Here is a 70,983-nt window from a genome sequence, read left to right as displayed (position 1 = left end):
CAGGGGTCCTTACAGGAGGCAGCTGGTCTTGGTCCCATATTCCGAGTCTCTTCTGCAGCCACGGAATCTTGGGATCCAGGTTTGGAATCTGACCCCCTTCCGAGATCGAAACAGGCATTTGCAAATCAAACTTGGTTCCAAAGGGCAACCAATGGGACTAACCCCGAAACGCCAAAGATCCAAATGATCAGAATTGACTAGAGGGAGGGGCATGTCGCCGTGGGTCTAGTGAACTCTAAGCCCAAGACTCACAAGTTAAAATGCAAATGAATGATTTAGAGCCCCAGGACTTTGTTGCCAGATCTTGATTAAGAAAGAGCTGGTGAGACTCGGTTACTGAAGGTGCCGGGGTGGCCGAGGGACGAGGGAACCGGCTTCGCAGTGACTCCACAGAAAGAGTAGACACCTGTAACAGACGGAGCTGTACATCCACAGGCTCACAGACTTCTCTCATCGAGTGGTTTCCAAGCCACTGTGAGAGCGTATTCCCAAGTGTTCTCCGGGGCCACCTCCCAGCCCTGCTTTACTGAAGCAGCTCCACCTGCATCTGGAGAACAAGATTCGGTTCTGAGTAAGATTTTGCTTAAACCAGTGGTTTCCCCACTTGTGTTGGTAGGATTCTCTTTAATTGCAAAAGAGAAAGACACTGATTTACACAAAAATAAATTTCAGCCAGAATAGCGATGCCCATAACTGAAAAGTCAAGGGCTGTGGGCTTCAAGTGCAGTGATACACAATGGCCTGACTATGTCAGAGAATGGGAGCATTCTCTGTTTCTCACCCTGCTCCCCTCTGTGTTGGCTTCATTCAGGTAACCCTTCCCACGCAGCAGCAAGGGTCTATCACCTCCCACCTTCAAGTGTGAGTTACAGCTCTGTTGGTTTTGAGTTCAGTGTTAATGAATCTACCATATAAAGTAAGTGAGGTGTCTTTAAACAGAAACACACATAAAAGAAGGTTGTATATTGATTGGTTGATGAAAATGTTGCTACGAGAGGTCACGAGAACCTCCCCCTTTATTTCTCCACCACCATCCTGTTGACTTCCCCTACCCAGGCAGTGTGGGTCCCACAAACAGACAGACTGGGTACCTGCCACCTCTGTGTTCTCAGCTGACAGGGACCCTGGCTTGTCTCCAGATCCCATCCTCATGTCCTTGCACCATAGGACACTGTGGTTATCCTTTCACTGTGCCTCAGAGGGACAGGCAACAGAGACGGATGCTGCCACCTGAGCCCACCTGGGTCCCCACCACGGCCTCTGCAACTACCTTGCCCACAGGCCCATGTGTGGCCCTGTAGACAAGAGATGCAAACAGAAACTCTGGGCCGCCTTGCCCATGGTCATCCCCAGCCATCAGATGATACTGAACTGAAGGAGCAGACCGCAGGCATTAAAAAGAGACTTTACATGATGCCCAGGCTCTTGGTATATCCGACGTCATGTATTCCCTCCCTGGGGATCACCCCCGCTGTACTCAGCAGGAGATGGAGACAGAGAAGCATTAGTAACTCATCCACTTGGGAGGAAGATTCAAACCCATGTCCACTCTCTACCTGTTCCTGGGCTATTTCCGCCTCATCGTGTTGTCTCTGCTTTGCTCCCACAGAAAAGTCAAGGGATGAGGACTGTGAAAGTGCTCTCTACATTCAGTTCTGCACAAACAGGAAAGGATATTATTGTGCGAAACCCCCAGGGATGGGACGGGCCACATCTTCTGTGTCCCTGCACCTGGTTGTACCAAATGCAGCTGCCTGCAGGGAGAAGACTGGGGTTGGCCTTGCTTTTGGCCAGGGATCCCGGGTGGAACTTCATTTGGAGGCAGGATGTGTGAAAAGCCCTGAAACTCAGCATTTTCCCTTCCCATCCTTGCTTAGCACAGGTTCACAGGACCTGCAAAGTGGAGGCTCAGCCTCGCCCAGGCGTCAACTGCATTCTTTTTCTTTTTCCAAATTCAAGTATAGCCAGTTTACAATGTTGCATCAATTTCTGGTGTGCAGCGTAACTTGGGATTTAGCCAGGTATACAGGATAGATCGTGGGTCCACAGGTCCCCCGAGAGCCACTTTCCCAAAGATAAATGGAGGAGGTTTGTCTGGAATGAAGAGTAACCATCAGAGTGACCAGTAGTCTGTCTGAAAACCTGGACCACCATGATCAAGCTTTAGAGTGCAATCGGTCATGTTAAGATTCCAAGCATCACCATTCAACAGCTGTGTGACCCTGGCGCGCTTTGTCAATTCCTCATTTACATCCTTTATCACATACTGGCTTGTATCTGTGTTATCTACATAATTGCATAATAATGAAGCTATCACTCTTTGTACTCCTGTATTATATTACATTACTTCTTTTTCGCTAATATTTAGTTGAAGACACAGATCAGAGAAGTCAAGGGGTAAGTAATTTGCCCTAAGACACGAAGCTCGTAAGTGGTAAAGCTTGGCTGAGGCTCAAGTATTTTGACTGTAAAGCCCGTGGCTTTTCCATTAGCTGTGCTGTCGTCTTTTATTCTTTCCTTTTAAGTTTCTTAAGGGCAGGATGTGTGTCCTTTGTTTTGCACCACAAAGCCAGTGTGAGCTTTTGAAGGAGGAGAGACAGGAGGGATGGGGGGCCCTTACCTTATCCCTCAAAGCGTGGTATCTCTTGTGTATGTTTAATGAGCCTGGTGCGAACCTTGGATGTTTGGAGTTGGGAGGACAGCTCTAGGGCTAAAGCAGGTATAAGTGTTTTGACTGATTTGTCAGGGTGTCTTAGACAACGTGTAGTAGATTTCCATGAATATTAAACCCCTTCACTTGGTCTCCGCTGCTGCCTACCCACCCAGGTCTTCCCTTGGGGACCAGCATCCAGCTGATTCTTACCAGGTGGCACCGTGGAAACAATGCTCCAATTAGGCTAGGTCTTTGGGAGTGAAGTAAGATGAATTTCCTCGTTGAGATGTTTGGGTTAGCAAAAGCATCCCTGAAGGGGATGGGCGGCCCCACCATGGAATCCAGAGGCCTGGATGTGGTCCAGGTGCTTGGGGAGCTAAGCCATTAGTCCCACTGTCTGATTCCTGTCTCTCTGCCTGGCCCCAGTGTCGGGAAAGATTGATGGAGCCCATGCCCTGAGGATGCAGCAGGCGTGGGAGCAGCGAGGGATGAATCAGACAGATAGGGCGTCTCGGGGTTGGCTGACTTGCCTTCATGGAGAGGGAATTTGGAGGGGAAGGGAGCCCGAGGAGAAGGAAGCCTCTGCTGGGCTGACCCCTCCCACAGCGATCACCAGAGGGGCACAGTCTCTCTGATTCCCATGCAGCTGAACGGATGCGATTGTGGACAGCATGCTGGACCACCCTCTTCTCCCAGGGCTCTCATGGGCCCTAACTGGATCCCAGCTTCTCAGCTGCCATAGGGAGGCATCTGCCAGCATCTCAGGCTGTCCCAAGACAAAGAGAGGAGAATGACAAATGGGGCTGTTTTGGAGGGAGCTCCACTTTTCTGAAGCAAACTAGAAAGAAAAAGGCAAAGTTCAGAACCAAAAGTTACCAAAGAAAGTTGTAGAGGCACACACAGTGCAAATGAATATGAGGACACAGGGTCAACATCCTGGTCGTTAGTTAATCAACAGCCACCCTCCTGTGTGCTTCTTCTGGGCCCCGAGAAGAGCTAGATTAGTGGTTCTCAGCTGGCAGAGGGATTTTTTTTTTTTAATTTTGGAAAGTAGGAGGTAGCTTGAAACCAGTCTTCTTCCTCCCATATTCCACTGTGATAGAATACTACTGTTGGAAAAAAGAAAGAGGGAAAAATAAAATAGAAAGAAAAAAAACCTTTTTTTAAAAAAGGAAGGAAAAAAGAAAGAAAACTACTGTTAGATAGAAAAAATAAAGAAAAATAAAACATAAAAAAAGGAAGAAATCTACTGTTAGATTTTGTGAAAGGGAAAATCCTTGAACAGAATCTGACATCTCTAACCTGGAGGAGCTCACATCCTTAGAGAGATGAGACTTTCTCATCCTAAGTCATGAACACACAAGGGTAGAAAAACCTTAAGTCCAGAGAAGGGAAGAGACTTGCTGAAAACCCAAGGTCAGCTTTGCTTATGAGAAAAAAAAATAGACGTTTACTGTAAAACAGAAGGGAGCCTAGTCCTGAACTGGTCACCTCTACAGAGTGTGCGTGTGGGGGGGGGGTTGTGTGTGTCTGTGTGTTTTGTGCAGCAGAACAGTTACGGGTCAGGGGACTATGACACGGTGGTGCATGGCCAACCTTCAAGCTATTGCAAGCAATTCTGAATCAGCAAGGAAAATGTATTTTTGCAGCAGCAGTCCCTGTTGGATGGGACATGGAGCTGAAAGGGTCATGAAACATGGCTTAGAGCCAAGGACAGTCTCAAGTTGAGTAAGAGTCTGTTTACTGGCCCTTACAAGATCTATCATCTCATGGATAATTCCAAGGGCACAGTGGATGCAGGAAACAGTTCTGTTGAAACAGCAACATGGTACCAAAGGATGTCCAAAAGGCCAAGCCATTAAGAGTGAATATGGAGGGAGGGTATAGCTCAAGTGGCAGAGAGCATGCTTAGCATGCCTGAGGTCCTGGGTTTAATCCCCAGTACCTCATCTAAAAATAAAGAAAGAAATAAACCTAATTACCACCCCCACTAAAAAAACACACACACACACACACAAAGGAGAGTGAATACAATTTAATCCCTCCAAGAGGGCTACAAAAATTCTAGAATTCACAAGTGAACCAAAGACATGAAAGACTTATTGACAAAGGACATGCAAGACTGAACCACTGGACCTCATCCCAAAGGCCTTGAGACACAGCCAGAGCAGAGACTGAGAATGGAGATTACCCTTAAGACCAACGGTCCTAAAACTGTGAGGTCTCTCGGGCCCATTTTTTCAGCCACCCTCTCCCCCAGTGCCCTGGTCCACCTCGGCTGTCATCTGTCATAGCAGGCTCTCCCCCAGCTGTCTTTTCCTCCTCCATCCAAACCTGCTCCTCCCAGCTGTCAATCAGGAAGCGTTCACGTACCTTTTTACCCTAAGATGTTTATTGCAGTGCTTACATTTCAAGTTTATGATCTCAGGAAAAACTTCTCATACTGACACGTAATAATGAAATTTCAGACCTAGGTGCTGAGCCTTCCCAAGTGCCCCTCAAATCCTCACTGAAGAAGTCACTTTCTCGGTCCTGTGTGTGAACACAGACCCCTGGCTCCAGAGCAGTTGTGATGTCGTGTGTTTTTGTAATGACCTCCCCGAGGCCCTATACCATTCACTGAACTTGTGGCCTGAGTTTATGCCTTTAGTGTCTCTCTAAATTGGAACCATATTCCAAGACCTGGTTTCCTTCCTTCTTTTTTAAAAATAATAGCTTTGGGGAGGTACAAATTAGGAGTATGGAATTAACAGATACAACCTACTATACATAAAAGAGATAAGCAACAAGAATTTATGGTATAACCCAGGGAACAATATTTAATATCTTATAATAACCTACAATGGAAACTAATCTGAACATATATATAAAAACTGAATCACTTTGCTGTACACCTGAAACTGACACAATACTGTAAACCAACTATACCTCAATAAAAATTTATTAAAATAACAGCTTTATTGAGTTATAATTCACATACTATAAAGTTCACTCATCAGAAGTATTCAGTGCAATAGATTTGAGTGTATTCACAGAGTTATGCAACCAACACCCACCATGATTGATTTTAGAACATTTTCTTTACCCTAAAAAGAAATCCTTTAATCATTAGCAGACATGGCCCATTTCTCTCCGACCTCCTCAGTCCCAGGCAACCCATAATCTACTTTCTGCCTCCATGAGTTTGCCTATTCTAGACATTTCATATAATGAGATCGTATGATATATGATCCTTTGTGACTGGCTTCTTTCACTGAGCATATTTGCAAGGTTCATGCATGTTGCAGCACGTGTCAGTACTTCGTTTCTTGTTGCTGCCCAGTAATGTTTCATTGTAGGGCTAGGACACACTGTATTAGCTCACTCATCAGTTAATAGGCATTTGGATTGTTTCCACTTTTAGGCTATCAGCAATAATGCTGCTAGGAACATTTTTGTACAAGGTTTGGTGTGGACATATGTTTTCATTTCTCTTGGGTTTATACCTAGGAGTGGAATTGCTGGGTCACATGGTAACCCTATGTTTAATTGTTAAAGGAATTGCCAGATTGTCTTCCAAAGTAATGGCACCATTTTACACTCCTGTCAGCAGTGTATAAGGATTCCAAATTGTCTGCATCCTTTCCAACACTTGTGATGATCTGTCTCTTTGACTCCTAGCTGTCCTAATGGATATGAATCAGTACTTCACTGTGGATTTGATGTGAATTTCCCCGATGGTTAATGATGTTGAGCGTCTTTTCATGGATTTACTGGCCATCTGTGTATCTCCTTCGGATAAATGTTTTTTCAGATCCCTTGGCTCTGTCTTTCTTTTGAGATAATATTTAGAATTAGCAGGAAATAGGTCTCTGGCTGGAATACAATTCATATGGCATGAAAATCAAGAAATTCCTCGGGAGATGGATAATAAACTTACTGGCTTATTCAATTCTATTCCACAAACTCTTCTTGAACTCCCACAATGTATGGTCGTTTAGACCCTGTAGAAACAAAGAAATAATAGGTCATAGATTCTGCACTGAAGGAACCTAAGCTTTCACGAGAAAGGCACTTGTTATCCTGGTGCGGATTAAAGTTTAACTACTTTCAGTATCTACACATCCGATGAGCTACCTCTGAATTAATGCAGGTGGTGGGGTTTCTTTCTACTTAATATTGTTTTAATTTCTTTGAAGAAATCTTTCCTTCCCCTACACTCAACATTTTCATTTTCTTTCCTAAATTATAATTTAGGTAGCTGACGACTCATGTAAAAATACATGTCTTGTGGATAATTCTTTAACATGATAAAGAATATCTGTATCACGCCTAGATTGATGGCATAACAGAAAAACACATTTAATTGGAATCAAACCCCACCCCCCTTCAGGATGGGCTGGACTTAGTGGCTTGCTTCCCAGGAAAAAAAACTATGAAAGGAGATAAAAGTAATTTACAAGATAGAAATCCAGCCAACACAACCTTGGCCAGGGGGCCACGTTTCTCATTGCCAGTGGTGTCAGGTTGGCAGCGTGGATCCCACCCCTGACATGATGTGATGAGAAAGAAATGCCCTCTCTATAGTCTTCTTCCCCCAAACTCATCATCACAGTCTAATCATGAGAAAGCTTCAGACCAATCCCCATTGAGGAGCATCTGACTCAGCACTTGACTGATACGCCATCAAAACAAGAGAAGACTAAGAAATTGGAGACTAATGAGACCGTGACTACTAAACGCAACATGCTATCCTGGGCTGGATGCTGAAATAGAAAGGGAATATTGGCGGGAAAAATAGTGAAATTCAAATGAAGTCTAGAATTTACTTAATAGTCATGTACCAATGTGGGTTTCTTGGTTTTGGTGGTTATGAAAGATGTTAACAACAGAGGAAATTGAGTGTGGGGTCTACAGGAACTCTCTGTACATATCTTTCCAGCTTTTTGGTAAATCTACAGTTATTCCAGACTAAAAACTTTTCTTTTTTTTCAAGAAAATGCAGCTTTAGGGAACAATTCAATGTCTTTCGTGTCCCCAACCGGGGGACAAAAATAAAGTCAAAACAAATATGCCCCTTTAACCACTATTATTTCATATTGTTCTAGAGTTTCAACCTTTGTAATAAGAAAAGGAAAATAAATAAGTAACAAAATCATTGTCATTTCTGTGTAGATGGTCCATGAGTAGTTGTTATAACTTGTACTTTTCCACATCATAATAAAATCAGAAAAAAGAAAGAATAGTTTATATAGACAGTATGATTGTAAACACAAGAGAAATAGTTAAAATTCTCATAATTTCAAATAGAATTGAGTAATGTGGCTAGTCATAAAATAAATATACTGAAATGCAGTGGTTTATTTCTTTGCCAGGCATAACTGGTTAGAAAATATAACAGGAAGTAATACCATTCTAAAATCTAATAAAAGATAAAATAAAACTCCAAGGAATAAATGTACTAAAATTGTGAAAGCTCTATTTGAAAAGACTTACAAAATTTTACTGAGGAACATAAAAAAATACTCACAAAGAGGGAAGGATGTGGTTTATTCTTGGATGGACAGATTCGAAAATAATACAGATGGTAATCCTTCTATAAATTATTTCATAAATTTAAAGGAGTTCCAATTTTTAAAATAGGGGGAGAAAATGATCCAAAGTTCAGCAGGAAAAAAGTGAACAATTATTTGGGCTAACAAAAAACTGAAAGTAATTTAAGTAGCCTTCAATCAAGGGCTAGCCAAACTAATTATATTATATCTGCTCAATGGATGCTCATCAAGCAGGTAAAATAAGTGATTTAGAACTTTGTGTATGGATATGGATACTCAGATGTAAAAATACATCTGAGTATTTTTAAATGAAAAAGCTAATCATAAAGAATTCTGCATAACATGATTCCACTTGTGTAAATATGCATACACACATGTAATTTTTAATACGTGTTTTCTAAAGACACAGAAAAAACTATTGGGGGGAGGGTGTAGCTCAGTGGTAGAGCACATGCCTAGCAGGCATGAGGTCCTGGGTTCAATCCCCAGTCCCTCCATCAAAAAAATAAATAAATAAATAAGAAAACCTAACTACCTCCCCCAGGCCAAAAAAAAAATAAATCATGAGAAGAAACTATTAATAGTTTTCGCCTGTTGGGAGTAGAACTGGAAAGCTGAAAAGAGAGAGAAAGTGGGCTTTTACTCTTCTTTTTTGTTTTTTTCTAGGTGGGGAGGGAGGTAATTAGGTTTATTTATTTCTTTATTTTTGGAGGAGGGACTGGGGATTGAACCCAGGACCTTGTGCATGCTAAGCAGACGCTCTACCACTAAGCTATACCCTAGCTGCTACTTTTCAATTTGTATACTTACATATATGAAACTATTGGTCACAAGCATGTATTGCTTTTATTTTTTCAATATAAAATATTTATGTACTGGCTTTCAGAATAAAAACTACCTAAGATACACAATAATAATTATGAAAAATTAAAACCATATTGCCATATCACAAGTTATTAAAATATATAATGAAATTTAAATTGTCAAAAAGTTATAATAATTGGCATATGAATGTGATACACTGTAAAAGGACAGATCAATGCCATAGACTAGTGAGACCCAAAACAAATTCAAGTACATGTAAGTGTTGATATAAGATACAAATAGCATCTGAGAAAGTGATGGATGACCAATAACATCAAGACAGATGAATAAATGATGATAAAACAATGAAGTTAGAACTCTGCCCCATAACTTATCCAAAATTCTAACTATACTAAAAACTTAAATGTGAAAGTGACTGAAGAAAGAAAATAGATTTGTATCATCTATTATAAAATAATAGATTGACCCTATAAAATGGATTTACATGATCTTAAGATAAAGGGAGTTTTTCTAAGCTTAGCACCAAAACAAAAGGCACAAAGAAGACCAATAGATTTGACCAAATAAAACGTTTACACTTCTGTTTGAAAAAAAAAGAAACAAAATTGAAAGGTAAACAGATAAATGAAAATAACAATTTTAACAAGCATAACAAGAAAGAGCGATTAGAAATCGACACCAAAATAGTAACATTCTAACATGAAATGGAGCAAAGAAGCCAAGTGATCCGTTCACAAAACACTTTCAAGGGTCCACAGACATATGATTAAATTTTCACCTTAGAACAACTTTATTCTGTAATTTATATGAAAATGAAAGGGCCTAGAATAGTCAAGACCATCTTGAAGATGAGCAGTTGGAGTGATTATATTTAGAACTCTCTATTTCTCTTTTTAAAGAAATTTCTAGAATAAATATAACAGAAGACTCACACTGGGTAAATACGCACGGTAAGACAATGAGTGTCACATTATTTTCTGCATTTTTGTATGTTTCAAATATTGCCCAATTTCTTGAAGCCTGGAGGAAAGTAGACTGGTTCTCTGGGTAACCACTTCAAGGACCAAAAATGGTACCAATCACTCGTCAGGTAATGGACATCCAGACATTCACCTATCATCAGTTGGTTGCTGCAGATGGAATGAATGGGCCTGACGACCAGCAAGGTCCCTTCCAACATTAAAAATCCTGATTTCAGTGATAATAAAAATGGAATTCTTGAAACTGAAAAATTATTTAAGGTAACAAATCTAATTATTGAGGGACGATGGTAAACCTGTGCTCATGCATCTTACAAATATTTCAAGAGATACCCAAGCTTGATCTAGACGATAAGAAGGATTGTAAGCGGGAAGCAAAAACAGGGAGAATAGACCCAGAAAAACATGAGCAAAGCCACCCAAAGGAGCTGCAGCGGATATGGGGAAGAGGTGAGCGTTACCCAAGAGCAAGGGTTGGGTCCAGGCTTTGAAGCGCTCCATCGCCCATCATGAAACAAGATGTTTCATTTACTTTGAGTGAAATAATCTCGGCAGTCAAAGTGCTACAGATCAATTGGCCTTGCTTGATTGAAGTGTTTTCCCCAGGCAACCACATACACTGCTGATGAGAAGTTAAATCTGCTCCATCAGTCTGGAAGACAATTTAGCAATATGTGTAAGAAACTTTAAAATCATACATAACCTTTGACCCAGTAATTCTGTCTATAAATTTTTTTCCGTAAGAAATGATCAAAAATGTCCTCAAAAATTCATACATGCTGTACACCAGAAACTGACACAACATTGTAAACTGACTGTACTTTCATTTTTGAAAAGGTGAACAGCAAATTAAATAAAAAAGATTTATGTATAAGGATTTTCATTGCTGAGAACAATGATCATTTAGAAAAATCAGAGAAAACAACTAGTAATATAGGATTGCCTGATTGGATTAGGACATAACCAAACAACAGAATACTAAGCAGCCATTTAAAAACAAATCACATTCTTGAAGAATATTTAAGAATGTGGATAATATAATGAGTGATCGTGGCACATGAAGAAGGCAGATTGTGAAATAGTATATATACTCGTATTTCATTTTGTAAAAAAGAAAGAAAAGTAAAAAACAAGAAGAAAAGAAAGTGGAGGAGTCTCCACTCATTCCGTAACCTTGGATGAGTGGCATAACTTCTCTAAATGTAAGCTACCTCTTCTATAAACAATGACTTAATTTTCTGCCTTATAAAAATTAGGTGAAGAATATGTAGGCGGGGCTCCTTGTAAAGTTCAGTGATCGTGTAAAGGGGTGGGAGATGATGGGGAAAGAACAAAAGTTAAAAACAATTAGAGGTGCTCCCTTGGGCAGCATATATACTAAAATTGGATGGATACAGAGAAGATTAGCATGGTCCCTGTTTAAGGATGCCATGCACATTCGTGAAGCGTTCCATTAGAAAAAAAAGAAAAGAAAAGAAGCAATAAGAAGGCACACGCACTCTGCCTGGAGGACTTTACCTGGGAAAGAGAGAATATAAACACGTGGAAAGATACTGAAGCATTTACAAGCCAGCGGACACCGCATCCCCCAAGAGGCCCCGCCCCTCCTCCCTCTTGGTACCCGCCCCGCCTCTTTCTGCTCCTCCAGTCCACAAGCTCCTCCCTTTTTCAGGCTTTGGCACGGGCGTTCCCTCCACCTGGAACATTCTCCCCCAACTTCTTTTCCTAGAAAATCCTGACTTTCAGAATGCTGTTCCAATGTCTCTTCTTCAAGGATGCCCTCTTCAGTCGGGTTGGTCCCCATAATATCGGGTCCCCAAAACTCTTACAGGATCTTGTCCTTCACCTTTATAGCGCGTGATCACCATGGAAATTTATAAATCCACAATGACTTGTTTTCCATCAAGTTCCATGATAACTTGCCCTCCACCTGAATAGAAGCCCTCCTGTTCTGTCAAATCCCCTGCGCTGAACACAGCGCCTCACGCGTGGTCAGGACTATGAACACGGACCCGATATGCCTCCTATAACTGGGAGATCCAGAGAACCTGTGAAGCATCCCCAGGGCACACTGAAATCATCAGAGCAGAGTTAAGGCAGACCGTTGCTCAAGCCTCACCCCAGAAAAACTGTTTTAATGGGCCTTTCGAGGGCCTGGGCGTTGACGTCACTGGACATCCCCAGGTGACCCTAAAACCCTGCCATTGGTGAAAATCACTGCTGAGAATCCAGGACCCGTCCTGGAGACTTTACATCCTGGCCGCTGCTGTTTTGGCATGTTGGTTTGCTGCAAGGGCGCTGTCCATCCAGAGGTCTCCAGGAGGCCGTATGAATGCTTGTTATACTAAGCAGAGGCCTTCCGGGACCCGGGGCAGGGCACACACAGGGCTGGATGCTCACTTCCGTTGAGCTAAACTGTTTCTAAACAGTGTCATGTGAGTCCGAGTCCGTTTATCAGCAGCAGACGGATTCACCTCCAAACTGAACCTTCTCGCAGAAAAAGCTATTTCCTGTTACAGATGTTGCTTCTCCCTCACTCCATCACAGACTAGAAACCTTCCACAGCAGGAAGTGAATCTGATGATGTAAGAGCTTGGGAAGGTGTTGCGAGGTCACGCAGTGTGGCCTGGAAACTCGTTAGAAATGCAGAGTATTAGGCCCTCCCCAAGCTTGCTGAATGGAAATCTGCATTTTCACAAAATCCTCCTCCCACACCCTGAGATTCCACCCCACCCTCAGCCTGGTGATCCACATGCACATGTAAAGCTGAGAAGCACTAGTCTCCAACTCACTGTGCATTGGAATCCCCTGAAGAGTTTGTTCAGTGAGCTAGAGTTGATTTACAGTATTGGTTTCAGGTGTACAACATAGTAACAAAATTTTTATAGCTTATACTGTTTTTAGCTATTATAGAATATTGGCTTTATTCCCTGTACTTTTTTTTTCAATATTAATGACTAAGCCCCACCCCCAAGGGATTCTGATTTAATTGATACGAGATGTGGCCCAGGCAATGAGATTTTTAAATTCTAATGTGAACCAAAATGTGAGAATCTAGGCCAATCATCTCTTTTTCTGCTGAAAAAGAGAAACTGAAGCCAGGTGAGTTGAATGACTTGTCTAAGGCCTCATGGTCAAGACTTAGACTGCACATGATCGCGAAAGACCCCAGGTCCACGGTAGACAGGCAAGCACTGAACTGTACAGTATTATCAGCAGTAGTACTTATAGTGGTTAAATAGCGTCCCCCCAAAAGATATACCCAAGTCCTTTCTGTTGGTAAGTGGGAATGTGACCTTATTTAGAAATAAGATCTTGCAGATCTTGAAATGAGATCACCCTGGATTTAGAGTGGGTCCTAAATCCAATGATGCATGTCCTTATAATAAGATGAGAAAACAGAGATGTAGACCACCTGGTGATGGTGGCAGAGATCAGACGGGGTAATATGTCTAGGAGCTGAGGATCCCTCGGATTGCTGACACCCACCAGCAGCTCACAGAGAGGCGTGGGTCGGCTTCTCTCTCAGAACTCCAAGCTGGAACCAATCCTGAGACACCTTGATTTCAGAATCCTGGCCCCCTGCACTGTGAGAATAAAGTTCTGTCATTTTTAAGCCACTCAGTTTGTGGTGACTTTTTCCGGCAGCCCCCCGTTAAGCTTGCCTGCTCATCTGATGCCAGGCTGGGCACTCCAGAAAATTCTGTCTGCATCCAGCCTCGAACCAAACAGCAGGGCAACCCGGGAAAGGAAAAGTTAGCTCAGAGAGCTTCCCAGAGACATTTGCTTAACTAGTACGTTGGTTCCTGTAGGAGTCTAAGAAGTTCTTATTGGCCATGTCACTTTATTTGGACAGTAAAGGAAAAGATGGCCCTGGGATGACCCAGGCAAAGGTTCATGCGTGGTTCCCTGTGAGCTATAAAGGCGTGGAAAATCGGGTGGAGCGAGCTGGCGTGTATTTTGTATTTCTTGTGGTTATTTCCTTAATGATTTAGATTGGAATGAATGCCTTCTGTAGCCCATATTTATCAAGATGACAGTTTGCTTTTCCCCCCATGTCAAATTCTTCACAGATCTCCACACTGGAATTCTTGCTAGTCATCCTCTGTTGGAGAGATCTTGAAATGTTATAGTTCTCCTCAGTGATCCGTATGAAGGCCCCCGGAGGAATCACCGTAAGGGATAATCATCACTCATTTGTGCTCCCAGACTGACAGCAGAAGGATGCAGACTTCACTCTCGAGGTCCCCTTGAAGACCTCACAGTCTGATGGGGAAATCTCACACTGTGTAGCCATCACTTTGCGTCCACACATCTAAGTGCTGTAAAAGACATAGAAATCGTTAAGTACAAAATACTATGGGAATAGACTCACAGACAGAAAATAAACCAGAGAGGGAGGGGTAAATTAGGAGTTTGGGATGAACAGATACACACTACTATATGTAAAAGAGATAAACAACAAGGACTACTGTGTAGCAGAGGGAACTCTATTTAATATCTTGTAATAATGTATAATGCAAAAGAATCCGAAAAGGAAACTACATATGGATATGTATGTGTATATTGGAATCATTGCACTGTGTGCCAGAAATGAACACAACATTGTAAATTAACTATACTTCAGTAAATAAATAAATCATTTTAAAAATAAAAAATAACCCCTGTATGGATGCACAAAGGAGATAGCAACTCACTTGTTCTCCTTGGATGAATCAATCACATTTTTTCCCCCCTAAAGCAAATATTTGTAGAGGACAGGGAAGTGGCAGATATAGAAGAAGAACACAATTTAGAGATTGGAGCCGTAAATTTTGAGATTTCAAGATGGGGTAACAGTTTATTTCAGAATGTGAGAGTTGTGTGATAGACTTCAGAGGTCTAACCTTGGTCTCAGGATCATGAATATTCTTGATATACGTGAGTAAAGATTAGAGCCTATCAACCCATATCTAAGCAGAGGGATTTTAATTACCAAGAGGTCAGGGAGTTAGCACAGGACGTGATTAAATGCCTGAGCAATGACCCTGGGCAATGAGGGAGTTGCCCAACTCAGTAAAACTTTTTACTCCATTCAGCAGAACTGTGTTTGCATGGAGAATAACCACTATAAGTCAAATTAAAAAAATAAAATAAAATTCAGTGTCTAAGGTGTGGTCAGAATTCAGAAACACAGAACAGCAAAGACCCAAGCATTGGGAGAGAACACAGGCCAAAAAAAGAAGATACGAATTGAAATGATGCTGGACTGTAATTCCCATGTGTAGTCCAGCCCTGAAGACAATTTTAATTGTATGTACAAACTACAAGGTCTACAAATGACTGTGCTGGATGGTGTGTTTTTACGCAGAGTTTATTTTAACATTAAAAAAATCTTCATTCAGTTATTACGTTCACTGGTAATTATCCAAAACCCTCTTCTTTATAGTCCATATTACATTTTGCTTTAATTTTGACACACAAAGCACTTGAAGGAGAAAACAAACAGATATTATCTAAACTAAAAGACAATCTACTGGCCGGGAGAAAATATTTGCAAACTATGTGACTGACTTAACTTCTAGAATATACAAACAGCTAAAACAACTCAATAACAAAAAAATAAACAATCCAATCAAAAAGTGGGCAGAAGACCTAAACAGACATGAAAAGATTCTCAGTATCGCTAATTATCAGAGAGATGCAAATCAAAACGACAATGAGGTATCACCTCACACCAGCAGTTATTGTTCATAGACTTTTTAATGATAGCCATTCTAATTGGTGTGATTCCCAGGCCCACCTGCACATCTACTTATCCCAAATCCCTGACAGTGGTGCACAGGAATCCTTATTTTCAAGAAACTTCCCATCAGATTCTGGTGGGAATTGGGGTTGGGAGCCCAGCTGGTGGGGGGTGCACTGAACAGCCATGCGGAGCCACTGTCAGAGGGTTGAGGGACACCCCCCCCAGCCCCCCGCCTGCCCTGGGACAGGAGATTGACGAGCAAAGACTTGCCCAACGTTGCACAGCTGGGCAGTGATTCACGGTTTCTAATCAGATTCACGCACGTTATCACACTGCAGCCTCCGATCAGCTCTGTAAAGTGAGTGAGGAGCCACCTGTCATACTCTTCCTGGGAGAGAAAGAAGGGTCTCCCGTGTTTTCTAAGCAGCCTCTCCCTGTTCCTGTCCTGGGGTGGCCATAACAAAGTACCGCTGACTGGGTGGCTGAGACCAAGAAATGTATTTCCTCACCGTCCTGGGGGCTGGAAGTCTGGGATCACAGTGTTTACCAAGGTGCAGGCTGGTTTCTCCTGAGGCATCTCTTCTTGGCTTGGGGATGGCCAGCGCCTCCCCGTGTCCTCACACTCTCCTTCCTCTGTCTATGACTGTCCTGTTCTCTTCTGGTAAGAATCCCAGTCCTGTTGGATCACAGCCCACCCGTATGACCCATTTTAACTTAATTTCCTTCAAAGACCCTTAAAGCCCCAAAGACTCCAAATAGAGTCTCATCTAAGGTACTGGGGCTTAGGACTTTAACACATGAACTTGGGATAGGACACAATTCCACCAGTCACACTCTCCCTCCCTACTCCGAAGTGCTGAAATTGCTACTTGATCTAGACTAACATCAAAGCAATTAGGAAAGAAAAACTAAGGCCTTAAGTTTAATACGAATCAAGCACTTTTAATTCTTTTTAAACTCCAAAATATCTTTTGGGTTGGTTATTAACACAGAGACATTTCTGAGAAATACTATTTTTAAGCCCTTAGGCTAAAAATCTGTGTTCAAATTTATTATCAAAGAAGGCAGCAATTCACAAATAATTAATCTTGCCTCTCAAAAAAAAATCTGATGAGTTTTGATTTTAGGAAGGAAAACTCTAAAAATAGATCTAAGTAGGGAAATAAAACATCACATTTTGGAGCAGATGAGTTGGTGGAGTAGCAACCATCCCAGTGTTTCTTTGAACAAAATAATCTTTGGCCTTGCTTGTGCCTTGTAAAGGCAGGATTCTGGAGGTCAAAGGTTAATTGGTCTGGAAATGATAATATGTTTAGCAGCAAAATAAACTGGGAAATAATATGTGAGTAAAGGCCAATCTGTTCTCACTCTCTCAATTTCCTAGGAAAACACAATGAAATTGATGATCCTTGTGGTTCTTTGCACACACAGAAAGGACATTTTTCCTTTTTTGTGGACTGAAGGAGATTGTGCCAATATAAACTTCTGCTTTTCGTCTTCTGAGCAGTTCAGGGCAACAGTGATATCTCTGACCCAGGGGTATGTCTTTAGAAGCACTGGATCCTCTTCACAAAAAATTAATTAATGGTGAATTTTCAGATCTATCCTAAGCGGCCCACTTGGTGATGGCTCAACCCTACCCCACCCACCGCTTGCTAAATAAAGCAGCTCTGTGAGATCGGGAGTGTGGGGGCCACTCCAGTAGAAGTCTGCAATGTGGACTTCTAACCTTGGATTTACCACTTTCTCCGTGTTAAGTCAACTTAATTCAATTCTCTGGGCCTTGGGATTTCTCATCTGTAATGACAGGGTGAGATTCAGTGACCTCTGAAGTCTTTGCAATGATTATTTTTAATTGAGGTAGAGTTGATTTATAATGTTTCAGATGTTCAGCAAAATGATTCAGTTATATATATATATATATATATTCTTTTTCAGATTCTTTTCCATTATAGTCTATTACAAGATCCTAAATATACTTCCCTATGGTAGACAGTAGGTCCTTGTTGTTTATCTCTTTTATGTATAGTAGTGTGTATCTGTTAATCCCAAACTCCTAATTTATCCCCTCCCCCGCTTTCCCCTTTGGTAACCATACATTTGTTTTCTATGTCTGTGAGACTGTTTCTGTTGTACAAATAAGTTCATTTGTCTCATGCTATGATCTTTTTATTCCTTTTTAATTTTTTAAGAAAAAGGTGTGAGATCATGAAAAATATTTTTTCATTTTACCTCTCTGGCAGAAGATGGAAGAGGTGAAAGAGGAAGGAGAAGGGGAGAAACGTTAACAGGAAATGAATGAATTTTCCTCCACATAAGCACTGCTGCCCCAGTGGTGGCTGGGGCACCCCAGGAGGGGAGAAGTTCAGAGGGGGTCCCTGCAAACACACGTCACCTGTTGGGAGCATCCCGAACTGATGGAAACTTAACTGGGACTAGAACTCAGGTCTTCTGACTCAAAGCACAGTGTTGTCACTGTCTAGCTGTGTGACCTTTGGAAACTCACATAAACATCTCTGGCCCCCAGTTTCTTCATCTACAGAAGGAAGGCGTTACATTAGACGGTGTCTCTCTTCTCTGGGATTGCATTAGTGAGACAGCTGGTATTGTTCATTGATAAGGAAGTGGTTCAAAGAAGATCCATCTGTTTTTAATGAAATTCCATTTGAGACACCTTTATAAATACTCTGGGTCTAGGAGATAACATATTAAGAGATACTGAAAGCATACATATTGAAGCCAGATGGCAATATATAAAGCCCAGACCCAATTAAATAGAATTAAACCAGTGACAGTGAGACCTGGGGAAGGCTTTGAGAGATTTGGAGAGGGAGTTAAAGTTTATGGGGCATCAGAAAAGTAAGAGAGTATTTTCACTGGAAGTTGGATGTTAGCAGAAACATCATTCTAGGAAATTGACATTCCTTGGACTCTGACTGAGTGAAAGGAACTAAGGAAAGTAAGGAAACAGGAGCCAGAGGTGAAATAGAAGAAACGGTTGGGAATGCTATCCATGGGGATGTTCAGCGGGAGAAAGAGGCACAAAACCTGGAGAGATGACAGTTCCCACACACAACTCAAATTTACCTGTGAGTTTCATTTTGTTGTGTTTTTAAGCCATAAACTTTATTGTTTAGAGCAGTTTTAGGTTCATAGCAAAATTGAGTGGAAAATAGTGAGTTCCCATATGCCCTCTGTCCCCACACAGGTCCAACTTCCTTGCACCACAGGGTGCATCTGTTAAAATGGATGGGTCTACACTGCTATGTCACCATCACCCACAGTCCACAGTTTACATTAGGGCTCCCTCTTGGTGTTGCACAACCTATGGGTTTTTGACAAATGTGTAACAACAGAGGTCCACCATTGTAGTATCATACAGAATAGCTTCTCTGCCCTAAAACTCTTCTGTGCTTCGCCTGTCATCCCTCCCTGACCCCTCATCCCTGGAAACCGCAGATCTTTTTATTGTCATCATAATTTTGCCTTTTCATAATGCCATATATTTGGAATCATACAGTATATAGCATTTACAGATTGACTTCTTTCACTGAGTAATATACATTTAAGGCCCCTCTGTGTCTTTTCATGACTTAATAGCTTATTTCTTTTTAGTGCTAATACTGCATTGTCTGGATGTAGCACAGTTTATTACACATTCACCTACTGAAGGACATCTTTCGTTGCTTCCAAATTTTGGCATTTCTGAATAAAGCTGCTAGAAATACCCATAGGCAGGGGTAGACATAAGTTCTGAATTCACTTGGGTAAATACCAAGAAGTCTGATTGCTGGATCAGATGGTAAGAGTTGTTTAGTTTTATAAGAAACTGCCAAACTGTCTTCCAAAGTGGCTGTACCGTTTTGCATTCCCGCTGGCAATGAATGAGAGTTCCTGTTGCTCCACATCCTCTTCAGCATTTGGTGTTGTCAGTGTTCTGAATTTTGGCCACTATAATAGGTGTATAGCTCATGGTTGCTTTAATTTGTATGCCCCTGATGATCTGTGATATGCTTGCTTTTAATATGCTTCCTTGCCATCTGTCTATCTTCTTTGGTGACTATTCAGGTCTTTTGCTCATTTCTAAATCAGGTTGTTCCTTTTCCTATGATTGAGTTTTAAGGGTTCTTAGTATATTTTGGATAACATTCCTTTATCAGATGTCTTTTGCAAATCTTTTCTCCCAGTCTGGAGCTTGTCTTCTCATTCTCTTTGCCATGTTATTAAAATAGTTGATATCTGGTTAAAATGAGCAAGGTCAACTTTGAAGGGGAAAAGAAATGACAAAGCCTGCCTCCAAAGGGAGCATGATGGAAAGCTGGCTGGTAGAGGGAAAGCAGAAGGTAGTACATAGCGCAGTTCTGTCTTGGTAGATACGTTCTGGTACCTGTACCCACAGTGTGGACAAAAGTACCAAGAGGGCTTCCTCACACCACATGGGAAAACTCATGCCCAAGAGTATAATCTCAGAGGGCGGCCAGGATGATTTGCAGAATTCACCTTAGTTTCCTCTCTTCTTCCCACTTTCTTCATAGTTCATCTAAAACATTTTGTAGGCAAGGGGGAGTCCTTATCACAACAAGATTCGATGTCGCTTCTTCTGAGAACCTCTCTCTAGCCTTCCAAGTACTGATTTGAGGTCCTGCTTTTGTGTGCTCAGGACCATATGAATCAGAGACCTCTTACCTCTCATTCCGAGGGCCTGGGCACTTGTCATAGCCCTCACCAGAGCATAAGTTCCACGAGGCAAGGACCACCTGTCTTATTTCCAGCCCTATCCCAAGAACCAGCACAGTACCTGCATACGATCAGCTCTTGACACATATGTGTGGCAGGAATAAATGAAGTAAAAGCCCTGGAAGATGGGACTCTCATCGTGTTAGTTTGCTTGGGCTGCCAGCGCAGAGCACCCCAAACTGGGCAGCTCAAACAGCAGAAAATGATTGCTCCCCGTTCTGGAAGCTAGAAGTCTGAGATCAAGGTGTCAGTAGGACTGCGCTCCCTCTGAAGATGCTAGGGAAGGATTTCTCCCAGGCCCCTCTCCTAGCTTCACGTGGTTCCTGGGCTCGTGGCATAACTCCAGTCTTCACATGGCATTTGCCCTGAGGACCTGTCTGTCTCTGTATCCAGTCTCCCCTCTTATAAGAACACCAGCCATATTGGATCAGGGCCCACCGTCATGATCTCATTTTAACTTGATCACCTCTCTGAGAACCTGATCTCCATGTCACCTTCTGAGATACTGGTGGGGGGTAGGAATCCAACATACCTTTTTTGGGGGGAGGGGGTGCAATGCAACCCATAATACTCACCTAGGAACCTTGAAATGTATCATGTAGGCAGATAGGCCCTTTAAACAGGAGTAGGGCACAGTTAAATTTTCATTTTGGAGAGATCATTCTGGGTGGGTGGGTACAGTTCAGTGGTAGAGCACATGCTTCGCATGCATGAGGTCCTGGGTTCAATTTCCCCCCATCCCCCCAAAAATAAACGGATAGATCATTCTGGTAGAGGTGTGACGGTTGGAACAGAAGCACGCGAGGCTGAGGAAGGAAGCTGAGGCAGGTCTATAGGTCCAGCTGATTGGGAATAAGTCCCAGAGCAACACAGGAGTCGTGGGAAAAGAGACAGAACAGTTTCAGAGAGATTTTGGAGACAGACAGGCAAAGATGCAATGACTAATTGAAGGTGACTAATTAGAGAGGAGACACCAGTTTCTCGTTTCGAGAATTCCCGAAAGGGGAGCAGGTCAAAGAAGAGGAGAATTAGCTCAAGTTTTGGAATTGCAGAGTTGAGTGCTCTTTGACCACAATGCCTGCCTCCCCGAATTTCTCCCGATTCATTGAAATCCAGGATAATTTCCAACACCCTCATCCAGCATCACCTAATGACAAAGAGATAAATGCATATGGATTGCTACTTAACAGAGACACCCAATATTTCTTGGAATTTTTAAACTATTCATTCTGAAATAATTACATACAAAATTGTGTTAAAAAAAGGGTCTTATATATCTTTCACTTAGTGTCCTCAAATTCTACCATCTTACAAAACCATAGCGCAATAATCATATTATGAATTGATTGTATTATTATTAATCATACAAATTAATCTGATTAATCATTGTATTATTAGTTGGCTGTATGATTAATTTACACATAACAGGGAACTATATTCAGTACCTTGTACTAGCCTAAAATGAAAAAGAATATGAAAAGGAATATATATATACACATATATGTGTGTATATATTTATATATGTTAACTGAGTCACTATGCTGTATACCAGAAATGAACACATTGTGAATGGATTATACTTCAATTAAAAATAAATAAATACTGACACATAATCTATAAGTGATCTAGTGCTTTAGATTTTTTTCAAGGCAATAATTATTCAAAGAAATTCAGAACAGTACCTGACAGAGTAGGCACTGAATAAATATTTATGGATGAATGAATAAATGAATGAATGAAAGATAATGTCAGAAGGGTAAGCGAGCTCACATCCAGAAGCTGAGTTAGGAACACTTTCCAAGCGATCTCATTTCATCTTTATTGCAACCTGTGAGACCAACAATTAATTACGTTGGATTTCATACAAGGAAATTAAAGGTATAGAGGTTTTGCCCATTAAAATAGCCTGGGTGGATTGAAAAATCAAAGAAAGACCAATCTCAAGGAATAGGTAGGGCTTAGAGACAGACCTGGGGGAGGACTCACCTCATCCTCAGAAGCGTGGGATGAAGGGCCTGTTTTCCACAGGGACACACCTCATCTGGCAGGACGTGCGACGTACCAAAGAACACCCGGGCTTTAACACCCGCAAACCCAGCCACCCCTCCTCAGCTGCATCCAGTCCTGCAGCAGCTGGTTCTGAGGCTTTGCTCATTTCTGAAGGAGCCTTTTTGGTGTGGCAGAACCATGCCAGTTCAACTGCGGAGTAGGAAAAGTTTGTCTTCTCCTGTTCTCCCTTCCCGAGTCCTTCCCCCACCTACCTGTTAGAGAGCATCACACAGAAGCACAGCCTGCTTTAGACTTTCCCTTCTTCCTCTGCCTGGTCCAGGCTCACCTGGCCCTTGTCCTGTTCTCCGTGGCCCTGTCTCGTGACTGACTACTCTGACAGCCACTAAGAGACTGTAGAGAAAGGGAATTTCCCTGCAGATTGGACACAATATAGGGCTGTCTTGTCCTGGACCAGCTCTTAGCAAAACTGTGACTGTCTGATGGCATTCCAGGTAAGTAACCCTACCCTCTAGCTGCGCCCTTTCCCAGGCACCTGCAAATCTAAGGAATAGTTTCAATGAGCCCAGACTCTTTCATCTTCCCACACACAGAAAAGCACTAAAATCACTAATTTGAGATGACCATTTTTTGTGATTAACAATAATCTTTTGATGTTCGACTATATGGTTTTTTTTTTAAACAAAAACTCCTATATATCCTGGCTCATCCCTTACCTCTTCAGAACAATTCCTCAGAGCTCGCAGAGAGGCCGTCTCCCGAGCTATAGTTCTCAGTAAGTTCCCTGAATAAAACATAACTCAAAACTTGTATGTTGTGCATTTTTCTTTCGTGGCCACATCTACTCAAGATGGTGATGGTGTGTTACCACCAGATGCCCTCTTATTCTTCCCAGGCATGGAACCTCACTGAAGAATTTCACAGCAGAACATTTAGGCAAGGATGGGGTCTTTGTAAGCACAGAGCCCTGGGCAACCACACAGGCTGCAGCCCCATGAAGACAGCCTCGCATCCAGCCTGATGATTCTGCTCTGTGCTGCTGAAGAGAGTCTGAAATCTCCCAACCTGCCACCACCAGCCAAATTCAGAGATGAGAGGGCTGCATGATTAGCCCAAACTACTGGTTAGCCCAAACTATTGTGTTTATTAACACAAAGGACCCCGTTAATGACATTGTTGGACCCACACTTCTCCGCAATGAATGAAACAAAAGGGCAGGCGAGAACAGTTCTTTCAAGAGGACAGGGTTCAGCGTGACTGGCAGGCATGTGTTTCGCCTGCTCTCTGAAACTGGGGCACATGTTGCTTTGGATGCTGGGAAGGAACAGATGCTGTCAATTCAGGTAGGCTAAAGATGCTATCTCAAAATGCAGTCAAGACACGCACGCTTCTGAAACAGAAGCTGATTTGAAATTAGCAACAAATGCACAAACACAAAGAGGCGCTGATGCTTAAGGGTTCTGTCCATGGTCCGAGCGCACCCTGGAAACCAGCAATGAGAAGTCGGACCATCTAGTTCTGTCACAATGCTTCAGAAGGAGGCAACAACCGTAAAAGCAAAGCTGGATGAAACAAGGGGGCTCGGTTAGCAACGTGAGCAGGGCAAGGGATGCAGTATCACATTACTTTAGTATAAGGACATCTTTCAATTCGACTCAGAGCTTTATGAAGGACCTCGGGGAAAGCGGTTGGCCACAAAGAGAACAAAGCTCAGGAGGGATGGTAGCTGAAGACAGGAAATACACGGCAGCACAGAAAGCTGTTTGGAAGCAGGGCGGAAAATAATCCCTGGGTCAAAAGTTGAACATGAGTCAGTGACACAGAATAAGATCCCATATTGAAAAGCTTGCCTTGTTCTGATCAGAAAAAAAAAATAGAATTTGCAACGAAAGGACTAAAGGCTGTTCTCTGATCATCGTCAGCACAGATTAATGCTATTATTGGAGTTCTGTGTGTAGTTCTAGACACCAGAAGGTTCTGAGTGTCATACCAAAAGACTGAAGCTTTGGAAAATAGATCCTACCGTACAAGACAGTCTCGATTCTCAATTTGCCAATGCTCTGGAATGCATATTATTATGGGAACTGGTTCATTTACCTTGAATAAAAGACAATAAAGAGGCATGTTGAAAAGGATGTAAGAGTTTTACCACTGTCTCTCTTCTCTATTAAAAATCTTTTACCCCTACTCCCACCTTGCCCTCTCCCAGGCAGCCATCAAACTCTGGTCGCTCCAGGTGTATTAGTCAGGGCTCTTTAGAGAAAGTATAGAGAGAGAGAGAGAAAGAGAGAGACAGACAGAGAGACAGATACAGAGAGAGAGAAAGAGAGAGACAGCCCAAGAGATACAGACAGAGACAGAGAGGCAGAGACAGAGAGACAGACCAAGAAAGACAGACAGAGACAGAGAGACAGAGAAACACAGAGAGAGACAAAGAGACAGACAGAGACAGACAGAGAGACAGCGAGACAGATTTCTATAAAAAGAGACACACAATTATGGAGACTGAGAACTTCCACGATCTGCTCTCTGCAAGCTGGAGACCCAGGAAAGCTGGTGGTATCATTTGAAGGCTGGAGAGCTGGGGAACACATGGTATAGACTCCAGTCTGAGTCTGAAGTCCAGAGAACTAGGAAGGCCAAGATCAGGACAAGTCAGTGTTCCAGCCCCATCAGTCAGGCAGCGAGCAAATTCAACCTTCCTCCACCTTCTTGACCTACTCAGGCCCTCAGTGGATCGCGTGGTGGATCGCGTGGTGCCGGTCCACACTGAGGAGGGCCATCGACTGTACTCGGTCCACCAACTCAAATGCTAATCTTTTCTGGAAACACCCTTACAGACAGCTATCTGGGCATCCCTTGGCCCAGTCAAGTTGCCATATAAAATGTCTCATCATTCCCTGGACACAGAAGCTGGGCTATCCTGTTACCTCTCCATCTGTTAAAACTCCTCTCCTCCTTCAAGCTTATCTACCTGCTGTCATCTCCTTCCGCCCACCCTCCTGGCCCCTCAAGAATGTGAGCTTTGGTAGGACTGACTCCCTGCTTTGTTTCCCCTTTCAGCTTCAGCTCTTATGAGTAAGTGCTCAACCAATATTTATTGAATGAATTCATTGAACAAAGCATCTCTCGAGAATTTATCATGGATAGGATAACAAAATAAATACACTGGGCTCAAAGAAACTACACACAGGCAGTGCACTCAGGTTTCAAAAAGGAGAAAAAAATGAAGTTTCAAGACTATAGACCAGCAGCTTGACTACAGCCTCTGAAAACACGTAAACGAATAGTGATCATGTGGAGCCACATAGGTTCACGGGTCATAGATTGTGTCTGATTCATATTACAGCCATCCCCTCTTATTTGCCAGGGATACCTTCCAAGACCCCCGGTGGATCCTGAAACCCAAGATAGTACCAAATCCTATATATGCTGTTTTTTCCTATACGTACATACCTATAATAAGGTTTAATTTATAAATTAGGCTCAGCAAGAGACTAAGAACTATAACTAATGATAAAACAGAACAATTACAACAATATAGGGTAATAAAAGTTATGTGAATCTGGTCTCTCTCTCAAAGTATCTTATTGTTCTGTATCATCACCCTTCTTGTGATAATGTGATATGATAAAATGCCTACCCGATGAGATGAAGTAAGGGGAGTGACATCTGCATTGTGACTAGACTTAGGCTTTTGTTGACCTTCTGACAATAGGTCAGAAGGAGGATCAGCAAGAGATATCATCATGCTGCTCAGAACAGGTGCACAAGTTAAAGCATGAGTTGTTTATTTCTGTAATTGTCCATGTAATATGCCTGACAATGAAGCCCATGCAGGTTGCCCCTCCTCCCCGCCCCACCAGCCTGCTTTCTACTTCTAAATTGGTTTTATACAGTTGGGTGGTGCCCCCGTGTAAGGTGAGACTTCTAACCAAGAGTGACAATAACCCTTACAATCAGTGATCAGAAACTACGTCACCACGATCAACAAGGGAAGGAAATGACACACCCGGGAAATCCCCACTGGAACCCCACCCCCACCCCGCAGCCTCTGGCGGGCTTGGTCTCCGCGATTCTCCCGGCCCGCCTTCCAGCCCCGCCCCGCCAGGTCGTCCCGCAGCCCCGCCCGGCCTTCTCCTTCCGGATGGACTCCTCCGGGCCGGGCGAGGGGCGGAGTCGCCCCGGGCCCCGCCCACGGCGCGCGCCCTCGGACCGCAGCGCGCAGCCTCGGCAGGGTCGCTTTACGGCCGGAGGAGACGGTGTATCCTAGACTTGAGGTAGGAAGCCGAGCTGAGGGGCGTGGAAAGAGGCCTTTTGCGGCAGGACGTAAGTGACGGCGTAGGCGGTGCGACAGCAGCTGGAGGGCAGAGGAGGCGGGTTCGTGTTTCCCGGGCCGAACCGGGCTGTGGGGGGTTTGGGGCCTGGGCCGGGGAGGTAGCTGAAGGCCCGCGGTGACAGCATGGGTGAAGGGGAGTGGGGCGGGGAGGCCTTGGGCTGCTTTGGGCGGTGGGTGGGGCTGAGGGGCTGGCGGGCTGGAGTCTTGGGTCCAGGCCGGGGATCTGACCGTGGTTGGTGTCCCCCGAACCCGCAGCGCGGCCCGTCTTGTCCTCGCCATGAGGCCGCAGCAGGCGCCGGTGTCCGGGAAGGTCTTCATTCAGCGAGACTACAGTAGTGGCACGCGCTGCCAGTTCCAGACCAAGTTCCCCGCGGAGCTGGAGAACCGGGTACGCAGCCTGGCTCCCCGCACCTGCCCCGGGGCGAGGGTGGGAGCCTTCCCGGGGCGCCTGGGAGTGCGGGCCAACAGCCGGCCTGCGGAGCCTCTCGCGGCTCTGGGAGGGGCAGGCACGGAAGGGGTCGGGGCCACGGGGATACGAAGAGGGCCACTAAGCAAGACCTGGTTGGAGGAGGAAGAATAAGGCCAAGCGCCCGGGTCTGCTGCCCTTCTGGAGCTATGGTACCCAGTGCCGGGAATTCGTATGCCGCGGCCTTCCCCGGCCGTCCCCCACCCCACCCCACCCCACTCCAGCTTGTTGACAGCAGTGATGAGGAACTAATTCCTGACGCTCCAGACCACCTACCTCAGCGTGTCGCAAGCTTTATCTTCCAACCTCACGCAAGAGACATCATCACCATTCTCGTGACTGGCGTTTGTGGCCACTGTGCCGGCCGCGCTGCTAGGCAGAAAGGGTTCATTTAAGTGCTGTGCTAGGCAGTGCAGAGAGGCCTTCTTGAAACTTGAAAAACGCAGAGTATTAGACGGGCCCGGACAGAGAACTGTCTCAGAACCAGGCCTTAAACTTGTCTCTCAGAGTTACGATCACTGGAAGCCACCTGTGTTGTGTTGGCTTTCATATCAGAACTGTCATCAGGATGTGGGTCCTTTGGGCAACCCTGCACACAGAAAGGTGTACTTAAAAGGTGCAGCGAAGCGAGCTTAGGTGAGTGGGCGTGTTTTTGTGGGCCCACATGCGTTCACACACCCAAACAAAGACTGTTTTGGTCTTGATCTATAAAAGGTAAACCTTACTGTGTGTTTCCTGTTCAGAGGATGAGAGCAGGTTTTGTGGCTTTTTCTTCTTAGATGAGGAAGGTGAGAGACTGAGAGGTGATTCGGCATGGGTGTGGGTCTAAGGCACGCTGGTCGTGGAATGAGTAGGTGTATTTGGGTCTGCACTGGAGCAGTCGTTTAAGATTAGCTTGTAGGGAGGCAGGTTGTCCTACCTGACCGCCAAGGTTGGAAAATAAACAGTGATCAATTACAGTGTCCTTCGGCTTGACTTAAACCCTCAGCAGGTTAGTGGCCCAAGTACATCTCTTTAAATGCCAGGTAAAGATCAGGCATGCCTTATAAAGACGGCTTGTAGATTAGGTTGTTTGTGAAATGCCGTAGAAATGCTGCAGTTTGGTGTCACCATGTGAAGAGTTACCTCAGCCTGACACTAGGTGGACGTGTCCACAGTGGTTTAAAGAGAGAAATTAAACAAAGTTGCCTGTTGGCTAGAGCTACTCAGTGTTTCTAAAGTAATTTAACATCACAGTTAATATGTTTTACCTGTTAGGCCTTATATGAAATGAATCAAATGTTTTCTTTTTAAACCTCTTAGGGAAACTCTGACTTAACACTGTTTATGTACTTTCAAATCAGAAGATAAACTGTTCTTTTTCACTGCACTTATTTGGATGTCGCATGATTCATTTGTTCAAAGGGTTTAAAGTCAAACTTTCAACTTATAATTGAGCCAGATATATGTATGCAGAGTCAGACGCCAATTAGCCTTGCTCTCTGTGTGTGGTGGAATCTTGTAGTTTGTGTTAGTTTGTGTCACAGAAACACAACATAGTCACAGGACTCCACTGGTTCTTACAGGAAATTGATGTTTCTAAATCCTGGAGTCCTTTTACTTTGACTTCCATCGCCCAGAACTGCCTGTGATTCTTGTACTATATGGAATGTTATTTGGTGTTATTCAATTGTGCCTTTGAATTTTTTTTTCCTTTGTAAATGTTTGGGTTAAAACACTAGCTTATACTTTAAACTGCTTGGAAAAGCTTTGACTTTTTTTTTTTAATGTGTCGAGATTAAATTTAAATTACAGGTTTAAATTTTCCCCGCTTTGTTTGATAGAAAATTGAAAGGTTTCGTTGCTTCTCTACTACTTACCCTAGAAATTGTACTGATTGCTCTGCCATTCGGGCTGATTTTCCTCTTGTGAGAACATTGCACTTGGCAACTTAATAGAGGAAGAAATAAACATACAAATGTTTGGTATGATTTTAAAACATTAAAGACACACACATTTGTACTCTTTAATGTGGGAGTGAGGACAAGTTCTGTCTGTTAACAAGTTTACTTTCTCCAGTGCCTGTTAGAATGTAACACTTTGATGTTTAAGTGCTTTGTTGCCAGGACAGAAAGCTTTATTCTCACTTTAGCCAAAATACAGACATCTTGGGCACCCTTGGGCTGGGCAAAAGAGAAATGAGTGAGCTATTACTGAGACATTGGTTCCCCCCATACTTTTAAAAATAACATCTCTGCATCTGGTCAGTAGAGGTAGTTCAACAAGAAACAAAAATTCTGGGAAAATGGGCCTGATCCCTATTTCCATTCTGACTTTCAGTGTTGGCTGGTCCACATTTGTATTTAGCCCCAACATCACGTATCTCCAGGTTTTGGTATAGCTGCTGTATCAGTGTCCAGGTCCCCAGGGCCGAACCGGGACAGCTGTTCCTCATGGCGCCTGAGGGTGTGAGAAAAGTCCCCCGTGCTGTTGAGGTGCTATTGAGGCCTTCGTGTGTCCTTTGTCTTTTCTGCTACCAACATGCCCCCCCCCTTCTTTAACGTTGTAGAGTAACTTGACTTTCTTTAAACCTTTTGTTCTTTTTCATTAAACTTTAAAAAAAAATTCTTCACCTTGGGTGGGTTTTGGTTGTTTTGTTTTTTTATGATGTCTGATTTGCCTCCATCCTTTAAAGCCCTGCAGTCTTGAAATAACTTTCAAGAATTAGTGTTTCTGGTGTGGTCAGTAATTCTTATCGGAAAGAAAGAAAATGTTTCTGGGTTGGATCCCCAAGTTTTGAATCACATTATGTCCAAAGAAACGTACATAATTTGAAGAACTTTCTTTCTCGGATCCTAACACTGTAGGTAAATCAAATGGGAATGTTTGAAATTACTTAGACTTTTGTGGATTTCCTGATAGGTAAACTTGAAGGCCTTAACTCAGGCATAACTAGGTGGAGATAGCAAGCACATTAATGTTTGTCCACTGAGCTGTTCTCCTGAGTGTGTTCTCTGGGAAGGAGAACTCTGACTCAGGTTGCCCAGGGGACGTTCTTGACCCCCCCACCCCCCTACATCTACAGTGGAGGCTCAATGAAGGTTGCTGGCCTGGTTCTCAGTGCCTCCGTGAGAAACACTCATGTTCTGGGAAACTGAAAGCAGCTCCTTTTAAAACACAAGTCGAGTCACCGCAGCTGTAAAGCTTTGGGTGCCTTTGGTTCATTGAGTCCTCGATTTTCCATGTAAAGGACAAAACAACTGCTTGCCACCTAAAGGGTTTTAATACCTTATAAGTGATGCTCTTCAATCATCAGACAGTTCTGTCTGTTAGCAAAAAGCATGTTATGGGGAATAGTTGTCTCAAACTGTAAACTGCGGTTCTTTGAGTTTTTTCTGTGTCAATTTCTATATAAAGACTTCATAAAGGAGAATTCATATGTATAGTTACTCGTTTTAGGAATGAAGGAGATAGTGTGTGAGAGAAGGCTAGAATGAGGACAGGTGATCTGCGCTTTGTTCCCCACCGAGAATGGTAGGCTTGGACAAAGCAGGCTACTACTGGGCCGTGAGACGCCCAGGGGAGCGCGTTGGGGTTTGAAATCTACAAAGTACTGTTGGAAGGAGGGAGTAAAATGATATTGGAAGAAGACAGTAAAAGCAGATGGAATGACGGGGGGTGAAAGTGGCAGCAGTAGTGTGCATGGCAGCCAGTGTGTCACTGAACCGAAGAAGGAAATAGGACCCCTCGAGGTGAGGAGTTGTGTGGGAGCTTGAGATTTTGCTTTGTTCCATGTGATCTCTTAGTAACTTTCCTTTTCCTTTTTTTTTTTAATGGAGGGACTGGGGACTGAATGCAGGACCTTGTGCATGCTAGGCATGTGCTCTACCACTGAGCTGTACCCTCCCCCAGATTTTATTTATTTATTTGCGGGTTGGGTAATTAGGTTTACTTATTTATTTTTTTGATGGAAGTACTGGAGGTTGAACCCAGGACCTCGTGCATGCTAAGCATATGCTCTACCACTGAGCTCTACCCTCCCCCGCAGCTCTTAGTAACTTTAAAAGAGTTGGGAGATGGGGTTACTTTACTTGAAAAGAGAGGGAGACTGAGGAAACAATACAGAACTTGTACCTTTTGATCTACTTAAAATGTCCTTCCCTTTTTTTGTCTAGTAAATTCCAGTGTTTTGGGGCCTCAATTTAAGATTACCTGCTCGTTCCAGAGAAAGGGAACATGCATCTCCTCTTGCGCCCTGGCCATGCTTTATACGTGCCTCTGTTAGAGTGCTCTGTCAGTTTGTTGTGTTTTTACGTGCACATGTCTCTTCTGCTCAAGACTGTAAACTCCTTGAGGTCTAGACGGTGTCTTACTCGTCTTTCTCTAAGACCTGTCATGGTATCTGGTGGTAGGTGCTCAGTGAACGTGTCTATTCAAAGACTGTGCATATCCAGAGGACGTAAGGGTGGAAGGATTGTGTGATTTAATTAAGTTACTTAAAATTCAGTATAGAGAATAAAGACACACCATTTTGAGCCTTGAGGTTACCCAGTGTCCACAAGAAGGCTAAAACTAAACACACACTAACCTGTTTCAGTAACTTAGGTCGAGATTCAATCACTTCAAAGAAAATCGTTTGCTGACTATGAGATAGGAATGTTGATAAAACAGCAAAACCTAAATGAGTGATCATAAGCCAAAGTGACTGATCATTTTTTTTCCCCAAACTTACTTTAAAATTCTTTTTTTCATCCAGATTGATAGGCAACAATTTGAAGAAACTGTTCGAACTCTCAATAACCTTTATGCAGAAGCAGAGAAGCTTGGGGGCCAGTCCTACCTGGAAGGCTGTTTGGCTTGCCTTACGGCCTACACCATCTTCCTATGCATGGAAACTCATTACGAGAAGGTACGGCTACCTCTGTTTTCACAGTCTCTTAAAATCGTAAAGAAGGTGAGTTGATTACGTGTTTACATTTATACGGTGACAATTGCCGTAAAATTTAAAGAGGCATTTATTATCACAATAGTAACCCGAGTTGTGTTGCTCCTATGACCGGAGCACACTGAAGAGGTCCGGAGTCTTTCAGAAACAAGTCAGAATTGTCATGTCACCTTGGGAGTTGGCACATCAGCATTCAAGCTGGCTCACACTTAAGGAGAATATAAAAAGTCTGTGTTCTCTTTCCACCCAGCTTTCTGAGAAGCCTTTTACTTTATTTCCCCAAATGTCTCTCCTCTGTCTCCTCCTCCCACCTGAGTTCTTGTCTTCTCTTTGAACTGTCTGCTAGACCCCAGAGTTGCTGGCTTCTCAACTTAGACATACAGAGGGCAAACCTCACACCTGCCCATTGTGTTCAGAAGCACTCTTGTCTTTTTCAGGACCATCTTTAGGTAGGGAGTGAGGAAGATGGGGAAAGTGATCAGTTTCAGACTGAAATATTTCCCATTTTCCCATTCATTCAATTTTCGTGATTTCTCCACCACTCTGCTAATTTGTCCCCTGTTCCCTCTCCCCTAGACTAATGAAGCAGTCTGTGAGTCTCACGCCACCCCTTCCTTTCCCTTTCCAGACTGCCGCCACTTCCCCTCCCACTCCTGCGAGGTCAGAGACCTTCCCTGGTTCCACTTCGGGCCCCTGAGTGAAGTTCAGACCCTTCTCAAGCCCCCCTCCTGCTGGCCTTTCCAGCTCTGCCTCCCGCCCTTCCTCGCTGGTCAGCAGACACACCCTCCGTGGTCCCCTCCCCCCACCACAGTGCCGGTGTTCCCCCCGTCCCGTCTCCCCAGTCCCACGGTCCCACGTGCAGCCGACTCTTCAGCTGCTCTTGCAATCAGAACTCCTCCTCTCCTGTAAAGCTCACATCACTTGAGTCTGTTTGCTGCCACTCAGCACTCTCCACTTGGGGATGGGACAGTTTGTGCTCTTGTCTTATTTGCCTTTCAAGCCCGTATGTGTTTTTCTCGAGGTTGAGAACGGGGCATCCCTCTTCATCTCCAGCACCGCGCCTTGAGGGTATCAGGCACCCATCGAATGTGTGTTAGGTGAATGAATTTACATTCGTCACAGCAAACCTCTAGTACGTGGTTAACGTCCTGATGATGTTTGGAAAATGAAGGGCTGTAAGGATGTCTTATTTTACCCCTCCCGAGGGAAGTGTCCCTAGGGTCGTCTCGCACTGCATGTGGTGGGGAGCAGACACACTGCAGCTAAAATATTTTGAGCTTCTGGCTGAAAATGCTGCTGTATCCCTCCTTAGCATCCAGTTCCCCTGGTGGTACTGAAAGGGAACATTTAAATAACTAAGTTAGGAGTTTTAGTGTCCTTGTCCATGTCATACAGAGAAGCAGCTCACCTTCATTCCTGCTTAACATTCAAAATCAGAAGCTGTAAAGGGTCCGTATCAGTGTTCAGTCTGTTTTGTCGTAGCAGCTTCTCTTCTGTAATACACTGAGGGAGTGAAGGGACTGGGGATTCATTCATTGGATAAATACTTATTGAGAGCCTACTGTGTGCTAAGCGATGTGCAGGGGCTATCACTGCAGGGGACAAACATGGTTGCCAACATTGTGGGGTTTATAATTCAGTGGTAAAAACTAATAATCAGGAAACAAAACCAACAGAATCGTTAGTTGTGATAAGTGCCTTGAAGAGAACAAACATTGCTATGATAGGAAAGAAGAGAAGAGAACTGATTTGTATGGTGTGGTCAGAAAAGGCCTCTGCGGTGGTACGCCGCCCTGTGAAGGGCGGGAAGCCTGGGGCCCTTCGAATGAGAGATCAGTGAGTGCAGAGGCCCAGAGAGCACCGTGAGTCCCGGGCGGAAGGAGGGGCGGGGGTGAGGTCTGGAGAGGTGAGGGGAGCTGCGTCCTGCAGGAGTGTGTGCCCCATGGAGACAGGCTTAGATTTTATTCTCAGTGCAGGGAGAAGCCACCCGAAGGTTTCAGCAGGATAGTGATACGATCAGATTTTCAGTTTAAAGAGATTTCTTGACTCGGTGAAAAAAGGCATAAAAGTGGAAGTAAGATCCTTCATAGACGTCCAGGCGAGAGACGGCGGTAGCTTGGACCAGGAGCGGAGAGGCAGAGGTGGCCGGAGGTGAATCCGTTCAAGGGAAGTGTTGGTGGGAGGCTCCCTGAGGACAGGGTCCGGCTGCACTCGTGTGGATAAAGACAGTCATCCGGGGGTGGCCATTTAAAGACGTATATAAATTGTCAATTTAAAGTAGAAATACATCCCCCGGAGTATTTTATTCCCAATTAGTGGAGCAGTAGATGCTTGAATTGTCATTTCACTATTACAGCTTTTAAATTTGTTAATGAGATTTTAATTAACTTTTATTTATTCATGTACAGTTGCTTAAATAGATACAGATAACCTCCTTCTGACGTCAGCTGTAAAATGAAATTAGTAATTGGGTGCCAGCCAAGTCATTTACTAACTGTGAGATCATGGACAAGTTAATCTCTCCAAGTCTGAGTTCTCTGAGCTATAAAATAGGTCTTAGAATTAATAAATTGCCTCACATATGGTAGATGCTTAATAAAGGGTGTTTTCTTAAGATAGATTTAAAAATTAAGTTAGTGTGTAATATATATATGTATGTTTTAATCAGCTATTTGTGAACTCATGTATACAATTTTTAAATTTCAAGTGTACAGTCTTTTTTAGCAGCTGCTAGTTTTTTTTAGCTACTCAAACATCTAGCAGCTCTTAAAATCTTTTTGATTATTAATCTTGGAAGGCAGTTCTCAGTATCAGAAATATAATGGAAATTGATTGGTTCCCAATATATGTTTTAACTCAGGTTCATAGACAATATATAAAGTACTACTTTATAACTCTAATTAAAATTGCTTTCTTTTTACAGAGTATTATAAAGCAAGTAAAGACCAGATAATATTAGTTAAGAAACCAGAATTTTAGGCATGGCCACTTTCTATAAATACGTGATTTTATTTGAAGAACTGGATGTGAGTAACTTAGATCATACAAAGTAAATAACTGGAGTGGTCATAATTAAGATCTCATGTACCTGCCCTTTTAAAAGGAAATATTTAAAGTGCGTGTTGATAATCTTGACGAGATGATACAAGTTTGAGAACAGTCAGCCTCTCCCTCTCTCCAGTTTGCCCCTTAGGAATTTCTGTGCTATGATTTTCTGCTTTATGAGAGGACAGGATTCAGTCATGTGGTCTTCATTGTTTTAAACAGTGAAATTTCTAGTCTGCAAACAGTAAGCCGAATATAATAGAGCTTACACTTTGTCACGTGGGTTACATTTTTTGAAATTGTAAATAGGCCCTTTAAAGCCCACTAGAACAATCACGCATTTTTTTCCCTAGAATGTCCTATTTATTGATTTAAAATGAAGATAAAGGCTTCAGTGTTCCTTCTCTCGGGTTGCTGCCCATTATAATTAGGGAACAAACGGACTTGCAGGGGTTCTCCTCTAGGGAGCTGTCTGGCGTGTTCACCGGCTGTGAGACATCTCTCCTGCCCGGGTGCTGGTTATCTGTGAGAAGGAACTTAGACCTTTCTGAAAGTTCTGAGATCCTGGGGTTCTCACCCAGCCTCACTTAGAATATCTTTCCTTGAGGGTCTAGCAGGCTTTCTCCACTTCAGTTTTCTCAGAGAACATAATAGCCTTTCTAAGATTTGAGTATTTGGCTTTGTAAATATTAATACAAATTGAGGTTTTATTGAGGGTTTGATGATAACAGATAATTTCATTCAATATTATATAGTCTGTTTTTACATTGATTTACCAAAAATAATACAGTGTATGAGGAATATCGGTGCTTTGTCCTGTCTGGGATGCAGTATAAGTTTAGTCATTAATGCTTTCCTATTTCTAACGAGACTGCGAGTTTAAAGGCATCTTGTTCAGGACAGAGCTGCCTTCACCCAAATACTGTAAGAGGACATGGAGCTTCTACACAGAGAAAACTAATTGTTTTTCTTTCTGAATCGATACCCAAGTGCCCATGAATGTTGTTAGAGTTTAAATAAAAAACCCTGCACAACAAAGTTATGCTTGAATCCAATAAAGGAACGCTCTCTCTTTGCTAGTGACCTGTACCCAAGGAGAGAGCGAGGAGAGCTGTTCTGAATGAATCCTTTCTTTGAAACCAGCCATGCAAGCATTTTTCTGAGTGTCCCCCCCTCCCCACCTCCCAAGTATAAATGGACTTGGGTGAGGGGAGACCGACCCTCTAGTTTCCAGCTCTGGCTGGTGAGCTGAGAAGGAAACTGGAGAAAAGCCCTAGGTCAGGCACCTTTATAGGCTGCTTCCTTCCCTTTATCAGTTTAGCATGATGGACGAACTCTGATAGAAAGACAGCGCCTAAGTTTGTTTTTTTTTTTTCCATTAAAACCATGTACCACTCAAATTCTTGAAAAGTTGAAAACAGGAGAGTGATATATATGTATCATTTCAGGTAATTAGGTGAAAAAAAATTGTTCTTAGAAATAGTATTCTTAATTTGCTACATAAAGAACCCTGCAGATTGCTCTTTTAATATCATGATCTTTTTTAAAAAGCAGAAAACATGAGATTGTATTATTCCCAAAAGATGTACTTAAATTATTTTCCTTCAGTGAGAAAGTTCATTATACCAACCACATGGAGCTTTAAATTTTAAATCAGTTTTTGCCAAATCACCTAAATTTTAACAATCCTGATTTGTTAGTTTGGCCTGGTACATTCCAGACCCACACTTAAATCATTTCTTAATTTCCAACTTTACTTCCATACAGTTCTTTCTTCCCTGTATGTTGTGATCACATTTATCTGTGACTTTATCATATTCTCCTAGTGTGAATTTAAGAAAATATATAGTAATTACAGAACTGGATCAAAGCCTCTTTGAACATTCGAGCCAGAAAAGGATTATAATGACTTTGAACCTGAAATAAAACATGGAACTCTTTGATTTCGTACACAGCCATTAAGATTTATTTTCTCCCGGGTTATCTGGCTCAGAATTGCCCTTATTAAAGCTGGAGATTTGGCAATTTCCAGAAGTTCCTTTGTATCCTATCTGGTTTTTGTCTGCATTTGCTTTGACTTTTACAACCTTAATACTAAACTTATAAAGGGAGGTTCGCGTCTAGGACACAGGAGCGAACTTGAGTCTTGGAAATGATAAGAGACACTTGTCACCCGGAGCTCCAGGGCACATCCCACTCAACGTGCTTTACAAAGGAAAAGAGCTGCGCGGTTTTAACTCCCTGGTTCCCTTCATTATCAGCTTCCTTTGCATCATGACTTAGAATTGATGAAAATGGGCAAAAGAGAGAAGAAGCAGTTCCTGAGTGTTAGAGGGGAAGGCCAGAAACATCCTTGATGGTAGAAGGTGTCCCCGTGACCACACAACATGAGTAGGGAAGGGGAGAGCGTAGCTGGCGTTGTGTACACGATCGCCTCTGTATGTCACCGTCCAGGCCCAGGGTGGCTCTCAGGCTTCTGTGCGCATCTGTGCTTCACAGCCCGCGGGAGAGGCTGGTGACGTGAAAGGTCGGTCACGCCGCGCACTGTGCAGACCAGACAGAGCTGCGTCCCTCCACGGGAACATCCATGTCCCGCCTTGAAAATGCATTCCCCTGCCTGAGTATTTTGAAATCCAGCCAACACTCAAAAGGGAAATCTGATGACATTTGTAAAAAGCTGTGGTGTTTCTTTGTCAGGTTCTGAAGAAAGTCTCCAAATACATTCAAGAGCAGAATGAGAAGATATACGCGCCCCAGGGCCTCCTCCTGACAGACCCCATCGAGAGAGGACTGCGAGTTGTATCTTTTCAGTCTCGACCGTAAGGTCTAAATAGCTGTGAACAGTACATTTCGATGGTACCGTTTGGCACTGGCCGGAGAGAATTTACCTCCCCTCTCTGGCACGTGCCCTCGGACTCTCCTGTGGGAGCTGCATCCCTGCCACGAGCCTCGGAGCTCCAGCAGCTTATCTTAAAGCAGGTCTCCTCCCTTTGCGCCGTGCTGGGCTCTGCGGCTTATGTGGTATTCTGGCCGCCTCGTCCTGGTGGCTCTGAGGGCATCTTGTAGTAATAACGGGAGTGGTGTGAGTAATGCATTTCAGCTGCAGGACCGAACCTCCAGCCCCTTTGAAATGCACGAACTGGTAATGTGTGGTGAGACTTGTCGTCCAAATGAATCACAGCTCCGTGGGTTCATCGGACTCCCTGAAATCAGTTACAGCTGCCAGATGTATCAGTTCATTACCTTTGACATACGGAGCATATTTTTAGAGGCAGTAAGCTTTGAAAATCACTAAGTGAATCCACTAAATAAAATGGCGAAAAAAAAAACTAATTTAGCTTGATAACTGGAGTAAGGGGTAAAATAAACTTTTTTTAAAAAACCTAGGTCAGATGATCCCAGGCCTTCCGGCTGATCATAATTTCAGCAGTTTTATTATGCTCCGCAGCAATGATTCCTAAGCTTTTAGAGGGTCATGAACCCTCTCCTAAGAAAAAGTTTGCATATCATTTCAGGGCATTTTGAACCTCTGAATTCATGACCTCCTCGGGTGCTCAGTTACGACCACCACCACCACCCCTGAGTTTTATAGTAAAGCATCCTTTTCTAGAATTTTTTGTTTGTTTGTTTCAAAAAATAATCAATGTTTGGGGAGGAACTGTATGTGGAGTACTACAAGCAGTTACATTTCTCACATTTTCCCGGCAGGTGTAGAAAGCATTGTGTTTTTAAGCAGGAGAAAGAAAGGTCCACACAGGTCACATCCATCATCTGGCCTCTTCGTGTGCTCTGTTCTGTAGTGTGTTTTCTTAACAGCCATGCTGTTTAGATTGAAATTACCATTTATGAAGACAGAGGCATGAGCAGTGGAAGATAAACCACAGGATTAAAGGTAAATATGAAATTATGTCATTTATATGCAGTTTCTGGAACTTTGTAGGATGCATGAATTTTCTTCCCTGTATCATAAATAGATTGTTGAATAGTGACATAGTCTATTGGCTTTAATATTTAAAATGTGCATTTAACCCAAGTTCCATAACCTAAGTGATACAGAATTTAATCCTAATATTTTTCCCCCGTATTGTTTTTGGACTGGTTTTGTTGTTTCTTTGGTTTGGGGATTTGGGGGTTTTTTTTGTGGCAGTGAGGGGGGTGGTAGTTAATTTTAATATTTCAAAACTATCCTAGGCATTTTAATAGTTGGATTTTACACTAAGAGTCAGTTCAGAAATACCCCTGCCAAGAAAACAAATGGTTTTAGTAACAAAAGAAACATTTCAGAGTGGAGTACGGAGATTCTGACTATTTCACGTACTTAAGTGGCTGCATAGCCCTGTAGAAGCCTTACCTCCAGTGGGTAGAACAGGAAATTTAATTCTTTTCAAAATGTTTATGTTCTTATATATCCGTGTAATGACCTTGAATAAGTGAGAAACAAATCAGTTAATCTTGGTAGGAACCTAGAGGAGGAATCGTGTGGAAGCCGCGGTGCGGCAGCCCGGCCGTCTGGGTGACACAAAAATCACACTTCCCTGTTTCTGCCGATCTCAGTCCTGCCCTCTTCGTCCCGGCAGTGCTCCGCTGTGCTTTCCTGGTGGCCTTTGTCTGCAGGTTCTGTCACTGACTCACCTACCAAAGCAGACTCCTCCCCGGGGCACCAGCAGCAGTAATCACGGGAGCTGCCTTTGTGAGGGCGCCTGTGGGTGCTGCGTGTCAGACCAGCGGTATTTCTGATTCTCACAAGAACTCTGCAAAGTGTTTCCCTCATCTGACAGATAAGCAAACCAGGGTACAAACAGCTTAATGATGCTCTCAGAGACACACAGCTGAGTGCTGGGATACGAGCCCAAGTCTGACCGACCACAGAGATCCATGTTTCACATCGCACTTCCTGGAAGTACTTCTGGCAGCAGAAATGTGGAGACAAAAAAAAGAGTTCCTCCGATTATTCTAAGTGTTTATCCCCTCCTCTTCCAGTACCTTTTAAAAATTAATTTTGTCTGCTCCCGTACCATCTGTCGAATCCTAAAGACCAACCAACCTTCCCAAGCTGCCTCCTTTTAGCGCTAGAGAACATGTCGCCGGAATTCTTGAAAGCCACAGGCCCAGATAATGACATCGTCCGCCATGGGTTTTATTCCTCACAGAGGCTTTGTTTCAGAGCACTTGGTGTTACCGGTCTGCGCACTTTCTCACGTCCAGTTTCCAAACTGACATTTCCCAAACGGGCAGCCAGGAACCCTCTGTGCGGTTTTTGTTCGGTGCGGTTGGGACACGTTTGTTTGATGGGTTACAGCTGCGCTGACTTGGCACCACCCCTTTGTCATGACTCACTTTGCAGCTCTTATTGCTAATATAATGCTTTTCTGAGGTGGTGCGGGGTTTTGAGCAATTACACACCAGAGACTAATCTATCAGTATTCAACAACGGTGAGATTTTGAAATAAGATTTACGTTAGGAACTTGTGGTAATTTCATGAACGTAAATATTTTTGTTCAGTGCAATTTAGTTTTCAGAGCTATGTGTTCCTCGGGCCCAGGATCCTGTGTGGGCTGAGGTCTTGGACAAGGGGAAAACTCTAAGAATAATTAATTCAACTGTCTAATTTTGCTTAAGTGTCAGCAGGTTGAAGCATTATATGGGATTTAAATTAATTTAACAGGAGAGGACACAAATCATGGAGATGGCCTTTATTTTTAAAAAGAGCTTTAAACAAAATATTTTGCTCCTCTTAAAAAGTTTTCATTTTTTTGGATACCTTTAGTGTTAAATACACTGATGGTATTTTCTCTCTTTGGATTAAGATTGTCTTCTTAAAAAATGGAATATATCACTATTCTATCATGATAAATTAGTGATAATATAAATGACCAACATTCATCAGCACCAACTATTCTAAATGCTCTTAATGGTCGCAACACCCCTATGAGGTAGATGATACTATCCCTGATTGCAGATGAGGAAACCTAGGTGACTTGTCCAAGGCTGAAAGTTAGTGATGGAGGCAGCCACTTACCCCTGGGGTGTACTAGCTCCCGTGACACGGTGGGTCAGAGGTCTCAGGACGCGGGGCCTGGGTTTCTCGGCTGTTGAGCTGTGTGCTCACTCCAGCAAGGGGTGCAGATCCAGGTATGTTATTAGCTAGAACGTGGGTTGGTAACCTGTACCCCGCATATTAGGAGCTCACATCAGTTGCTGTTTTTGAGGCTCGTCTGGAGTCCCTGTCTAAACCCTCTCCTTCTCCCCTCTAATTACAGATCCCATCTCCAGCTGGGACCCTCATCTCCCCACTGGCCGACCGCAGAGTGTCCCCTACCTCCTCTCCAGAGCATCATTCCTTCGTATCTGCTGCCAGAGCCACGGTGCCATTCACTCCAAGGACTGACTTTCTAAATTCCGCACCTGGAGTGACCTCTAGTCGCTCAGCATCCACTGTGTGTCTCCAAATTGTGTAGGACTCTGTAATCTTCTGATTAGTTCCTGAGAAAACACAATGAAGCATTTCACTTTTTCTTTTATTCAAAGCCATTAATAAAATATGCAGTTGGTCAGCCCAACACAGTTTCTTTCTTACCTGCCCCCAGTTCCGGTGGCTCCCGACATTCCCTGGGCCACTCTGGCAGGTCCCATCCTCACCAGGGTCCAGCCTCAGCCCCAAGTTAATGAAACGCTCTTCTCTGGGACTTCGCTGAAGGATGGGCTGTGTCTGTGGTTTTGCTAATGCATCTCCCAGATGTCAGAGAACTACCAGTTTTGCCATTTGACTCGAATCCCAAAGCCCTAATTCTGCTGTCCAGTTTCTCAAACTGAAGCTCACTGGGAAAAAAATGTATCATGTGACTGGTTTTATTATAGCAGTTCCTAATTAAAGCAGTATTTAATGCAATTTCCAAGGTTTTTTTTTTTTCTTTTGAAAATTTTGTTATTATAGCATTTCCTTGAATGTTGGGAAGATATATGTGTTGCCTGTTCCCTCCAAAACTCAGCAAGCACAATAAAGTGGATGCTAAACCATCAAACACATAAATGTCCCTGCTGTGTCCCTGAATGTGTAATAAACAAGTGTAATAAATATTTTAATTCTAGTTTTGTTATAAATATAACTTATGAGAAAAAAATTTGATAGGAATAATACTGTATATTGCTAATTTTTAACTATCCCTTACGATTCATAGATGTTCCTCATATACAGTATTCACTGCATAGAAATCTTACGATTGGTTCAAGTTCAGTAAGTTAAGGGATTTCCAACTAAAACTCTCAAGTCGGAGTCAACATTTCTGGTTCTTTTGGCTGTGCGTTCTTAGTGTTGGGGCTTCTCAGGTCCTTCGTTGCCTTGGGGCTCGAGAGCACTGTATTGTATCTGGAAGAAAGTTAAGAAATACATTAGGAGAGAATGAAACAGTTAAAAGTGATACTTTCAGAGAGATTGTAGGTGCTAATACTGGATTTAACCTTTCAGATTTAATTTCTTTTGTGGGTCTGTTAGTTATTTCAACACGTCCCATAGGTCTGTGTAATATTTTAATTGTATAAAAGTTGTTAGTTTATGGCCTATAATAGTGTGTCTGTCTGCCTTTTAAACCCTTTGCAATAACTTTGCTGAAATATTAACACATGAGTAAAACTTTTCTTAAACAAATTGTCTCTGTGTCATATTTGGTGTGATTTGTAGAGCGGTCACTGATGTGGTATTAAGTTTGGCAGATAGACAATACCACCAGAAACACTGGTTCAGTGTAGCTTAGTATTTTTAAGCAAACATCTTACATTTATACAGCTTGCCATACTTCTCAGTTTTTTACATGCTTCATCTCTTAAGAGCAGATATGTTAGCCGAATAGGTAAAAACCAAGAAATAGTCCTTAATATTCAAAAAGGTATTCAGTTAAAGACATAAGAGATTGCAGTGTTTCAGTAGGAAAAAAGTATCACCGTGTTGTCACTGTCTTGGATCATGTGATGACTTCGTTTCTTGAAAGGCATTTGCTGACACAACATTGTAAAATGATTATAAATCAATAAAAAATGTTAAAAAAAAAAAGAAAGGCATTTGCAGAGAATAACAGTTTATAGAATAGTCTATTTTCTAACTTTAGTTCCTTCCGTATTGCACTCGGTCCTGCTCCTAGACGAGTCATCGCTTCTCAAGAGCGGCCTGCTTTGTTTCTTGTTGTATTTGTTTTAATCTATAAAGGCGGTCAGAGTAGCCATGCCATGTTTGATTCACACACTTCTCTCGCCTTCCCCACTCAGCCTCTCACAGTCCCAGAGAGTGTAGTTTGTCTCTTAACCCTTGGATCTGTCCCTAAGTCCAAGCATCATACCCAGTGCTGCACAGACTCAGCACTCAGATATCTGCAAAGTGTGTAAGTGAAAGAGGTCTAAGTTGACAGGTCATTCACAGAATTAACTTCACTGCGTCTTAATTAGCAAGCTGTTTGACTTGTTAAGATACAGACTTGTCAACCACCCTTAGAAAGTCTTGTTCTAAGACCAGAAGGAGGCGATATCTGTGGCTCGAACTCCACTAGTGTGGACCTTTGCCTGGAGATAACTAGTCAGGATTCCAGCAGCCTTTCTCCAGATCAGGAATTCCCAGGGAAAGGGAAGGAATTGCATTCGAAACGTCTGAAATAGGAATAACGAACAAGCCTCCTACTCATAATCTGTCCATTTGTTACACTATCTTATCATCGGCAGTGCCAGTATGTTAGGTTAAACCTAGCTATGGTTAAAACGAGAACATTTTAAAGTATTTTTCTCCTTAATTCTTTAAACTTCTTTAATCTTCCAATAAAAGTTCACTTTTAGAAAGTTTTTGCTTTTCATAGTTTTCTAGGACTTCAAAAAGCAGGAATGATACTTTGTCTTCATTTAAGTCCTTACTAATGTACGGAATTACAAGAAATTATGAAGAATGGGCTTGTCCCTCATTAAGCAGCTAAAGCGAATCAAGCAGGCTTGCAATCGAATACCACCAGAGACTCCTCAATGCTCCAGATACTGAGATAGGTCAAGGTGATCTTCATCCTCATTTGTGCTCGGTTGGAGGATAACATCAATAAATATAAACATACATTATACACATTCCTGATCAAAATAAAGCTTACAGCTCTTCTGTATTGTAACCTAAGTTCTTTCCATAAAACTCGAGTGGTAGGAAGTTCTGAGAAATTCTGCCTAAAACCAGGAAGCTCTAGCGAAACTTTATGCCTACTTTAAAATGTTTTAAGCTTCTATTTTGCAAAAAGAAATAACTTTATAAAGCAGACATGACCAAAGATCTTTGGTTACAGGTCACCGTCAAGCTAAAGCAAGTTTATGCAGGCAGAATTTTCAGATTTTTCAAAAATAGTACCTGAGTAATGTAAGTATTGGTGGACCTTGTTAAGAATTTATTTCATTTTGTGCAGTCATTTTTTACCTTGGTAGTGAAATCTTTCATCTTCAGGTTAATAACTCATTTTGTCTTTGAAAATTTTTTTTGTTTTGCTTATAAAGGAATTCTTTTTTTAAAAAGGCAGGTGGGGGCAAGGGAGGTGCCTAAAAGTCACTGGTCGCCATCAGATCTGTTGTTCTTAATGTTACATCTGCTCATGTACATATTCTGTTCCTTCACATTTTCACAGTCCAGTTTATTGCCAGGAAATGAACATCATAATTTGTATTCAAAATATTTTGGCAATTAGTCTTCTGGGAGCAATCAAATAAATGCCAGTGTAATTGTAGAAGCTCAGATTCTGTGGTACCCAAGGGCTCAAAAACACAGCTGTAATGTGACCTTTTCTTTCCAATTAAAGGGCTGATACACACAGCTTTTGCACATCTTACTGGGTACAAATGCCTTATTTAGACCAATTCCTAATTTCTTAGTTATTTGATGGATTATGTGCTTGAAAACGCAACATTATGGTCGGTGCTACTGTAATTTTAAAATGAAGAATGCTTCAAGTAAACAATTCGGGAAGGAAAGGCCTTACAGCATGTATAGGGCAGATAAAAATCCTCACTTAATATCTAATGATATGGAGGGACTATCTGAAGATAGAAAAATCATCTCTCAAGGAACCAGAATTCCCAACAGCAATCACACTGACAATAGAAACTTTACCAACGTCTGCCAACAAGAGCAACAAATTAAAAATAATCTGATCCCCAAAAACAAATTTCTTCTGTAGAGCATAGGGAACTATATTCAATATCTTGTCATAACCTTTAATGAAAACGAATATATATGTGTATGTGCATGGCTGGGACATTGTGCTGTACACCAGAAATTGACACATTGTAACTGACTATGTGTCAATTTAAAAAAAGTTTAATTAAAAAAAAGAAATTAGAACAAAGGCAAAATAAAGATAGGTAAAAGCAATTAAAAATAATAATCAAATCCATGACAGAGACTAAGAAAATTTCGAGGAAAAGAAAAAGTTGGCTTGTTTAAACAAAAAAAAGTTGGCTTATGTATCTTGTCTTCTACTCTCCCAGGTTCTACATAGCTTTGGAAGTGAACCCAGTTTCTCTATTTATCAAGGAAATGTGGGGTGTCAGAATGAAACACAGCTGCCTGTGAACCACATGGAACAGTTAGAGGCAGAGGGGCTGGAGGAGGCATTAGTCTCCTAGGGTAAAATTTAATCTAGTCAGTTCACTTAACAGACAAGCTTATTAAGAACTTACTGGCCTGACAATCAAGGTCCCAGTAAGGTTTTTTTAGGGAACCTGACATCTGACTCTAAGACAGGTGAAGACACACGCCCTGTAACTAACTAGGTTCACTGAGCTGTACAGATGAGACGCGGCTTTGGAACCAGGACAGGCTCAGCACCCATGGGTCCGAATGGAGAGCTGGCCGCAGACCCACATGTGCGCAGTGGGCCGGACAGTCTCCTTTTGCCCCTCCGATCCTTCCTCCTTCTGTGGTGTCCCCAGTCTCCTTCCAGTGGGAGGGATGAGCAGGACCCGGTGCTGGGGGTTGGGAGCGGGGTGGGCCGGAGGCTGGTGAGGAGGGGGAGGGGGAGAGGAACAGGGTGGAAGGACCTCTAGGAGCGGCCAGGAGCGCAAAGAAACTCACAGGTCAAGCCAGCGCCCCGTTGGAGAGCATCCCCGCCAACAGGTTCTCACTGCGCTGGTGGAGAGTCCTTTGACGTCTGCCAGCCCCTTCTCAGCTCCCTGGTGCTTGCTCAGTGGGACCCTGTGAAGCGGTCATGGCAGTGAGGGGGTGCCTAGCACGTGGCTCGACATCACGGACCTTGCCAGAGTCGATCTGGCCACGGCCAAGTCTGAGTACCCCGTCGGCCATCAGCCATCGGAGGCCAGTGCCAAAATCCAGGGTGGCCCATTCTCCGGAGAGGGTTTTGATAACAAAACATTTAAATGGCTGAATGGGGACTAGGTATTGTGACTTAAAGAGATCGTGGGGCCTTTTTTTTTCCATCCAGAGAGTGACAAGAGCCATCACACACCTTCCTCGGTTTTCATCCAGCTACAGGGAAGAATTATTTGCAACAAATAAATGTAAAGGGACAAAAATAAAGTTGCTTTATGACTACATTCCATGAGTTTTCCCAACTGATCTACATACACACATATACACACAATTTTTATGTTGTTACATATTATTATTTTTTCATACACACAAATGTAGTAAAATACGTCAAGATGTCTGGGTACCATAGACGCCAGGTTGCGGTCACCTCTGGGGACAGCGGGAGGTGGGGGAGGAGCACAGGGCCTAAATTGAATTTGCAGTGTCAAATAGCTCGTTATTTTCCATACTTTATCAAATGCCTAAAAATTGTTTATTACAAAAATGGCTACATGTATATGTCCATATAAATGACCATATCCTAAATATTACGCACACTAGGTAACATCTCCAGTATCAGGGTGGACTTTGATAATTTTACACAATACCCCAACCACGTCCCCCATCCCCCATCCCCCACCAAGGGATTTCACTCAGATCTCGATTTGCAATTTCCTCCAAGCCTTCAAGCCTGTTTGTCTTATGGATGGTCAAGAAGCCTCTGAGTTCTGCTAGTTCTAATTATACCAAAAAAAAAAAAAGTGAGACATATGGACCAATGACTCTTTCCTGCTTACAGGTAGGCCTGTAAAAGGAATGAATTAAACTTCCAGCCTAGAAGCAGCCAATAGCCAAGGGTAAAGTTCAGGGCTAAGCTGAAATTCTCTCTTAGAGTAAACATGTCCAAGATGAAACAAAGAGAAGGTGATGGGGAAACATGATCCACTTCCCCACAAACAGGGAAAAGCCCAAAGTAATTTCAGCCTCCACAAACCTCCACGGGTCACATCCAAATCTTATTGATTCTAATGAGTTAGCAACTTACGGGGTGACAGCTGCTCACAGCAAGATCAGCTGGGAGAGACCGAATGACCCAAGGGCTCTGGTTCTTGTTTCCAAAAAAATAACCCACAGTTGATGAAATTTCATGACTACATTTCAGTGTTTTCAGCTGAAAATATTTTTATAACTGACTGAACATATAGCATAAATTGAAAAAAAAATCTAATTTTTTTTATCACTTTGGGATACGCTCAAGGTGGAATTATCACAGTCTCTGTTCTAGTTAATTTCATATGAAATGCCCAGGGACCTGGAACATGATTAATTACCCCCATTCTTTAGCTTCCTGATAGAGGATGAATACTGAACTCAATTAAAATGTTTAGTTTCACCAGTGAGAAACCTGTAAGAAGTGTTTCAATGAATAAATGTAGACATACGGCCAGAAGTTTCTAAGATGTCAAACATGTTTAAGGTTCACATTTTTATATTAACCCAGGCCTCTTATTCCTTATTATTTCAAGTACTGACGCCTCAGGAGATTATAATTTATAGACGCTCCATGTAGAAATGGAAACAAAATGGTAACAATTACAATACAATTCCATCTCTGAAACTCTGATCAGAAAGTTTGGAACTTCAGAAAAAATTTTTTTAAATTTTGTATTGATTTATAATCATTTTACAATGTTGTGTCAAGTTCCAGTGCAGAGCACAATTTTTCAGTCATACATGAACATATATATATTCATTGTCACATTCCTTTCTCTGTGAGCTACCATAAGATCTTGTGTATATATATGTTCCCTGTGCTATACAGTCTAATCTTGTTTACCTATTCTACAGTTTTGAAATCCCAGTCTATCTCTTCCCACCCTCTGTCCCCTTGGCAACCACAAGCTTGTATTCTATGTCTGTGAGTCTATTTCTGTTTTGTATTTATACTTTGTTTGTTTGTTTTAGATTCCACATATGAGTGATCTCATATGGTATTTTTCCTTCTCTTTCTGGCTTACTTCACTTAGAATGACATTCTCCAGGAGCATCCATGTTGCTGCAAATGGCGTTATGTTGTCTGTTTTCATGGCTGAGTAGTATTCCATTGTATAAATAGACCACATCTTCTTTATCCAGTCACCTGTCGATGGACATTTAGGCTGTTTCCACGTCTTGGCTATTGTAAATAGTGCGGCTATGAACACTGGGGTGCAGGTGTCATCCTGAGGAACCTCAGAAAATTTTAAAGTAAATCATACTGTGTACTGTCATCTCAGGGAAACCACTCCCTATATACCAATGAAGCTGATGGTTTTTTAAGAGTTGTCCTTAACACAGAAAAATTATTTTAATAAACTTTAGCCCAAAGTGGAATGACTCTTTTCCTGTGAATCTGGTCAAAGCTTGTCCTCTGACCACATATTTAAAAAAAAAAATAAGAGCAGTGTCCTGAGCTGTAAGCATTTAGAAATACTGAGCTTGGCCAGATTTTCATTTAGACCTAGAGACAATTCCCTGAAGTAAATTACAGGGACCCCCAATAAACACAAGGACCTGCCCAGCACATAGACATATGAGCTTTTCATCAGATTCTTGATACAAAGCCTTGTGGATTTCTTGATGGAAAGGTCACATTTCTCATTGCTTGACTCTTATCCAGAAGACCATTAAGAAAACCATTTTTCTTAGACTCATAAATTCTATTTGGCAAATATTTTTTCAGAAGATACATTTAATTTTTTTTTACAAAAGGCAAATTCACGTCATTGTCTACTCTGCAATAAGCAAATAACCCTGCAGCTTTGTTGCTCCTCTGGGCTGCACACCCACCTCCTTGCAACTGACTCAATCCTCCTGCAAACTGTGCTCATATGTCACCTCCTCAGGGAGTCTGCTGAATGTCTGTGGCCCCCCCCCCAAATTCCTATGTTGAGATCTAACCTCCAAGCGCCACAGCTGGCAATGGTCACAATGGTATTAGGAGGTCACAATGGTATTAGGAGGTGGGGGCCTTTGGGAGGCGATTCAGTCATGAAGGTGGAGCTCTCCTGAATGAGATTAGTGCCCTTATAAAAGCAGCCCATTTTGCTCCTCAGTCCTGGATAGACAATAGCTTAAAGAGGGCTGACAACATTTTTCCTTTTCTGGATCGCCCCAGGACATTTGACATGTGCTCACTGGAGAGTTCACGCATCCACGTAATGAGAGCTGAAAATGATTCGATTAAAGATCAGTCTTCACTGTTTCCAATGGAAGATGGATTCTTGGATGATGGCCGTGGAGCTGAACCTCTTCATAGCGACCTGGATTCACCTCACTGCTTCACTCACCAGAATGGAGAAAGTGGAACAATATTCTCATAAGGTGTTTGTTTGCAGGTTACCTCCTGACATCGATGGAGATGAGATCACAGTAATCCTCATCATTTTGGCCCAACTGGTGGGCAGACTAGCATTTCCTCTCCTAAAGAACAAATTATACATTTTATTTTTTATGTCGTATATAAACTCCATATCCTAATTTACTAACCCTCATCAGGTTGAGATCCTAAATTCACATGTTGAGAGCTAACCCTCAAGGGGATGGTACTAGGAGGTGGGGGCCTCTGGGAGGTGATTCAGTCTTGTGGGTGGAGCCCTCCTGAATGAGATTAGTGCCCTTATAAAAGCAGCCCAGAAAGTGCCCCCGCCCTCCTCCCATAATGCAAGGCTACAGTGAAAAGACAGTCACTGGAGGCGAGCCCTCCCTCACCAGGCGCTGACTCTGTCTGCACCATGACCTTGGCCATCCCCGCCTCCAGACTTGTAAGAGAGAAATTCCTGTTCTTTGGAAGAACATAATATAACCTATGGGATTTTGCTACAGCATCCCGATGGGACTAAGGTGTCTACCCCAACCCTCTACACCGACCTCACCCTCCAGGGTCTCTCTGCGTCACCCAGCTCTGTTCTCTCACCATCTGACAAACCACTGTTATTATCTCTGTATCTCCCATTTATCTACTGTATCTCCCATCACCAGGTCTGTGTTTTCTGTTCACTGTTTTACCTGTAACACCTGCAGAGGGCCTGGAAGCAGACACTCACACATCACTGGATGTTCAGAAATATTTGTGCTTTGTTTTCGGAGGGAGATAAGTAGTTTGTTTATTTACTTATTTTCATTTAATATAGGGACTGGGGATTGAACCCAGGACCTTGTGCATGCTAAGCATGTGCTCTACCACTGAGCTAGACCCTCCCTGCTCAGAAATATTTGTTGAATGAAGAAATGAATGGGTGCAGGGATGATGGGCACCGCGCCAGATCTGGGGATACCTTCAGGGAATTCACAGCCTAACAGGAGAAACGGACAGGTGGAAACTGCAATACAGCGTTGTAAACGCTGCATCAGAATAGCATTTGGTGTACTGGTGACCGGCATGTTAGGGATGGTTTCACAGAGGAAGAGGTACCTTGGCTGGGTCCTGGAGGATGCAGAGGAGTTCGTGAGGGGCTTAAATGCCAACAGTGAAGCTTAGAGAGAGGGAAGGGCAAGTGCAAACAAAGGAGACAGAATCCCTAGTGTCCCTGAGCAGTTCAACATGAACGGAGCAAAGAGGGTGTAAGGGGGAGGCCCCGAACGGCAAGAAAATCAACAGTGCTGCGTTCAGAGAGCAATTAAGATCACTTAGAGAGCCTCCCCACTCCTCTCGAGGGAGTTGCCTCCATCCCCCGCAACAGCCTGCTTCCGTGCAGGGTCTCAGCCTAAGACGATGAGGTGCTAGCCTAGAGGCGTTGTTCACACCCCTCCAAGGAAAGGTCCAAGAGTGTGAAACAGCGATGCTGGGACGAGAGAACAGCCTCTCACTCTCTGAGCGGGGAGGCAGCAGCCTTGGCTGGTACCTGCTGACAGAGCGGAGGCAAAGTGGGCAGGCGGCATCTACAGTTTGCCCAGGGCTGGGAAGCCTTGGCCAGCGCTGACGTCAAAGCCGAATGTTCTATTTCCCGGGCTGGCTTTCTCTGCAGGAGATGGGTACCCCTCTGTAGCAAACTGGCCCTTTATTTCGCTCCTAAGGCTGATTCTGCGCTCAGGAGGGAAAAAAAGCATTCTTCCCTTAAACATGAGAAAGCAAAACATGGAGGTGGAGGACAGGAGTGTGTGTCTATTTCGGAAACTAGGAATACATGAAGCCCCAACTAAGGAAGGGAGGGTCACACCACACTCCGACCAGGGAGCGGGTAGGCAAAACAGAGACTAGAGCACTCGAAGTTTGGACACATGCTTTTTTTTTTAAATTGAAGTACAGTCAATTACAGTGTGTACAGCACAACGAACATGCTTTTTCCGGTTAAACAACATTACAAAGCCACATAATTCTCAACAGCGTGATCGCAAAATTTAGAAGAGATTTGAGACGTTTATGTCTTTATTGGAAACATATATGGGTCGATTTAATGTGCTTGCAGTCAAGATGGGATTTGAGTAAGGGATGAGGAGCTGAAATCTGGGGGTGGGGGGAGGAATTAGAGATATCAGGCATTGCCCTCATGTTACATTTTTCAGGGTCCTGGCTTCCCAAGTTTTCCAGCATCTCAGCCATACAAGTGGACGTGGGGTTTTACTATCGGCCAGAAAAACACTTATGAATTCACCAGCCAACGGCTTTCCTTGTGAGGCTAGAAGGACATATTCTAAGAGGACTTTTCTGCATTCTTTAAAAATACAAGTTGCTCTCTTACTTTCCTATCCTTAGTCCAAATCTTCATTCATTCAGAACAACACGGGGGTTAAACTTCGCTTAACTAATACATTCCCCAAGGCTTAGTGCTTTGCTTCTCAGGGGAGTGAGATCAAGAATGCGATGGACTTCAGAGGAAGGAAACATGGAGAAGCAGCTGTGGACCAAATGCACACGGGCAGTGATGCTATACGAACAATGACAACGGTATGACCTTGCATTTAGCAAGCATCTTTCTCCAAAAAGGCTCACGGTGCTGTCAAGACATGTACGCCTTGTCTTCTGTCCTTAGCGATGGAGAAAAATTAGGTCCATTCTTATTAATGCATATTTCCGGAGCTGTCCACAAAGACGTTGGCTGTTTCCATTTGCTGTGTGTTTAACCGCCATTAATTTCTTTATTGAACAATGCTTGGAAATTGCACTGACTTTCACTTTCTTCAAACGGCATAGGGTCCTGTTTTCTGTGTGCTCTTCACCTCTGGGCAGTAGCTTCCTCCTTCTTTTGCTATGTTGGTAGCTTCACGTTTTCCTCATCTGAGTTCATGCATGTGTGTTCATCTTGCTCTTTTCATCACACGTCATCCGCCTGCTATGACAACCTATGTAATTCTTTTTTTCACGTGATCGTTTTAATGACTGGCTTTCCATCTGCATGGCTCTGTAATTATTTTTTTTTAAAACATCTTGAACTAAGTCAAAACAGAGAAAGAGAAATATAAAATATCACTTATATGTGAAACCTAAAAAAAATGATACAAATTCTATCTACAAAATAGATTAAAAATTTTCTTCTGTGTAGAACAGGGAATTACAGTCAATATTTTGTAATAATCTTTAATGCAAAAGAATATGAAAATGAATATATGCATGTGTATGTATGACTGGGACATTGTGCTGTACACCAGAAACTGACACATTGTAACTGACTGTACTTCAATTTTAAAAAAACTCTATTTATAAACCAAAAACAGACTCACTGACATAGAAAACAGACTATAGTTACCCCAGGAGAAAGGGTGGGGAGGGATAAATTAGGGGTTGGGGATTAACAGACACATATTACTATATATAAAAGAGATAAACAACAAGGACCTACTGTATAGCACAGGGAACTATATTCAATTTCTTTTAATAACCTATAATGAAAAAGAATCTGAAAAGAAAACATATACATATGTATGCATATGTATAACGGAATCGCTTTGCTGTAAACTGAAACTAACATTGTAAATCAACTACACGTCAAAAAAATTTTTTTAAGAAAATACATTGTAAATCAACTACACTTCAAGAAAAAATTTTTTTAAAGAAAATATGACTTAAAAAAGAAAATTTCTTTACGGTGGGGACACATCCATCAAGTGTTCTTGATTTTTCTCTTTGTTCTACATAATGTAACGAAGACGTCTTCTCTCCCACCTTCTGAAACGTCACGAGGGCCGAAGTTTTCACCCAAAGCTTGTGCTACTTCTCCCCGGGGGCTCTGTGTACTCTCTTTGGATGTCTCCTTCAATGCCCCTTCTTTACATAGTAGAAATCTCTCTCTACAAACTCATTTTACTCTAAAGTGGTTTTGTCTGATGAGTATCAGTTGGAAAAAAAGAACTTAGAAGTGAAAGGGGGCCCTGCTTTTTTTTTCTTAATTGATCCCTCTGCCTTCAGGAAGACACCTACTGTTCTCGTTTAACAGGCGGGATAACCAGACCTAGCCCAGAGAAGTGCCCTGTCCCGGGCCACAGCTCTGTGCAGTAAGGACTCAGGAGCTGGGCTCCAGATCCTCGGCTGAGGAGCAGTGGGAGACTGGAGAGGCAGCTGACACCAGAGAAGGGAAGTCTTTGAGTCAGTAAACTAAGTTCTTGGTACTTGTGGGAAGAAGTTATCGGTGTTTGGACTCAAATCTTTAACACTTAAGCAGTATTAATAAAGACTGATGAAAAACTATGCAGTAATGAGAATTATGGAAGAATGGGATTGTGCCTGAAGACGAACCTTCAAGTCATCTAATGCTGATGAACACACCACCCAAACTGCAGGGGTTTAAAACCCCCCATGTTTCGCTCACAGTTCTGCAATCTGGGCAAAGTTCTGCAGGGACGGCTGGTCCCTGCTGCCTCCGAGTCAGCTGGGATGGCTCAAAGTCTGAGAGCTAGAACTGTCTGAAAGCTCATTCAACTCAGACATCTGGAGGGTACAACAGCTGGGGCTCCCTGGACGTGGCTCTCCAGATCTACATGACCTTTCCACGGGGACCTTCCATGGCAGCTGCAGGGTAGCCAGCCATCTCACCTGTCTGCTCACGACTGCCAAGGGATGCGGCTCAAGAAAGACAGCAGGTTGAGGCTGCACGGTCTGTCCTGACGTGGCTCCGGAAGTCAGGCAGCATCACTTCTGCTGCATTCTCTTGGCCCAGGCAGTCACAAAGGGCTTTCTGGATCTAAAAGGAGAGATCATAGACCCCACTTCTGGATGGAGGTGTGTCAGCATCACACTGCTGAAGGAAGAGCTCATGATGAGATCAGTATCAGAGCAGCTCTCTCGGGAAAACACGACCTGCCACAACGAAAAACCACTGGATCACCAAACCATTGAAACACAGAGTCAAAACGGACATTTTTTAAGGCCATCCGTCTGTCATTAACAAAACTTGTGCTTCAAGACACAGCTCAAATGTCCCTTCCTTTCAGAATCCCTCTTTGCTGTCCCCCCATCCCTTCCACATTGCTTTGTAAATAAGCCCACTGTCTCACTCGGTGTGGTTATTTTGATAACGCAATTGTAATCAGGCAGGGACTATCAAGCTGTCAATTCGCCAAATTCTTTTTCCTAATCAATCAACATGGCATAGGAAACATCACAGTCTTCAGATTGATAGGGAAGGGGCACTTCTAGGGCAGCCAAAAGTGAGGCTTTGCACAGAAAACAAAAGAGAGGGAGGGTATAGCTCAAGTGGTAGAGTGCATGCTTAGCATGCACAAGGTCCTGGGTTCAGTCGCCAGTCCCTCCTCCAAGTATAAATAAATAAAGACATCTATCTCCCCCTCATATAAATAAATAAATAAAAAGGAGAGCAGACAGAAAAGCATCAACAATTCAGAGATGAAAAACTAATCACACAAAGAAAAAAATACATATATATATGCTTTTGCCCTCCAGTAAAGGCAGCAGGCGTAATCAGTAAACGTGAAAATAAGCTAGAGCATCAGTCAGCTGGGATGGAAGCTTTGCCGAAAGCAGTGGTTCAGCCTTGCCTGCATCAGGGTCACCCGATGAGCCAGATCTGCTGAACCCCCGACCCCGCATTGTTTCTGATTCAGCAGGTCTGGGTGGGGCCTGAGAACCGGCCTTTCTCCCGGGGCGCAGACGACGTTGCTGCCGGTGTTCTGGCACCACGCTTCAAGAACCACTCGCCCGAAGGCTTTCAGAAGCTGGGCTTAGTGGCCGGGGCTGATGTCCAGGCAGAGGGAACCAGAAGGGCCATAAGAGCGCGGGGTGGAGAAGATGATCCAAGAGGTGGAAGCGGCCTGACTTTAACACAGCCCACCTCTCTGCGGACCCAGCTACGGGCCAGTGCACACAGGGCGGTTGTACCCAGGGGTGGGGCGGGGTGGGGTCGCAGGGAGGCCCGCATCGCTCGGGTCGTCAGCCGCGGTGGCCAGGCGCCCCCTGCCGACCGGCCCTGAGAAGTGTCAGTCGGGACCACACGCCCGAGGGCCGGCCGAGGTGGGCGGGGCTAGCCTGGGCCCGCCTCCCGCTGCCTCCCGCCTCCGAAAGTCGCTGGGAGAGCGTAATCCCTGCCCCCGAGGTGGGCGTGGCCCTGGGCCTTGATTGGTCAACACCGCCAGTGCGCGGTGACGTTAGGCCCGGACCGGAAGTTTCGAGAGGAGCGCGGGAGCTGCGAAGTGAAGGTCGGCTCCGTCCCGGAAAGGCCTTGTGCGGACCGCTCTGCCGCCGGTGGTCTTTGGGCGAACTTCCCGCGAGTGTCCGGGCCTCGCCGCCTGCCAGCCCGGAGTGTCTCGCAGCGTGCCGCCGGCCCAGGTGAGCATCCGGCGTGTGTGTGCGCGCGCGTTTGGGGAGGCAATGACCCTGTGCTCATGGCCCCGGGAGAGGAGAGGAGCGGGAGGAACGTGCTTTCGGTGACCCTGAGGCTCCGGGGACGTGCCCTCGGCCCCACCACCCGCTTTCCTAAGCCCTTCGGGTCACTGACCGGCCTGCTGTTGCTGGGCCGTGTGGCTCCAGGGATCATAAATTGGTTCTCCCAGCAATTTTGAGTGCCTGCTGTGAGTTAGGCCCCGTGCTCAGCGCAGGGGCTGCACAGGTCCTTTTGACCCCAGAACATAGAGGTGCCAGGATTCATGTTAGAACTGAACTGAGCGCAGTCCCCGAGGAACGGCCTTCTTCCTGGAAGGCGAACAAAGAATTACTGCACGGTGTGATAGATGCTCAATTCAGTGTGTACATGGAAACGTTTATAACGTTTATAACGTTCCCGCTTTGGGAAACTGATCCCTGACCTAAGATTTTGAAGGAAGAGGCAAGGAATTACAAAACCAAAGTCTGAAGTCTCTAGCCACTGCCAATAAGCCTCATTGTAAACCTGTCCATTTTCCAGATATGTACTTGCCTATTCTTGCATGTAAACGGAAGACACGTTGCAGAGTATGGGTTCTTTTATTTATTAGGTTCCTGGTTTCAGAGATGATGACAGAGGAACTGGATGTCTCGGGACAGGACTCTGACGGGGGCAGTGAGGAGGTGGTCCTGACGCCTGCAGAGCTCATTGACAGGCTGGAGCAGGTGAGCAGCCCAAATAGAATCCCCTTGCTTAGAGCGTAGCCTTTTTATTTGGTTCAGCTGTGCAAATTTTACAACTCAGAAAATGAGGACATGGAATTCAAGGCTTATTTCAGGAGAGGGGTGACATGGAACACACCAGGGCCCTGCAAGTGCCTCAGATCCCCACCCTTTGCCCCCTGGGACAGCGAGGGCCCTGGACTGCTTGTGGCTTCTGGGTGTCACCAGGGGCTCCAAGGATGATGGCGTCTGTCCCCGCAGGCTCTGCTTGGCAGTGAGTGAGCAGGAGTTCTACCTGGGGCCCAGTGCTCTCCTGCACTGATGCCCTGAGTGCAGCCAACCACCCGGGCAGCTGCTGCAGCTGGACCCAGACTCTTGGGCCGTGTAGCATGGCCTCAGGGTGGCCTAACAGGGTCTTGAAGAGGGCCACTGATGAAACCAGTTCCTGGAGCACATGTAGGGTGCTCTTGAATGCCTGTAAAGACCGTATTACTGTACTACTGACAGTGCAGTTTCTCATTTCAGTGATTGTATCAGTTTGCTATGGCTGCATAACAAAGTACCACAGACTGGGTGACTTAACAGAAATTTGTTTTTTCAATTTGGGAGCCTAGCAGTCTGCGATGGGGTCGAGGTGCTGACATGGTTGGTTCCTCCTGAGGCCTCTCTCCTGGGCTTGTTGAGAGCTCTCTTCTGTGTCCTCCCATGGCCTTTCCTCTGTGGGTGTCTGTGTCCTGTTCTCTTACGGGGACACTAGCCAGGTTGGATTAGGGCCTATCCTAATGACTGCATTTTAACCTGCTTACCTCTTTAAAGACGTGTCTCCGAATACAGTCACATCCTGAGGTGCTAGGAGTTCGCACTTTAACATAAGAATTGGGAGGTGGAGGGGGACACAGTTTCGCCCGCACAGTGATAAACATTTAAATGTTTGATCAGGAACCAGGTATAGTCATTTCAAGCATAGAATGTGATTATTTAAAAAACAAATCAAAAACTGTGGATTTTAAACACAAGTTTCTCAAAATTTGGAAAAGGTGGCATTTGAACATGTTGTACATTTGCACTTTTCCCCTAATGTAATATGTTTTATTACTACGATTTCATAATTTTGTTTGTTTTTTTTATTGAGTTATAGTCATCTTACAATGTGGTGTCAAATTCCAGTGTAGAGCACAATTTTTCAGTTATACATGAACATACATATATTCATTGTCACATTTTTTTTTACTGTGAGCTACCACAAGATCTTGTATATATTTCCCTGTGCTATACAGTATAATTTTGTTTATCTGTTCTACATTTTGAAATCCCAGTCTGTCCCTTCCCACCCCCCACACGATTTCATAATGTAAATGAGAATCCTGCCCCCACTGCATCTCTTCCTTTTTACCCAATATGCCTGCCGTACAAATGGAATCATTTTCTTTGAGTGCCCTGTCCTAAGAAGGTCGAGAAGCATCATGCAGAAATACAAATGAATGTAGTGAAACTGAATAGAATATTAAACACTAAATTCAGGCTGGTGATTACCTCTGAAGAGGGAGGGGTACATGGGGACTTATAAAATCATGAGAATATTCTTTAATGATGTTATGTGCACCCCAGTGTTTATATCACTGTTCTTCATGTTAATATGTACTTAAGAAATTTTTTACCTATTCAGTATTTTAATATATTTTTAATCTTTAATCTTGAAGCTGTCTACTTTTTTTTTTTTGCAGGAGGGGTAATTAGGTTTATTTATTTATTTAAATAGGGGGAGTGGGGATTGAACCCAGGACCTCGTGCATGCTAAGCACACGCTCTCACCACTGAGCTATACCTCCCCTCCCCCCGTTCAATATTTAATAAAATCAGTTGAAAAGAAAAACTCCCGCTCTATAAATTCTCTGACAGTCTGGTCTTCTCTCATTCATTATGCTACTTGAAAATACAGCTTGTCTTTTTGAGTAATTTTATGTATCTGCAACACTATTCTGTAAGCTCCGGCACCTGAAAAAAAACTTTTTTTGTGATAGTAGCAACATCCGGTGTTTAATGATTAGTCTGGATGGTGGTGATCGGAGAAGCAGTCTCAGGGATGTCAGAATGAGCAAACTGAGCCTTCTTGGCACGTAATTCTGAGCTGTGCGGAAACTAGGTTTCCTGTAATTGAAGCATAAGTATGGTTTCCCCAGTCACCCGTGGACATTTCATTTCTGTGCACCTTGGTGACTCCTGAAACGCACCAAGCATCGGCCTGAGTCATCAATTAGGGGTTTAACTTCTTGTTCCAAAACTGTTTAACAGGTGAATCTCCATTTCTTTCATAATCTTTTATGCTGTTGGGCAGTTCGTAAATAACTTAATCTGTGTTTTCTCATCAGGATAAGGATAACTATATCCAGTTTTTCTCAGATATTCTAGTGATGAATGAAAACATACTGGTTAAGTGTTCTGAGCTCCGGGAAGGAAGGGAGGGGAGATTTGTGCCTGGTCACTTCATCTCTCAGGCGAGAGGGGCGCTGGTGCCCCCTGGTGGACGGTGACAGGTGATGGAGTGGAAATGTGTTGCTGCTGCCTGGAGGGAGGTTCGGTGTGGACACCAGGTGGGGTTGCTCTCAGCAGTACTTTGGGGACATTTTTGAAGTGAACGGGGATTTCTTTTTTTCATAATGTTGGTTTTCTTGGCACTTGTAAGGTTGTGAACACAGCCTTCCCACTAAGAGAAATAAAAAAGCCATCATTAACCATAACTTGTCTTCAGAGCATTTTCCGTATTCCCACCCGATAGACAGACGGTGTTGTTGGCCTGCAGTAGCTGTGATTTCAGGGCTGTGTCCTGACTCGCAGGACTGTTTCCTTCCGCGGTAGTGACACTTACACTCTTGCTTTTCTCTTGGCGTCGCTTTTAGGCCTGGATGAATGAAAAGTTTGCCCCTGAGCTGCTGGAAACCAAGTCTGAAATCGTCGAGTGTGTCATAGAACAGCTGGATCACATGGTAAGTGGCGCCTGTCTCGGGGCTCAAAGAGGGGACCCTTCGAGGTGTGTCAGAGGTCGTGGTCTGATAGCAAGTCTGTTTTGTTGGGCCCAGTCTAGTTTTTGTTTGTTTTTGTTTTTAGTTGAAGTACCATCAGTTAGTGTGTCAATTTCTGGTATACAGCAGTGTCCCAATCATGCATATACATACATATATTCATTTTCATATTTTTTTTAATGTTGAATTAGTTATCTACATTTACAAAGCATGAGAGCTCCTATGAGTATGCGGATCTCAGCTTCTAAAAACCTGCCCTCCCCTTTCCCACGTTTGTAAGCAACAACAGCTGATCAGAGCAGAGTAAGGGCTTCCTTCAATGTGCTGCCCTGGAGCTTTCAAGTATGTGGCCCTGCGCTTGGATGCTCTGGGTTTCAGTCTCTTGACAGCCTCAAAATACCTTTAAAACATTGGTATTTTAGTTTCTCAACTCGTGTTTTAACACTGTTTTTTACCACCCTCTAGACATTTATTTCTTCTGTCTGCTGTGTTCGCTCCTTTCACAGGTTAGAGTTCTTCTGGGCCCTTCTGACCGGCCAGATTCAGATTCTATTCAAATGGTCATTTTTGAAAAGGAAAGAAGACTGTTTGAACTTGATGTGATGAGACTGTAGCCGTGTATGACGACTTGTGTAGTTAAGAAACTGAAAGAAAATGAGGACTCTTATGTGATGAGTTTCTTTGTCCTCCTTTAACCTAAGTGTAGCTTGGGAGTTCTCAACATTGCCAGTGATGATGGCCACATGGAGGTGGAACAAAAAGGTCCTTAGTCTTTGTCCTGTTTTTCAACAAACTTCTTTTTCTGTTGGTAGGAAGAAAATCTCAGGAGAGCCAAGAAAGGGGACCTGAAGGTCAGTATACATCAGATGGAGATGGAGAGGATCCGCTACGTCCTCAGCAGTTACTTGCGGTGTCGGCTCATGAAGGTTTGACTTGAGGGGGGGGGTCCCACAGTCTGTCCTGCAGACTGAGCATCTTGGGGAGAAGTTGGGGGAGGTCTGGGGCCTGAAGATGCTGCCGAGGCCCCACATCAGGGTAGCCAAGGTGTGAGAGGGCTGGAGATTGTTTTGGAGAAACATAGATGGTGTGGGTCCACCTCTGGGGACTGTTTTCAGTCTGCTGTGCGCAGCGGTGCTTGGGGTAGAGTCATTTGCATTGGTTGAATGGGGAACCTGGTTTTAAAAACTGTTCTGCAGAGTGGAGGGGATAGCTCAGTAGTAGAGCATGTGCTTAGCATGCATGAGGTCCTGGGTTCAATCCCCAGTACTGCTATTAAAAAAAAAATGAAATGAAATTAATGACCGCTCACACACATACAAAAAGCCTTAAGAATTTAAGGTTCAATTTAAAAAACTTGAAAAGAACTGTTTTGTGTCCATCACACAGTCACTGTTTTCACCCTGGAAAGTTCTTACTTCCCTGACATTTCTTCTCATTTCGTTCCACTTGTCCTCTTAGTTAGCACAGAACAAATACAGTTGATTCTCGAACAGCATGGGTTTGAGCCACACGGGTCCACTGACATGGATTTTTTTCAATAAATACGTCCAGCAGTACATCAGGATGCAGGGATGGTTCAATCTGTGGAGACGGAACCTTGGATATGGAGAGCTGGCAGTAAAGTTATCCCTGGAATTTTGACTGGGCAGGGGGGTTGGTGTCCCCAACCCTGAATTGTTCAAGGGTCAGCTCTACACTCTTCCCCGTGAGAGCACTTCAGATATCTGAAGACAGCTCACTGCCACCTGCAGTGGGCCAGGATCTCCTAGTTGTGGTCTGGTCACTCTCGTGAAAATCAGGATGGTCACCTCCCTTCTCCTGGATGTTAAACTGATAGTAATGCCACCCAGCATCACATAGACAGACAGACGTGCACCCGACAGACACATCACGCCGGGTTCATTCCGCACTCAGCAGGAACTCTAACCCTTCCTGAAGTTTTTAAGTTCATCCTGTCACTATCCTGTATTTGTGTGGGTTGGTTTTTGACCTCTAAGAGTAAGGCCTGAGACTTACCCACTTAGACCTCGTATTAAATTGGGCCATTTCCCTGGTCTCTGGATCCTGATCTTGTCACCTCATAGGTTAGTTACCTCAGCGGGTTTGGTGGGTGTGTGGTCAGAGGTCTTATCTGGTCTGTTAGGACTGGACCAGCAGCCGATGTCCCCTCTTCCCTGCAGGTCGGCATGTGCCTGGGAACCGGTGTTCTTTGTTCCCTCCTTGATGAGTCTCCCTGTCTGTACGATCACCCAGCCCCCAGGCCGTAGTTTGTCCGCAAAGACGTCATAAAGACATTGTCACTTGTTTCGAAAAAATTGGGTCACCCAGTACGCCTCTCCCCATCCTCAACTACCAGACCGCTCAGGAGAGTTTTGGTGGTTGGGTAAATCCTCTTCATGGTCGCCACTTACTTTCCTTTGAGTTCATGGACCGTCTCTTCCAGTATTTATTCCCATATAATGCCACGTGCAACGTGGCAGGCACTGATCCGAGTTTGAAGATTCCCTGCCTTCTTTGTAGTTTTGAAAATCAGGAAACATGCCTACCTCTAGCCTTTCACAGCTCTCCTAAATTTAGTAACTGGAGATCCTGAGGTTGCATTTGTGTTTAGTACACAGTGATACAGCAGTGCCATATAGTTAGAGCAGGAGAGAATGCTTCACCCACTGAAATGCCTCACAGATGGGGATGTAACTTATTCTGGAACTCAAGCCCTTGCTGCCTATCCATGGATGAGGGCTCCTTTACCTTGGCCTCCAGCTGGCTGCTCCTCTCCATCTTCTCATCCCCGCTGGCAGAGAGCACTTCCCCCACGGACATGATCCTGACCCACGGACTCCATACAGCAGGCCACCCTTTTGGTTTCCCAACCACGCACCTTTTGACAGCTTTTAGCTTATTTGTTGGTGGTTTTTTTGTTTCTGACCATTCTCAGCATGTTTCCCAAGCCTCCTCACGGGCTCTGTCTTTGCTGGTTATAATCTGGTAACTGAGCATCCCTCTTATATATCCTGTGTCTTTCCAGCCTTGGGTATATTTCATCTCACAGAAGAGCACCTTGTACAGTTACATAAAAACGTGGAGTGATACCCCGCCTCTTCCCTTAAATACCACTTCCAGTTGTATCTCCAGAGTTTGTTTCGTGGAAGCCTCTCACCCTTTTTAAAACTGCCTTCCTTTTCAGAGCTCTTGTCTTTCCTCCGAATTCTTGGAAACCTGCCTTCTTGAAGTCTAGAGTGTGGGTCTTATGGTTAGAAAGAGTCTCCACCGCGAAGACTCACCATTTTTAGTCACTTTCTAGATAAACCTCGACCTATGTCAGAAAACTGGCGTGGGTGACGCTTGAATCAGATAAGACCTTTGGTGACACACTCATCAAGCTTGCTGATGGCCTAGAGTTGACCAATGTTTTCTCTCCCCACAGATAGAGAAGTTTTTCCCTCACATCCTTGAGAAAGAGAAGACACGCCGTGAGGGGGAGCCTTCCAGCCTCTCCCCAGAAGAGTTTGCCTTTGCCAAAGAGTGAGTAAGTGTAGGACCCGTGTTTATCCCCGGGCTCGTGAGCCTGAGCCTGGTGGGTGCGTCCCCGAGGGCCATCACAGAGCCATGGTCGTCAGTCTGACAGTCCTTCCGGTTGCGTTGTTGTCTCAGGGGTTTGAATCTGTGTGTTCCAGGTACGTGACCAACACAGAGACCTACCTAAAGAACGTTGCCCTAAAGCACATGCCTCCTAATTTGCAGAAGGTGGACCTCTTGAAGGCCGGTAAGCAGGACGCTCTCTTTCCAGACATCCCGAGGGGCCCGGGTCACAGCCCACGTGTCCTCAGGTGCCTGAGAGCAGCGTCCCCATCTCCACTCTTCTCTCTCAAACCTGGGAAGCTAAGTACACAGAAAAGCAGAAGAGGAAAAGTCCTGGGTTACAAACAAAAAGTCATTAAAAGCAGGTACGGGGGTCGTTTTGGAGTTCCTTGTTCTTCAAATTGGGGTGACTTCTGGTGGCCGCCCCTGTTAAGTGTCAGCTTGATTGTGTGTTCAGCTGTCCCTGCCGTGCTGGGCTCTTCTGAGCGAGGAAGGTACCGAGGTCCCTGCTCCCCAGGGGCGGGCCATCTCCCCTCACAGATCCAGCCGGGCCAGGCCTGTCTGCTCCTTGATGGGCGGCCTGGAGACCCTCAGTGACTCCCCTTACCTCCGGGAAGGGCTCCTGACCTTCGGGTGTGAGCAGTTGTCCGGCTGTGGGACGGGTTGCAGGACTGAGTGCGGGAGGAGGTGGGGAGGGAAGCGCCCCCCACTTCAGTTCCCTCAAAGGTCTGCTGAGCCGAGGGACTGGAGTCTGGGCAGTCACGCCAACCTCGCATCAGCCAGCGGGGGCCCCTGGTGTGTGGGCTCAAGTCCACCTCAGTCTCTCCCAGCTCGCCATGTCCATGCAGGGCCGAGTCCACTGTGTTCACAAGCTGAGTCCAGGGCAGCTGCGCCCTGGGAGTCCCTCTCCCGCCCAGCCTGTGTGGGGCTGTGAGCCCTGTGGCGGTTGGAGGGGCTCACAGGACCGGCAGGCCGTGGTTCACCTGATGCCTGGGTCTGTCCAGGCTGCTATGACGTAAGTACCACCACCCAGGGGCGCTAAAACAGCGGACGCGTCCTGTCACAGAGGGGAGGCTGGAAGTCTGGTCAGGATGCTGACAGGGTCAGTTTCCTCCAAGGCCTCTCCCCTTGGCTGGAGATGGCCGTCCCCCTGGTGTCTCTCCCTCTTCTTACAAGGACACCAGTCAGATTGGATTGAATCCTCACCCTTGCAGCTTCATCTTAATTTAATTGTCTCTTTAGAGGCACCATCTCCAAATTCATTCCCATTCTGAAGTCCTGGGTGGCTAGGGCTTCAATGTATGAACTTGGGGGGACACAACACCAGGAGCAAGCCAGACCCATGTGAGACTTGTGGGACCCTGAACTGGCCATTTTGGTGAACCTGCCCGAGGGACACAAAGGGCCCTGTCCACGTGCAGCCCAGCCACTTCTGTCTGCACTTAGGAAGAGAGAAGTGGGGCAAGGACCCCATCCCTAATCACTGCCCCACGCTGTGGATCGTACCCGCTTGATTAAAGCAGCCAAGCACCACTGGTGGGTGTGCATCGGGTCCCTGGGCTGAGTCTGAGCCACTGCCCTAGAGCTGAGCTGTATGCTGGCCGACACTTCCTTATGGTGATGTGCCGCTTGCCCTGGGTCCCCTCCAGGGACTAGACCAGGCTCCTAGGACTGGAGCTGTCGAGGGGAGGGGGTGTGGAGGGGCAGCTGGTCCTCGAGAGATTGGAGCCTTCCTTACTTAGCCTGATGTCCTAGTGCCCCCTCAGGCCCCTGGAGCACATAGACCCCGACCACTGGGTGGGGGCGGATGCACTGTAACCTAAGTGGGGCCTGCTGGCCCTGGTCAAGTTGGAGTCCCTTTGGCAGCCCCAGATCCCTGGAGCTGCCCAAGAACCCCCCTCAGACTGTCGGAGCTAGTTATCCCACAGGTGAGGGGACCGAGAGCAGTCCTACACCTGAGCTGGGCTCAGAACTGAGTGGTCCAGGAGGTCCTCTGGCCCCTGCAGGTGATGGGTCCTCCAGGTACAAGTGAATGAAGGGCCAGAGGAGGGATGGTAGCATCTTCACCTGTAATCAACCAGTGAGGGACGCTGACAGCTCAGAGCCTGTATTCTTTAGTCCGACATCAAGACCGTCACCGCCTGACCCAGTCCTCCTAATGTCCTCTCCTCTCAGGCCCCTGTGTAGAAATGCTTCCTCACCGATTTACACACTGTCCTCCTGAAACGTGGGGCATATTTCTCCCGTGGCCCGGCTCTTACCTTCCAGGCTCTGTGCACTTGAAGTCCTCAACACTTGTCGAATGTGTCAAACCGTGGTGGGAAGGACGCTGTTTCCAGAAGGAGCCAGATCTCTCCTCAGACCCCTCCCTGCAAGACACTTTCACATCTGGGGTCCCTCTCTGTTGGAGACGGTTAATCACAGCAGCTTTTCCGGATGGATCTTGTTAGCTGAGCACTTTCTGATCGCATTACTGTTTTTCTGGCAGTTCCCAAACCAGATCTGGATTCATACGTGTTTTTGAGAGTGAAAGAGCGACAGGAGAACATACTGGTGGAACCAGAAACAGACGAGCAGAGGTGAGTGGCGTCCGCATCGTGGACGTGGAGGGTGGGAAATGCCCCTCCCTCGGGGGTGGCAGCTGAGCCCTCTTCTGCAGGGACTACGTGATCGACCTGGAGGAGGGCTCACAGCACCTGATCCGATACAAGACCATCGCACCCCTGGTTGCTTCCGGAGCAGTACAGCTGATTTAAAACGGGAAGCAACTTACCCCCAACAAAGACATGGAACCTCGGAGAACGTATCTGGAAACCCCCACCCCATCACTCTGTGCCCGAGAATGGCAGACTTTTCTCAGCAGTGCGGTGGATCACTGGGACGTGAAGAGGGGCTCAGGGGAGACCCCCTCTCTTGGCACTGATTCTCTGCCTTTTAGCCAGAATTGGCAGATGGGGCCATCGCTCTTGATTCTGCAACGGGGCAAGTACGTGGAAATTTCCTGTGTGCGCCATCTCACTAAAGAAGGAAAGTGAGGCAGAGGTCATTCGTGAAAAGGTATCCCCACCTGTGATCAAGGGCCTGTTCTCGACCTGACCCGGCAGTGGTTGGGGAGTGCACTTAACCTTCCTGGGAGAAAGAATGAAATGGATTCCACCGTGGTGGCTGTCTTCTGTGATGTCACTCAGTTGTGTCAACTAGCCTTCTGGAACCTCTGCTGTTGGACTTACAGCCAAGGAGCTATTAGGTTTCAGGTCCATGGCAGAAGGAGCCTGCAGGCAGGTCCCAGCGCGCGGTCTAATGCAGCGCATCCTCCCCGCGGGGAGACCCTGTGGCCTCGCTGAGTGCCCCAGTCCGGCAGCCTCCCAGCCAGCCCTGGGCCATGGGCCATCTGCCAGCCCCGGCGGGATCCCAGCTCTCCGATACCTTGACCTCAGCGGCAGCTTTTCCTTTGTCGGCTCCCACTTCCTCAAGGAAATGGATGGAATGAATGGAAGTGAGTGGAGAGTGTCGCGGGGACACCGGAAGGAGGAGCGTGCGGACAGCATGAACTGTCTTCCCTTGAAACGCAGTGAAGAGCACCTGCCTTCCCGCCCCTCTTGCTTGGTGAAGAGGCGGCAGGTCTTCATTCCACGGTGTGGGCTGTCAGAGGATCAGTGTGATACTGCTGTTGTTTCCAGGAGAAATCACTAAGTGAAGGCAAGACAGGTTTTATTCATTAATAAAAGCTTTTCTGCTTCACATAGTGCTTGATTTTTTTTCCAGCGTGTTTTTACCCCCATCAGCCATTCATTAAACAAATGTGTATTGAGCACACTGTGCCCAGCACAGCCCAAGGCCCTGGGGCTCCCACCCAGGAGAGTCACTGTCTCTGCTCAGATGTGGTAAGTGCCTTGCAGAGAATTAGAACAGGGTGACTTTCCAGAGTGACTAGATGGGTGGGCTGAGAGGGTCTTACTGATGTCCAGGAATCTCGCTGAATTAGGCTGAGAGCTGAATAACAAGAAAGGAGCAGATGCACAGCTCAAAACAAAGGGCTTTCCCAGCAAAAAAAAAAAAAGGCAGCTGGTGCAAAAGCCCTGGGGCAGAAACAGTTCTGCCTGCGCTCAGTGTGGCTAGAAGTCAGCAGGCACCATGGAAAATGGTGCAGGGTGAGGTCTGAGATCATCTAACGGCTTTGTTGGCAAGGACCCCACAAGTCCTCGCAGCATCCTGAGAAGCAGGCAGGCTGGGAATAGGTAACAGATGGGAAACAGTGGGCGTTTAATGATAAATCTGAACCCAAGGAGTCCTCTTGGTCACACGTGTGCTCCTCTCACCCTTGCCTCCACTGTGGTGCGGAGCAGCCGAGCGAGGGCTGGGCTGTTACTCTAGCATCTAGAACAGTGCTTCCCAAGTCTTAATCTGCACCCCAATTGCCTTGTTAAGATGCAGGCTCCGATTCTGGATATCTGGGGTGGGGCCCAGGATTCTACATTTCTGAGGAACCCCTCTGCCATCTTCCCAGAATCCTCTAGGAATTGATTTTTCAAATGTATCTAATCAAAGAGCTCTGAAAATACTCTCATCTTGTCAAAAAAAAAAAACCCACAGTTTTTAAAAAGCAAAATCAATATTCTTTACTTATTTAACAGACTTGATTTCAAATAACTTGGCCATTTCAGAAAAATTGAATATCCCTTCCATGAACAGAAAAACAACTGAGGGTATGTACTATAGATAATGAAGGCAGTAATTTTAAAAATCTAACGTTTATCATTTATTTACTATGAATCAAACTCTTCTATGCTTTAAACAGATAAACCTGTAAGTCTACAACAACCCTATGCAAGAAAATCCTTCAGATTTTTGGGATGAGCAAAAGAGATGACCGGATATCATTTCAGTGGAGTCTTTGATCCTTGAGGTGTACGCCCATGTCTTTGAATAGGCTACTTTACAACTCTGTAGAGGTAAAAGTTACTTTACAGAAGATTGAGAATAATGCAAATATTTCCTAACTTGCTATGCAGGTGATTTCTATTCATGGCAATGCAAATGAGTTTTGTAGAGAACTAAGCCACATCCTCATCTGAACTGGTTTTAACATTTTCCCCGGTTACTATTTAATGGGAGCATTAAAGTGTAAGTTAAATAAAATCTTTGGCACATGTTCATTTTGTATCTGTCTGAGAGTCAACACTTCCTACTGCTAAATAATTTTTTTTTAATTTTTGTGTATCTGTAAGGTAGGTAATGTTGATATCCCCATTTTATAGATGAGAGAACAGATTAATCCACTGAAGGCCACACAGCTACAAGGCTGAGGAGATGGATTCAAACCCCTGTGAGCCCAGAACTGCAATGTCTCTTCCTTACCTTGTACTGTCTCCACAAATGGAAAGAAGGGGGAGGGTAGAGCTCAGTGGTAGTGCGCATGCGTAGCAAGCGCAAGGTCCTGGGTTCAATCCCCAGTCCCTCCGTATAAATAAACAAACAAACGTAATTACCTTCCCTCCCCAAGACAAAACAAAAAAGGAAAGATGATCCAAAAACATTCCGAGCAATGATAGCTTCACGGGAGTAAGTTCAAGTCTTTGAAAAAGGCTCCTTTTGGGGGAATAACCACCACCATTGAAGTTACTTTAGAGGAGGTGGCATTTTTGTTCACGTGGAAGTATTTTTCCTGCTCTAAGCAGATCAAGTTCTGCATGCCACAGTGCCTACAAATTCTCCCGGCTTGTTAAAACGAGGAAAAACACTCAATATCAATTCAGCACACAATTACCTTATCTCCACTCCTCTTCCAGTTCTGTTTGGCTCTACTAGAGTAAAGACAAAAGTAAATGACTGCTTCTGCCCCCGAGGAATTTACGGTGAATCCTAAGAAGACTTCCTAAGTAAATCTGAAAACAGGAGATGGTTTGGCTCAGGAAAAAGAGTCTTAAATTCCAGGATTAAAAAGATGGAAAGGAAATGATTTTCTTGGGTTCAGAGCTTTGTGTACGAGAGAATGTTTTAAGCCTCTTAAGCGGGTCAGTGCTTGGGACCCAAAGTTGTTCCCAACTCAAACGTAAATTTTTAAAACCTTCTGTTATCTCCAAAACTGCAAGTTTGCTCAATTTTAGCCATTTCGTTGCCTCTCTTCAAAAACTTCAATGGTTACTCATTGCCTACAGAAAAGGAAGAGGGTAAAGGAGATTAATACATGGACAGCGGACTCATTTCTCTCCACAAATTACCTTATTTAATCCTCGTAACAACCCTATAAGGTAAGCACTAGTCTCACCACCTTATCCCAGCTTCCTGATTATACTGGCCTTTCATTTTCCCTAAATGGTTTCTAATCTTTTTATACTTCGTTTTATAATCATATCTTTATTAAAATCCCAGCAATATTCTTTGGGAAATTTAAATAAGCTTTAGATAATTTCATGTTAGTAACACTGGTGCCAACAAGATAATTGGGCATGGCTGCGATCTAATTTCCAGAACAGGTCATGAAAAATAACATAGTGAACAATGGCAGGTGCCACCTCTGACTTCATTTGTTAACAAGTGTCCACTTGGCTTCGTTGGCAGGCTGCCCTCAACCTCCCGACAAGTGGGTTGGCCTTCAGTCTGAGTAAGACTGTGGTCCGCCTCCTTCATTTTGACAACAGGTCATCAACTTTGCCATCTCCTGGAATCTAAAGCTTTCTGATCCCCAGTCAACCATCACAGGTCTGCTCCTTAGTGAGCTCAGTCGCGAACAGCATGTCAACAGTTTAATAAGCAAAATGAAACAGATACCAAGGGCAGTATCATCAGTCTGTTCCTCTTAGTTTCCCAAGTTTTATTTCTGTATCAGACTTGATCCCAGAAAGCACTTTCCCTGGGCTAGTGTATGACTTCCTTGCTGTTAGCAAAGAAACATCCATGTGAGTAACGTCTTCCTGTCTCCCCAAAATTACAATGGAAGACATCGATGACATTTCCTATTTTCTTTTCTGTTTGTTTGGGGGGTTTTTTGCTTTGCTTTGTTTTAAGGGGAGAGGTAATTAGGTTTCTTTATTTATTTTAAGTGGCAGGACTGGGGATTGAGCCCAGGGCCTCGTGCATGCTAAGCACGCGCTCTACCACTGAGCTATACCCTCTCCCCTCCCATTATTTCCGTAAAAGGATCCACATGAATAAATTTTTCTCAGAATTCAGTGCAAGTAAAAGTTTGCCTCTTCAAACTTCTATGATTCATTTTATCATTTTACGAGTCATGTCCCTTCCTCCTTCTCAGCCTTCCTACCAGGGGGGCTCAGAGTCAATTACTGTATTCACTGTCTCACCACAGATTTCACCCCAG

General features: G+C 44.2%; 2 protein-coding genes, 1 long non-coding RNA gene and 1 other non-coding gene across 8 annotated transcripts; 3 read left to right on the top strand and 1 right to left on the bottom strand.

The window, feature by feature from the left end:
* Positions 1–11,345: 11,345 nt before the first annotated feature.
* On the top strand, positions 11,346–11,452 carry LOC116285765 (U6 spliceosomal RNA). Its single transcript, XR_004195463.1, has one exon. It is a non-coding gene; the product is annotated as a U6 spliceosomal RNA (small nuclear RNA).
* Positions 11,453–26,706: 15,254 nt separating this feature from the next.
* On the top strand, positions 26,707–42,884 carry GOLGA7 (golgin A7). Of its 4 annotated transcripts, none has more exons than XM_031691551.2 (6): positions 26,707–26,793; positions 27,059–27,191; positions 32,005–32,157; positions 37,936–38,037; positions 39,068–39,130; positions 41,500–42,884. In XM_031691551.2, the coding sequence occupies exons 2-5, from the start codon at positions 27,081–27,083 to the stop codon at positions 39,113–39,115; spliced, it is 414 nt and encodes a 137-aa protein (XP_031547411.1). In that variant the 5' UTR covers positions 26,707–26,793; positions 27,059–27,080; the 3' UTR covers positions 39,116–39,130; positions 41,500–42,884. The 4 variants fall into 4 exon arrangements, with proteins under 4 accessions (XP_031547411.1, XP_006215221.1, XP_031547412.1 ...); XM_006215159.4 differs by having other exon boundaries at positions 26,707–26,844; XM_031691552.2 differs by having other exon boundaries at positions 26,707–26,844; positions 39,063–39,130.
* Positions 42,885–56,140: 13,256 nt separating this feature from the next.
* Positions 56,141–67,406, top strand: GINS4 (GINS complex subunit 4). 2 transcript variants are annotated; one of them, XM_072950166.1, is made up of 8 exons: positions 56,141–56,310; positions 56,969–57,069; positions 59,964–60,050; positions 60,899–61,012; positions 63,511–63,608; positions 63,761–63,849; positions 66,154–66,244; positions 66,325–67,406. In XM_072950166.1, exons 2-8 carry the CDS (start codon positions 56,971–56,973, stop codon positions 66,419–66,421), a joined length of 675 nt encoding a protein of 224 aa, XP_072806267.1. In that variant the 5' UTR covers positions 56,141–56,310; positions 56,969–56,970; the 3' UTR covers positions 66,422–67,406. The 2 variants fall into 2 exon arrangements, with proteins under 2 accessions (XP_072806267.1, XP_015104099.1); XM_015248613.3 differs by having other exon boundaries at positions 56,955–57,069.
* LOC140689422 (uncharacterized) lies at positions 58,450–66,162 on the bottom strand. Its single transcript, XR_012064350.1, has 3 exons — positions 65,927–66,162; positions 63,786–63,965; positions 58,450–59,770 (listed from the first exon to the last, which is right to left on the bottom strand). It is a non-coding gene; the product is annotated as an uncharacterized lncRNA (long non-coding RNA).
* Positions 67,407–70,983: the final 3,577 nt, after the last annotated feature.

The sequence above is a fragment of the Vicugna pacos genome, chromosome 26 (assembly GCF_048564905.1).
Source record: "Vicugna pacos chromosome 26, VicPac4, whole genome shotgun sequence".
In the NCBI taxonomy this organism is placed as follows: Eukaryota; Metazoa; Chordata; class Mammalia; order Artiodactyla; family Camelidae; genus Vicugna; species Vicugna pacos.
Note: the sequence above shows the minus strand (reverse complement) of the source record. Positions and strands in the feature narration are given on the sequence as shown.

Bases quoted from the DNA above. Each gene is read 5' to 3' on its own strand.
- GOLGA7 (XM_031691551.2), top strand. From the start codon at position 27,081: ATGAGGCCGCAGCAGGCGCCGGTGTCCGGGAAGGTCTTCATTCAGCGA. The intron at 27,192-32,004 runs GTACGCAGCCTG...TTTTTCATCCAG, and splicing joins CCGCGGAGCTGGAGAACCGG to ATTGATAGGCAACAATTTGA. The intron at 32,158-37,935 runs GTACGGCTACCT...TTTCTTTGTCAG, and splicing joins TGGAAACTCATTACGAGAAG to GTTCTGAAGAAAGTCTCCAA.
- GINS4 (XM_072950166.1), top strand. From the start codon at position 56,971: ATGATGACAGAGGAACTGGATGTCTCGGGACAGGACTCTGACGGGGGC. The intron at 61,013-63,510 runs GTTTGACTTGAG...CTCTCCCCACAG, and splicing joins TGCGGTGTCGGCTCATGAAG to ATAGAGAAGTTTTTCCCTCA. The intron at 63,609-63,760 runs GTGAGTAAGTGT...TGTGTGTTCCAG, and splicing joins GAGTTTGCCTTTGCCAAAGA to GTACGTGACCAACACAGAGA.